This window comes from Brachionichthys hirsutus, unplaced genomic scaffold (genome assembly GCF_040956055.1).
Source record: "Brachionichthys hirsutus isolate HB-005 unplaced genomic scaffold, CSIRO-AGI_Bhir_v1 contig_1145, whole genome shotgun sequence".
NCBI classification, from domain to species: domain Eukaryota; kingdom Metazoa; phylum Chordata; class Actinopteri; order Lophiiformes; family Brachionichthyidae; genus Brachionichthys; species Brachionichthys hirsutus.
The window spans coordinates 284644-356732 of NW_027180315.1; the positions used below are offsets into that span (position 1 = coordinate 284644).

Below are 72089 nucleotides of genomic sequence, written 5' to 3' on the forward strand. Positions count from 1 at the left end.
GTCCTTTTATCCAACAGAAGGCAAACATCCAAATTATGTCCAGCACCACAATACAAGCACGCCCTTTCAGGTACCGGTAAGTTCTTTTCTCTTCTGTTTACAGACTCCACTTTCCTTTCAACAGGTGCTACAGTGATGGCAAAACTACTACCTCGAGGGTTTGTATCAGACCGGGATGTTACAGGCGAACCTTGAATATCCCCAAAGACAGGGTCACTTGCGATCTTAACTTGCCTCTCAATAAACTCCACAATGTCACGAAAGGTTGCTCTACGATGGAGCCTTCCCTGCAGGTCACAGGCCTCACTTCTCCATTGATCTCACAATGTATGCGGAAGCTTTTTCATAATAATTTGCATGTTGGTGGGCACATTTAGGTCACCCACAGATTCTCCCATAGTGGTACAACACTCTCGCAGCAGTAGACTGTAGGCTTGTAATGCCTTGAGATCTTCCCCCTTTAAAAGAGGCCCTGAGAGCACCTTGTCCATGTAGGCTGACGCTACTTTAAATGGATCTCCAAAATGTTCTTGTAACAGAGCCTTCGCGTTATTGTATCCATAAGCAGGTGGCAGGTGCTGGCAGCTTCGGACCAAATCCCGGGGCTGACCTCTGGTATACTGCTCAAGGTAGTACAAACGGTCCTTGTGACTCGGAGTTCTGCCTTCAATGTTGTGCTCGAAGGCTCTTATGAAGGTTTGATATTGCAGTGGACCTCCATCAAAAACGTGTAGATCAAGGTTAGGCAAAAGGAAAAGTGACTGTTGCTGAACCATTAAGGATGTGATTTCATTCTGCTTCTCCAGCACTAATCAAACGCTGATCAAAGGTGTTCTCTGTTGTAGGTGCGGTTAGATCACACCGAATGGAAGCAACAGGGTGAAACTCATCTGCCGGTAACGCTTGCAGGCCGGCCCCAGACACAACAGAACGAGGCTCAGTTTGGTGACTTGTTTTAGGTTTCACAGCAGCACAACCTAAAGACACAGTGTCCTCCATCCCCGACGGCTGGGTGGGGAATGCAGGCACAAACGCTGCAGCATCCGTACTTAACTTGATGTCTGTGTTCTTATTCAAATAAGAGTTCATCCCATCTGACTTAACAGAAACATGAGAACCTTCTGAGGCCCTTAACACATTCACTTTAGCTATAGCAGCAACCAGTTCCATGTTCAAGTCCATAGCCTCCATTCTCCTCTTTAACTGCTCCTGTCGTTCCTGCATAGCATGCTTCTCTTTCAGTAGCTTCTGGCGAGCCATCAGAGCGGCGGTCTCAGCCTCTGCTATTAATCTGATCGACGCGATGCTGGACACAGCAGACCTGCTGCTTATGGTGCTGCTCCTTTCATCAGCTTCATCTACATCCGATCTGGTGTCCTGTTCTGGATCCATATTTAATTCACAAAATAACCAATAAATTACAAAATCTGCAGTGCACACAAAAAAGCACAGCGCCTTATTTTTCTGAATTATATTCCTTTTATTCACGGGACCATTAAACCCCGCCCTCTTGATCACGCAGAGTTGTGGATAAACGTCCAACGTCCCAGAACAAACAGCGCTTCACCGTCAACAGCTTCAAAACCTTTTTGTTGACAAAATGTTGTGGCGTGTATAAAATGAATCCAAACGCCACGGTGGGCCGAGTCGAAGGGGTTAAAACATTGACGACGCGCACGCAGTACTTTGCACAGGTCTTGACGCATTTATTCTGCTCCAGCTCGCATAGAAAGCAGACTGTCGACTTATGTTGGCTGTTGTATCGGTTGACGGTAAATACCTCGTTGAGCCAGTGCAATCCGTCGTTGTTCCCGTGTTGCGTATATCCTGCGTTTTAATGCGGTCAACAAAAAGTTTTTCCTCACGCTCACCCCACCAGCATAACAAAGCCACACACACACTAACACAGCACAGGTGCGCACACAATAAAGCCTCCACTCCAGCTGTGCCACGCCCCAATCACCGTGGCGTGGATGCGCACACACCCAGCGCGCGCACACACCCAGCGCGCACACACACCCCGCACGCGTACATTGGCTCTTACAACATCTCTAAATTATGTATATTGTTTTGGAAACCATATCTTTCATGTGGGTTACACAAGTATAACACATGATCAGAGAGCGACTGATTTATTGCCCTAAAAACTCTGTGGTTGCTTCTCCCATATAATTAGACGACTACGTTGCTGGGATTTCATTAAACTGAGGGACGGTGTATTACAACCTAAAAAGGAAAAGCCTCATTCAATACACTTGAGGCCGAGCATCAGCGGCACTTAAAATGCGTCATTGTTTAATTCCACATTCAATCTCCTCCTGTAGAATTAGATTTGACCCAGCGTTGAATCGAGACCGACTTGGTTGGTACACAGAAAGCATGAAGCACCGTTTGGGAGGGAACATCTCGTGAAGTCTGGGTATTTCTGAGTCGGTGTTGCGTAGCGATAACGTAGCTGGCTCGGTATGTGTCGTGTTCTTCCTCCTGTCAGCGTGACGTGACGGTGGAGACGAATGGCACATTCAACAATTTCCTTTCATGTGTTGGATGAGTAACCTAATGTTCTTGCGGACACACAAATCTTTAGAATTTCATGCCCAGCCTGTCACTTCACCCCCCCCCCCCCCCTCACTTCTGCTTTGTAACATATACTCTCGCTCTCCTCCTCATTTCTTTTCTTTATGTTTTTTTTTTAAGTGTAGTTTTCTGGCCGGTTGGGTGTTGTAGTGAATTTTCTTATCATTTCTTTTGCTCTCGTGCTTTTTTCATTGGATTTTATTAAGGCCTGATAACTGAAACTCAATTTACAGAATATTAATTATGAATTAACCATGAATTTCCTGTGTACATATTTGAGTGTTTTTCGTTAGATGCAAAAGAGGTCTGATACCAGACCATGCAGTTGCTCCTGGACACTCTTCAGTATGCTGCTGCTGCTGATGCTTGGTGCACAACAAATCACTACAGATGACTGAACTGACAGTAAAAAGAAATATTTTCCTAATTGAATTAAAAACTTTATTGCTGAACTGCAGCTAAACTCCACCCGAGGCCTTCTATTTGCATGCAAACTGAAGTAGAAATGCAAATGAGCTGGTGAGAGAGAGAGAGAGAGAGAGAAAGTGAGTGCATTAATGAAATATGGCAGTTTTGCTCCTTAAGACATTTTAATTCTATTTTAACTGGGTAGCTAAAGAATTTTAGATGATAATGCTGGTGATATGTTCAAATGAAACTGTGAATTCACACCGTCAGACCTTGATCACAGCCACTCTGTGTCCAAATGATGAATCTTTAATTCTTGCATGATTTCATCTTCCAAAGTTCACAGTAGACATTGGGGAGCATTTATGGCAGTTCATATAGACATTATAACATGGAGTCCCCCACCCCGCTTTCAGCTGTAACAGTTCCACTCCACTGTGAAGCTTTTCTTCAAATCTCTGGAGTGTGTCTGTGAGAATGTCTGATCATTCATCCAGAAAAGCATTTGTGAAGCACCGATGCGAGCAAGAAGGCCTGGTAATCTTTGTTCCAGTTCATCTCAAAGGTGTTTGATGGGTTTGAGGTCAGGGCTCTGTGCAGGCCAGACTAGTTCTTCCAAATCAAACTCATCAAAGCATGTCTTTCAGGACGTTGGTCTGAAAAAAGGCCTTCCCCAAGCTGACCCGACACAGTTGGAAGCATATACTTATCTTAAATGTCTTGGTATTCTGAAGCATTAGGATTTGCCTTCACTGGAACTATTGGACATGTAGGTCAACCCGTGAAAAACAATCCCATACCATTATCCCTCCTCCACTAAACAGGTCATGTTCTCCTGGCATCAGCCAATCCCAGACGAATCCACCAGGCTGCCAGAGAGGCCCGATTCCTCACTCTGCAGAACATGATTCCACTGTTCCAGAGTCTAGTGGCGGCGAGATTTACTCCATCCGCCCCCCGAGTGTGTGCTTGGAGATGTCAAAGCTTCCAGTGCCGACTGTGAAAGAGGATTTAGTTTAATGAATCGTATCAAAACAAAATCCAGAAGTCATCTTGAAGTGACACATTTGGACCCGCTGATGCGCATTAAGTCAAAGCAAGAAGCAGACGAAGCCATCAACCTGGACAAAGTGTACAACCATTGGAGAAGTGACAAGGACAGACGTAAAAAATGAGGTAAAATTTAAGTCCGATTTATGCATATTCTAGTGACAGATTTTGAGATTTTGTCTTTATGGATATTAATCATTAAATGTTACCACAAGTCATTGTGCAAATGTGAATGTTTTAATGTGATCAAAATGTTATGTCTGAAAGGCGTATATCTCTCATATCTTCCAGAACAGGACGCCCCCAGCCAGGCCAAAGCAGGACTCTCACATATGTACACATCCCATTTTTCAGATTGTTGTCTTTTTTAAGTGTACCATTCATTCATTGTCCCAACCGCTTAGTCCGTTATTTACTTACTCCAAGCTGGAGCCAATCCCAGCAGTCAATGGGCAAAAGGCAGGGTACACCCTGGACAAGCCGCCAGTTCATCGCAGGGCAACACAGAGACAGACAACCAGCCACACACACACTCACACCTACGAGCGATTTAGTGTCACCAATCAGCCCAGGCTGCATGTCTTTGGAGGTGGGAGGAAGCCGGAGAACCCGGAGAGAACACACACAGACACGGGGAGGACCCGGAGAGAACCCACGCAGACACGGGGAGAACACGGAGAGAACCCACGCAGACACGGGGAGAACCCGGAGAGAACCCATGCAGACACGGGGAGAACACGGAGAGAACCCACGCAGACACGGGGAGAACATGCAAACTCCTCACAGAATGGCCACAAGTCGGAGACAAACTTGCGGCCACCCCGCCGTGAGGCTAACAGTGTTTACCACAGCACCAACGGGCCGCTAATTCAAGAAAATCTATTTGCTTTCCATTATATTTACTGCAGCCTTTTCTTTCTGATAAAGATCTGAGATTTCAGATCTCAGAGGCTCGGGAGTGATTCCCTGTTAGAGGGAGGACAAATAGATTATTTTGGGACTTTGGGGGAATTCTTGAAAAATTAACTACGTCTTATTTACAAACTTAAGTATATCCTCATCGCACAGAAGTTGCTGCTAGGTACATTTTCTTGCTATGAAAGGTTAGAGCGTGTGAAACTATGTTCAAACATAGATTAGAGATGACATCTTCTCCATCCATAAATTCCCAGCCAATAAAAGCCACTCCTTTTTGGGGGTTGGGCAGCTTTAGCCTTGATTGCAGCGCACATTCATTCTATCTTAAGATCTACAGGAGAGGAGATCCATTGGGATCTACTGAAGTCACATGATTTACAAGGAGAGCGAGACAAAATCTAATCTTGGAAAACAATATCTCCATCTCTCAGCCAAGACTGAGAACATTAAATAACTTCACACCAGTTGGAGTTACCCTGAATTGATCCTATATGTTGATTATCTAGTCATTAAGAAGCTATTTGAGATGCATAATATATAGAAAGAAAATGTGATGGAAAAGTGATTTTATTAGCTTATTGGATGAGGATTCAGCTGGTGGTGTATAGAGAAATCATGTGTATTGACAGCTGTTTATGGTGGTTTCATTAGACATCCTTTACCTCGCCTCACTGGCAAAAAAATAAGTATATTGAAACACATCTGAATATGCAGTAACCCTTCTTAAAGCATTTTATTGTGCCAATCAACCACGAAGAAGATATTTTCTGGCCAGCCTCCCAAAGTTCCCATGGCAAGTTCAAGACTTCGAACATCAAAGCCATTCCCCACCACCACCCTGAACGCTTGGTGGCTTTGTTCACATTTTGAAGATCAAAGCACAAAGCAGCCAACATGGTTTATATATATAAAGGCCGCCACAGTTTTGGTTTTATGGACTCAGCTTCCGTCAGGTAAGAAACTTTTATTCTTTACACCTGGTCTATCTCTTGTCAAGCCGTTTTGTGTCTTCAGTCTAGAGCAGGTCTGGCATTGTAACGGCCCTTTGGTTGACTGACCGGCCTGTGTAAGGTTAATTGGAAATTACATTTGTATTTTAAAATTAATTTTCGCTAGTTGGCTGTTAGCAACGTATAATTTAGAAGTGAATTCTACTTTGTAGAAAATCCGGTAGTTTTTTGAAATAAAACACCTTTTAGACGCTAATAATCGATACAACGGAAATTGTATAAAAGAATTATTCTTTTTGTGCAGCCCGGTAACAAATAATGCCTCACGGACCGGTACCGGGCCGCGGCCCGGTGGGTGGGGACCACTGAGTCACAAATGTACTCTTACACGTTTGTCAAAACAATGATATTTACTGCTTTTTTAAATAAAGAAATACAATTGATATTATGCAGAATTGAGTTCAGACTCTTGGCCCGGACCCGCAAAAATATTTTCTGTTTCTCATGTGGCCCCATGAGAAAAAATAATTGCCCACCCCTGGTCTAGGGTGACCAGATTGTCCCGCATTGTGCTGGATGGCATAGCATGTTAATGTCAAAATCCTGCATTATGCAGATTGCGGGTGTACCCCGCATTTTAATCTTACCGCAAAAGCATAGACATTGCTCGACACAAGCGTGGGGCAGTCGTGCCGCAAATGGACAGGCAAAGTCGTTTTTCTGATTGGATTCTGTCCTTTCGGTATGATTGTGTGAACAGAGTTGATGTTTCTAATGGCTTAATGTTTCTGTTCTTTTTAGACAGAACAGTGTTGGTGATGTCGGCTAGAAGTACAATGAACATTGATGAAAGCACATTCCGGCTTTGCACCGTGAATTTCATTCACCAGCAGCTCGTGCAGCTGGCCGAAGAATGTGGGAAGACCTACCACAGCGGTCAGGCCAGCCTGCAGTTCTGCACCGAGCTGAAGGGCAAACTGAAAAAGGTTCTCCATCGGGTATGCACTGTTCAGTTCTTTCAGTCAAAAATGTCTTCTGATTGCAAAGGGAATCTTGACTTCTGTCTTTTCACCTCACACACAGTAATATATTCTAGACTGTATTTATTGATGGTTGGACTTGTTCCTGTCTTTAGAATTGTTTGGCGTGCTGTTCCGCTCTGGAAGCTGTTGGTCTGAGGCCTGATAGACTGAACCCATCGGCCCCCAGCTTTGAGCACAAGCACCTGTCTCCTCTGTTGGATCGCACCAACCCCAACCAACCCCTCCTGCCTCAGAACCCGGTACCTGTCCGTCAGAGTAAGTTTCTTGTTTTCTTTTTCAGGACTTGGAGCCTGCTGCTCAGCTGCTGGTCAGCTGTTCAACGTTTCTGACTAGTGTTTATGATCTTGTAGGTCCACAGGCCGTCCGTCCACTAAAGCGGCGCTTCGTTCAGGACGATGTCAACGACCGGCCCTCTAAACGGATCTGCTACGGCCTTATCCAACCCTCTCAGCCGGTTGCGGCGATCTTTGGCACCGGTCTGTGGACTTTCTGATTGTTCTAGTTCACTTGTTAGAGCTGTCATTAAAAGGGTTTCTAATACTTGTGGCTCCAACAGCTTCACCAGCAGTTAAGGAGGAAGAGGAGGAGATGGAGGTGGACGAATTTGTCCAACATAAGATGGTGGACAAAATCATCTTTGATGAGAAGATGGAGGTGGATGAAAACATCCAGGATGAGGAGGAGATGGAGGTGGATGAAAACATCCAGGATGAGGAGGAGATGGAGGTGGATGAGAACATCCAGGATGAGGAGATGGAGGTGGATGAAAACATCCAGGATGAGGAGGAGATGGAGGTGGATGAAAACATCCAGGATGAGGAGGAGATGGAGGTGGATGAAAACATCCAGGATGAGGAGGAGATGGAGGTGGATGAAAACATCCAGGATGAGCAGATGGAGGTGGATGAAAACATCCAGGATGAGGAGGAGATGGAGGTGGATGAAAACATCCAGGATGAGGAGATGGAGGTGGATGAAAACATCCAGGATGAGGAGATGGAGGTGGATGAAAACATCCAGGATGAGGAGGAGATGGAGGTGGATGAAAACATCCAGGATGAGGAGATGGAGGTGGATGAAAACATCCAGGATGAGGAGGAGATGGAGGTGGACGAATTTGTCCAACATAAGATGGTCGACAAAATCGTCTTTGATGAGAAGATGAAGGCGGATGAAAAAATCCAGGATAAGGAGGCGATGAAGATGGACGATATCGTCCTTGAAATGGAGAAATTGAGCTTGATGCCGGTCGACCTCCCCAGCTTCACCATGGATGACGTGTCACAGTGAGTTTCAGGCCAGGTTTAAAGCCAGAATGCCGTAGCTCCCGTGTGAAGGGTTGGTGTTGAGACATGTTCTGTCCTCTGTGTTATTTTGTGTCCCTCTCAGGTCCTATGAGAGCGTGGTGACCGAGCTGTTCTCAATTGAGATAGAATAAGTCTACCCCAGGCCAGCGGGGCCCAACAACGTTTACTCCACATCAACCTGCAGACCTCCATGAGCACTTCTGTAAACGAAGAAGCAGAAGAAGAAACCCTCATCCTCATCTTCACTTGATCTTTGCTTAAGGGACATGTTTTTATCACGCAGAGGGCAAATCCTCAAGACAAACTTAAATAAATTTTTGTCTTTGACCATTTACGATATTTTGTGAGTCAAATTCAATCTTGGATTGGCAGACCGGGGTGGTGGTCCCTCTTTATAAGAAGGGGGACCGGAGGGTGTGCTCCAACTATAGAGGGATCACACTCCTCAGCCTCCCCGGTAAGGTCTATTCAGGGGTACCGGATAGTCCCTGATAAGGGGTGTCCCTCTCCCTATATGACCTCTCACTGGATCGGTTCGCAGCCGCATGTGAAGCGGCCGGGATGAGAATCCGGTCCCCCCGGAAGAGCTAGATGAAGTGGCCGGGGAGAGGGAAGTCTGGGCTTCCCTGCTTGGGCTGCTGCCCCCGCGACCCGGCCCCGGATAAGCGGATGAAGATGGATGGATGGATGAATTCAATCTGTATATAGAAATGTTTTAAAAAATAAATCATTTTGTTTCCTGATGGCTGGTTTGCTGCCTGTTACAGTCTGTAAAAGCCGAATGGATTCTTAATAATTACCCTCACCGAAGAGCAGGCAAGGGTATTGCAATTGGGTGCGTTTGTTTGTCTGTCTGTTTGTCTGTCCGAGCGCATAACTCAAAAACTAGTAACCCAATTGACTTGAAATTTTTACACAGGCAAGGTTCTGTCCGTGGCTCGGTCCTCCCCCGAGAATGCCGTTGATCCGGATCTGGATCCAGATTCTAGAATTATTTTTACATCTGGAATCGTGCCTGTGCTGTAAACTGCCACTTTACGAGGGAGGGACACGAATGGCATGATGGGAAAAAGAGTACGTTCCGGAGCAGCAAGCTAGAACAGGTTTGGCCCTTCTGATCCAGAAGCCCTGTTTACTGTCTCACAAGATTGAAGAGTCTTTTGGAGGCGGGGTCTGCAGTCTCTGATTGTCTTTCTAGTATTCTTTGTTGTTTACGTGGTCGAAATAAATAAATAAATATAATATGTGAGCTTCGGACCACAAGCCGAGTTTGAATCAGCAGCTTTTCCTATGGTCAGCATGTGTCTGCACCATGACCTGAGGGATAGGTTTCAGGCAGTTGGCACCTGCGCCAAGCGGGCTGGGCTCATCGCTTCTCGGCCTTTTGGCTGAGATCAAGTGTAGTATCTGTATTAAGCAGATTTTTAGAACTGGGAGCTGCGAAAGGGGCTTGCCTCACTCGCTCTACGCATTGACCTGGTATTGCAGTGCTGCCCGGAACGGTGCACTGTTGCATGCTGACTGGAGATCAGTGTGGATGATATTCTGAGACGAACCAGGACTGAAAGTCTTGTTGTCAGAAATGGGGTCGGTCTGACTTTCAATGAGAGGTAGATCGCTCTTGCTTCACTTCAGATCGTATAAATCTTTCGCCTTTTACTAAAGATTTCCGTGGAGTGGAACAACGAGAGTTGAAGCCAATTTTTTACGCCCCGCTAAAGTGGGGTGTCCTTTCCCTGTGAAAAAAAGTATTTGTTATTTCCGATTAAGTGTAGTGTAGTGTACACGTGGCTGATGTGGGACGCAATCCTTCTTATATGCACTGTAGGCCTTTGATCAACTTGTGCTTTGATGTTAGAATTGTAACATTAAATCTATGGCTGCAGCATGGATCAGTGTTTCTCACTGACGGCAGCGTCTTCTTCAACTGCTCAGGAGGCGATGCACCGCCTTGATGGACAAATAATTTTCCTGCTGTGTCATAAAGCAAACACATCGTGTTTGACTCCAGATGTGGTCAAAAACAAGATCCTTCGTGAGCTCACTAAATTTAGAGGGAGGGATGACAGGCTGAAGGCACAGTAGCCTAGCATAGGAGCAAAGCATAGTTAGCTCTGGCTAAACCTTCCTTTACACAGGGTGAGCTGATAGACTCATCTGGGTCAGTTGTTTCCCTGCCAGCGCTGTCCATGGGCTGAAACATCACGAAAAACCTGAGATTCCAGGAAGCCAGTTTTATCTTTCTAGTTTGGTCCTCAACTGCACAGAAATGAGTCAAATGAGTTAGATCCAGAGGGATCAATTCTTTCATTTTGTCTCCATGACCTCAGCTCACATTGTTACTCTTAAATTGTATTTTACAAATTCAAATCATTGTTCTGAATAAATCAATTTTTACATCGTAAAGCTCCACTTGATCCGTGGAATACGATTTCAGCTATGAGAGAGCTTTGTGTGTTTCACTGCTGTGGTGGAAACCCGTCAAGAGGTGGAGGAATACGCTAGTCTTCACGATGACGCCTTGCCTCTTCCCCTGGGCACATTTGGAGCGGCAGCACCCCCTCCCCTGGAGGGGAAAAGGGAAAACGTCCAGAGTTTCAAAACATCAAAGCACACAGGCATTACACAATACCAAACCATTGTGAACTCAAAGCATAACATCAAAGCAAAGCAGCATTGCACGGTGGTTCTTAATGTTGGAACCACCGGCCTTCTCGGCGTTTTGGCTAAGACAGTGATCACTCCTTGGCAGTAAGGTCTTTCCAAATTATTGGAAAAATCCCTTAGCTTGAGAGGAGGACATTGTTCTGTTTCTGCGTCACTTTGTTGTATTTTGCACATTACTTGCTCATTTGCATTTTTCCCACTTGCACTTTAGGTCTACCTCAAGGTAAGTTTTAACATCTTTTATATTTTACATTGTATTTTACCTGTTTTTAGCTAATTTATTGTTTTTAGTGGTGCCTCTCGCCATGTCGGCTGCACATGCCGGCATGCGGAGGCACCACAGTGTGCATTTTAAATTCAGGGAGGAGGCTGGGAGGCTCCTGGGGATGTCGCGGCTAGACTTCTCCAGGAAGCTAATCCAGCAGGCCCTAGGTTTTCAGCCAGATGACCTCCATTGTATTTTGACCCTCCCTTTTAACAAAGGTTTTGATGTAAGTTTTATGTCTGATTTATTATTGAAACAGTTTTGGATGAAGTATGAAAATGTGAAGACCCAGTTCTCTGTGTTCGAAATTGAGAAACTGACTGACAATAGCCTTAAAACGGTTATTGTCAGGATGTTCAATGAAATGGTGAACGCAGGAGACATTTTGGTTTGGCTGGGTAGATACTGCACGGTCAAAGGACAGGCTACCAAAGTGAGGGATGTGGATGGCATTTGGAACTGTGCCTGGAGGGTCCCCATTCAACAATGGGAGGACCCTCAGGGCTTCCAGGGCTGAAGCATCTCCCGTCCATGATAGTCCTGGGAAACGACCGGGGCTACATCCACTATCAAGGACAACCCAAGCTGTGCCACAAGTGTGGTGAGCATGGGCACCTTGCTGAGGCGTGTCCGCACATCATTTGTGGTAAATGTAGAGAGATTGGGCATACTTTTGAGGAATGTACCAATGGCAGAAAGTGTAATCTCTGTGTAGTCACTACCCATCTCTTCAGAGATTGCCCAAACTCGTTTGCCAACAAATTGAAAGCCAGACCGACAATGACCGACACACCTGCGGAAAATGGCGGCAAAGTGCTGATTGAAGAGGCGGGGCTGGGAAATTCAAACTTCCCGCCAAAACTGGTGATTGGAGGAGAGCCCGGTGAGGCGGGAAAAGGGGAGGGGCCTGAACTCAACCCAGCAGAGGGAGCTGAGGAGCCTGCCGTGGCGAGCCAGGCAGCTGGGGAGCCTGCTGGGGAGAGTCAGGCAGATGGTGGAGCTGGACCTAGCTCTTCCGGTGAGGACTCCACTGGAAGTCTTATCACAGTGAGTGAAGAGGGGTCCGGTGAAACCTGCCTCCCCAATGCCCAGCCCTGTTATAAGAGGACTGCGTCAGAACTGTCGAGCTCTGAGGCTGAGGAAGCCTTGGAGAAGAGGGGAAGGGCTGAGCCAGGCTCTCACAGTTCCTCTGTGGAGCAGGACGAAGCCCCCCCCTCCGGTTCACCAGGTCAGTGTTCCTTCCTAACAATTGCACTGCAATCAACTCCATTGGAACGGCGAGCAGATATTGCTTTCCGGAGGACAGGATCTCGAAGTTCACCTCCCGACTGTGAGGATATTATGACATGAGATCCTGTTACAATATTGGCGGACACGTACGACTAGGTTTAGTGTTTTAATTATTTATTGTCTTTTAAAATGTTGTACCTGTTTTTAATAACTATATTCATGACCCTCACCTTCACGACAATTAATGTCAGGAGTGTGAAGTCGAGGGTGAGGGCACAGAGTATTTTATCCTTCCTTTACAATTTTAAGTCAGATGTGTTTTTAATTCAAGAATGCAACCTTCCGTTTTTAAAGAGGTACACGCAGTGGGAGGAGATGTGGCCACTCCCGTCTATATGGAGCGGATCAGACGAAAACAAGAATGACGGAGTGGCCATTTTAGTAAAAAATCCTCAGATTGTGGTGAAGGGCAGCACTGTGGTGAGACACGGTCGGGCACTTTTAGCACATTTGACTTTTATGGAACAGGATTTTAACCTCTTAAATGTTTATGGTTTTAATGACAAAAACAACAGGTACGAATTTTTAGAAGACCTGCAGTCCCACATGCTAGGTAGGGCGCCATTAGTTGTAGGGGGTGATTTTAATTGTATCTTGAGTAGGCAGGATAGGAAGAGAGCAGGGACAGATTTTAAAATAGACAAGACGTCGGTTTTACTTCAGGGAATTTGCAAGGATTTTAAGCTGACTGACTGTTTTAAATCCATGCATCCCAGAGAGGAGGGCTTCACCTGGACCAGTGGTGACGGCACCAGAGCCTCTCGCATAGATTACATTTTTACCCGGGGTTGCCCACCCACCGATGCTAGATTAATCCCTGTTTTCTTCTCAGATTGCTCGATGCTGACCTGCACCCTCTCACTCTCTTCAGGTGTGACTGTAGGGACGGGTCTGTGGAAGCTCAACTGCTCCCTTCTAGAAGATAGGGAGTTAGTTAGTCGGTACAGGGAGCAGTACACAATGTGGCAGACCCTCCAAGACTTCTACGATACACGAGCACTATGGTGGGAAATGGTTAAAAAAAGGACCCAGACTTTCTTTAGGCAGGCAGGTAAGAGAAGGAAAGATAGGGAAAACAGATGCATGATGGGACTGCAGAAAAGACTGCAGCGTTATTTTAGACTAACTTTACAAGGTTTGGATTTTAGTGAGGAGGTAAAATATATTAAGCGTGAAATGTCAATTTTAGCAGATAACAACAGTAAAGGTGTCATTTTAAGAAGCAGGGAGAAGCAGCTAGAGGAAGGGGAAAAGTGCACGCGATACTTCTTTAAAAAGATTTTAAATAAAAGAGGGGCAATTTTAAAACTAAAGGACCCTAACGGATGCACTTTTAATACTTCCAAAGAAATACGAGAGCACATAGAAAGTTTTTATTCTGAATTGTATAGAGAAAAACCTGTTTTTATTGACACCTTGAATGAAGTTTGAGATTCCACTGAACAGGTTTTGAGTGACAGTGTGCTTTTATCCCAAGATTTTAACATGCTTGAGTTAAATAAATCCATACAAGCTTTTACGAGAGGGAAGTCCCCAGGACAAGACGGACTTCCCTTGGAATTTTATTTGACATTTTGGGATCTTTTAGCACCTGACTTACTGACTGTTTTTATGGAATTCGAACGACTAGATCGGCTACCTGACAGTTTTAGGACAGGGATAGTGACCCTCCTATTTAAAAACAAAGACAAGACTGACATTAGAAACTGGAGACCAATCACGCTTTTAAACTTCGACTGTAAACTTTTTAGCAAACTTTTAGCGGTTCGGATGTCCCTTGTTTTAGAAGACTTGATTCACCCAGATCAAGCCTGTGCCGTCCCGGGGAGGAAGATCACCGACAGCCTCGTACTGATCCGAGACACCATCTGTTTTGCGAGAGACAGGAATATTCGGTTGGTTGTTTTAAACCTAGATTTTGAGAAAGCCTTCGATCGGGTCTCGCACCAGTACCTGTTCCAGGTACTGCAAAAAATGGGGTTTCCAGGGAGGTTTATTGCTTGGGTGGGATTGCTGTACAAAGACATCACCAGCAAATTCATGGTTAACGGGGATCTTACAAAAGCAGTGGAGATTAACTGCGGTGTCCGTCAGGGTTGTCCGTTATCCGCTCTCCTCTATGTAATCTGCATCGAACCGCTGGCACAGGTCTTGAGAAGGGACCCACGAATCCACGGGGTGGTAGTACCAGGGTCCGGGGGACTGAGCAGCAAATGCGTTTTATACATGGATGACATCAACATTTTATGCACTGACCTTTTATCTGTCAACCGGACCCTGGACTTGACTGACTGGTTTGGGCGGGCTTCCGGTTCCAAACTGAACAGAAGCAAGACGCTAGCCCAATTTTATGGCCCTTGGACACCGACTGAATGTACAGGACTGCCCCTGACTGTGACTCAGACTGACCAAAAGATTCTGGGGATTAAATTTGACAGGGATGGGGGAGGGCATACAAATTGGCCAGACGTGGTAGGGAAAGTTAGGCAGAGACTGGGGTATTGGGGACTAAGGGAACTGACTATGGAAGGGAAGGTTTTAATCATTAAAGCCGTGATTTTACCTTTGCTTTTATTGGTCAGTTCTGTTTTTACCCCTCCGAGGAGAGTGATTTTAGACCTGGAACGAGCCATTTTTTATTTTTTATGGGGATCCAAGTGGGAAAGGTTGAGGAGAGGTGTGGTAAAAAGGCCAAAGGAGAAAGGAGGCAAGGGGGTTCCAGACCTGACCTTGTTTTTAACATCCTTGTACGCCACAGCGCACATTGGAGCAGCCACAGCCCCATCCAGAAACCCAAAAACTGCGGCCATGGCACGCTTCTGGATGGGGTCCTACCTCAGACACTTAAAGATTTTACCCACTGATCTTAAAGTTCCTGTGTCTTCTAACCTGCCACCAGCCTACACTTCGATTAAATTTTTTTTAAAGAATTTTAATCTGGAACATGAGGAGTTGTCGGTTTTAACCAGCCATCGCTCTCTTTTATGTGTTGTGCAGGAGCGCGAGCCGGTGAGTCCAGTGCGGGGGCTTGCACTCGGCGAACCCCAAACAGTTTGGCGCAACGTGAACCATCCTGCTCTTTCAAACAAGCTCCGGGATCTGTCCTGGATGGTGGCCCACGAGATCCTCCCGGTCAGGTCCGTAATGCACTCCCGGGGAATGGCAAGACTGTCAATCTGCCCCCGACCGGGTTGTGGCACCCCGGAGTCGGTGAGGCATCTGCTCTGGGAGTGCGGCGCTGCTGTGGACCTGTGGGAAATGGCCAGCTCCTTGAATTTCCCGTACTTGCCAGCAAGGGAGGTCCTCACTGCACAACTGGTCCTCTACGGAGTGAACCGAAAACAAGTGCCTGCAAAAGAACATGCAAAGCAGTGGCTCGCCATCACCGCCATCAAAGACGCCATCTGGACCTCCAGAAACTTGCTGGTAAGGAAGCACATGCAGATCCCCCCCGTGGCTGCGTTCCGGATGGCGGCAGCAACCGTCAAAGCAGCTGAAGCTGCAGGCGGAAGGCTGCGGACGCAGCCACAAAGAAGAATCGCCTCTGTGCCCATTCGGACGAAGGAGCTGGACCCACGAAAATAAGGACACAGCAGCGGCGGCCTGGCTCTCCGGGTGAGGCAGGCGGGAAGGAGCACGAGGGCGGGGGATCTCCTCTGGGCACCGGGGCAGGACCCCGACAGACCGGCTGTTTGGAGGAGCAGGATGAGTTCCCCTTGGTAGGGACTCACTGCGCTCCGGCACAAACTGAAAGATCAGCAGAGCCTTTTAAACAATGCACTCCTCTTTTAAAGACTGTTTTAAGGATATTTGACACAGTTTTAACTTGTATAAGATTATCTTTTCACAAACACTTTTATCTGTATAACCTCTTTTAAGGCAGAATTTTAATGTCTTAGATGTGTTTTTACAGAATTGTGTACACATACTATGTGAAAAGAATTATATGAATGTATATATGAGTATTAAGTGTCAATAAAACTTTTCGAAAGAAAAAAAAAATCTGTTCTTATCAGTTTAATATCTGATATGTCCTCTATTAGAGGATACCATATTAAGCAGATTTTTAGAACTGGGAGCTGAGAAAGGGGCTTGCCTCACTCGCTCTACGCATTGACCTGGTATTACAGTGCTGCCAGGAACGGTGCACCCTCCTTCTGCCTTATGTAAAACCAACGACTGTTGCATGCTGACTGGAAATCAGTGTGGGTGATATTCTGAGATGAACCAGGACTGAAAGTCTTGTTGTCAGAAATGGGGTCGGTCTAAATCTATCTATACTAAAGATGCACTGAAGATGTACTAAAGATGTACTAAAGATGCACTAAAGATGCACTAAAGATGTACTAAAGATGTACTAAGGATGTACTAAAGATGTACTAAAGATGCACTAAAGATGTACTAAAGATGTGCTAAAGACGCACTAAAGATGCACTAAAGATGTACTAAAGATGCATTAAAGATGTACTAAAGATGTACTAAAGATGTACTAAAGATGTTCTGATAAAGTTTTGTGGTTGGAACTGCTACTGCCTTCTTATTTCCAACCAACACCACACCATTCCTGATGCAACTCTCTGCATTTATCCGGGCTTGAGACCGGCACAAGGGAGATACTAGCAATGCTACGTTAGCTCCTGCTAACCGCACTACCGGTAATACCATGAGGCTGCATTGCCCTGTATGGTTTGATTTGTAATCTTTGATGTTCAACATCTTTTATTTGATCTGTATCTTTGATGTTCATCATCTTTTATTTGATCTGTATCTTTGATGTTCATCATCTTTTAATTTGATCTTTGATCAGTGATTGAACAGCTGTGATTGGACAGCAAAGAATGAACCTTTTTTGTATCGAGACAGGATGGATCTCAGAATTAAATGTGTTCCAAGATTGATCAAGAAGTTGATTGCATGCTTAATTTATTTGGAAAATATTTACGCCGGATGCCTGGATACAAAGAACACCTCCCCGTCGGGGAATCGAACCCCGGTCTTCCGCGTGACGGGCGGAGGTACTGTCCACTATACTAACGAGGAAGACACAGACGAGCAAGGTGACGCCCGCTGGGAAAGTATGGACAGTCGTGTTTATATACTGTCCTTTTTGCCACGGCTTTCGTCTACGGCCATACCACTCTGAACACGCCTGATCTCGTCCGATCTTGGAAGCTAAGCAGGGTCGGGCCTGGTTAGTACTTGGATGGGAGACCGCCTGGGAATACCAGGTGCCGTAAGCTTTTCCTCATCCCTGAGGCTGCGGGCAAACAAAATGGAATTTTTTCATCCAAAAGTCGGAAATCAAGATGGTTGTCAATTTGAACACTTGTGATTGATGACTTTCCTTGAGCAGTTGATTGATTTCATAGGTTGATTTTATTTATTTATTTATTTTTAATGACACAAGCATGGATGACGCCAGAGTAAAATGACCATGTGTGATTATATATATAAAATTGTGCTTCCTTTGATTTTTAGATATTTTATTTGATCTGTATATTTGATGTTCATCATCTTTTAATTTGATCTTTGATCAGTGACTGAACAGCTGCGATTGGACAGCAGAGATTGGACCTGTTTTGTATCCACACAGGATCGATTTCAGAATTAAATGTATTCCAAGATGATCAAGATCAAGAAGTTTATTGCATGAATAATTCTTTTGGAAAATATTTTCGCCGGATGCCATTTTTTGTGTTCTATGCTTTCGCCACAAGAGGGCGTAAGTACTCTGATGCTGAGAAATAGGGACTGCAGAAGATGCGAGAGGAGCGAGAGAGAGAATGAGAGAAGAATGCAGAGTTGATGTTCCAGTGCGAGTTGTACTCAAGATGTACTAAAGATGTACTAAAGATGTACTAAAGATGTACTAAAGATGTACTAAAGATGTACTAAAGATTAACTAAATATGTACTAAAGATGAACTAAAGATGCACTAAAGATGCACTAAAGATGCACTAAAGATGTACTAAAGATGTACTAAAGATGTACTAAAGATGCACTAAAGATGTACTAAAGATGCACTAAAGATGCACTAAAGATGTACTAAAGATGTACTAAAGATGTACTAAAGATGTACTAAAGATGCACTAAAGATGTACTAAAGATGCACTAAAGATGCACTAAAGATGTACTAAAGATGTACTAAAGATGTACTGAAGATGCACTGAAGATGTACTAAAGATGTACTAAAGATGCACTAAAGATGTACTAAAGATGTACTAAATATATACTAAGGATGTTCTGATAAAGTTAAGTGGTTGGAACTGCTACTGCCTTCTTATTTCCAACCAGCACCACACTGTAGGGAATTTCCGTATTTAGATGGGATTCCATAATGTGATTACACGCCGACACCACCAGGAACGCACCACATTTAGTTTGTTATTGTAATGACTGATTTCAATTGAAGCATCACAACAGTGATGTCACACAACACAGATAAACATGGGCTTAGATTGGCTGGGGCGGGACCCCCACCTTGAGGGGGACGGACTCATGGGCATAGAAAGACACGGACGCAGAGGGCGGCCCTTTGTTCGGACCTGAGACTCACACACGGAGCAGGATCAAACCTCAGCGCTGATATCTGAACCAACTTGTATTGATCTGCATATTATATAAATATCTTAATCATGACCCAAATCCTCTTTATTGACCACGCACCCACACGGAGGGTGCGTGGTCAACAGGGAAAGGAAAACCCTAACATCAGTCCACAAAATGCTAGTCATATATATTAAATACAGGGAGGACAATGATGTTAGCTATGAAACTGTGTTTGGTGGCATCATCCAGCTGACAGCATGCACTGCTCAGGATACTGTGCAGCAATAACTCAGTTTTACTCCAAACATGGACTGGACATGCAGAAAATGGTGATGCTGACCTCTGATGGTGCCTCAGTAATGCTAGGAAAACACAATGGATATATCGACTAACTGTCCAAACTCGATGTACTGTACGTCCATGTGGCTATAAGACGATATTATTATGAATGACGGGTTTACTTGACTCCTGTGTTTTTGTTGTTATTTTACTTTACTATGCGGGTTTAAGGAGTTTAAGGTATGATAATTAAGGAAGTTCTTCAGTTAGATAGGGTAGGTGTGCTGTTTGTTTTGACAGCTAGTGTCGTCTGGGGGTTTAGAGGGTTTTTGTGTTCAGCCGTCATTGCTATGATTCCAATGTTTTGCTTTATTTTATCCTATTGGAGCAGTCAGTCACAAATTGAGATGACAAATACTGCTTTGGAGAGCCTTTGTCCAAATATTAAAACTATATTCTCTATTGTACATCACAATGGCTGCCTCCGTTGATCTGGTCACCTGGAATGTTAAAGGCCTGAACCATCCTGTTAAAAGAAAAAAGGTTCTCACTTACCTGAAAAATATGAGTACTGGTATAGCCTTTATTCAAGAAACTCATCTTAAAACTGCAGATAATACCCGTTTGAAATGTGGTTGGGTGGGGCAGCTCTTCCATTCAACTTTTGCAGGGAAAGCTAGAGGTGTTGCATTACTGGTTAACAAGAAGGTCCATTTCAATCCCTCTTCAACCATAGCTGACCCTAATGGCCGATATATTATAGTAACTGCTTCACTTTTTAATTTTAAAGTCATATTGGCTAACATATATGCCCCAAATTGTGATGACCCCAACTTTTTTTCACGCGTTTTTGGTCTTCTGCCAAGTCTGAATTCTCACTTGTTAATTATGGGGGGTGATTTTAACTTATGTTTAGACCCTGGGATGGATAGGTCATCTGTAAGAACGGGATATTCAATTACAAAATCGGCCTCTTGTTTGCAGTCTTTTCTTTCGACTTATGGCATTTCAGATATCTGGCGTTTCTTGCACCCACAGGATAGACGGTATTCTTTTTTTTCAAATCCCCATCAAACCTATAGCAGAATTGATTATTTCTTTACTGACAACAAATTAACTTCTCATGTTAAGTTATGTGATTAGCAACCTATTGTTATATCTGACCCTGCACCCCTGTTGCTGACGTTGAACATACCTGGTGTGACGTTTCCACGAAGACTTTGGAGATTTAACTCTCTTTTGTTGAGCGATGAAAATTGTATAGAATTCATTTCTGAACAAATCTCCTTATTTTTAGAAATTTATGTGACACCTGATGTTTCAGTTTCAACAGTATGGGAAGCTCTTAAGGCTTATCTTTGTGGCCAGGTGATATCCTTTGCCGCTAATAAGAAACGTGTCTCTATTTTGAAACAAAAGGATTTAGATAAACAAATAGCAGATCTAGATATCAGGTTCTCTCAGAACCCATCCCAGGACTTGTATAAAGAACGTTTAAAGCTTGGTGCAGAATATGACAGATTACCTTCACATTCTATAGAATATTTACTGTTAAATAACCGAAGTGACACTTATGGGCATGGAGACAAAGCTGGGGAGGCTCTGGCAAGACAGTTGAAATGTGCAAGGGCCAAACAAACTATTAAGGGGGTTACATCCCAAGATGGGGAGACTGTTATGGACCAGCAAGGGATAAATGATGTCTTCCGACGTTACTATTATAATTTGTATAGCTCTGATAGTGCCAATGATCCTAATCATATTTCTGATTTTTTCAGAGACCTAAAAATGCCGACAATGTCAGCGGGTGGGATTTCTGCCTTGGATGCACCTTTACAAGAGCAGGAGATCATGACAGCAATTAAATCATTGCAATCCCGCCGTTCACCAGGCCCTGATGGCCTGCCGAGGGAGTTTTATGCCACATTTGCTGAAAGATTAACCCCTGTTTTAGCTACACTATATACAGATTCACTTGACAAAGGTATTCTTCCCAATAGTCTAAATCAAGCTTGCATAACACTCCTTCCCAAAAAGGATAAGAATCTTCTAGAATGCGGGTCATATAGGCCGATTTCCCTTTTAAATTCGGACTATAAAATATTAGCAAAGATTTTAGCCAATCGACTGGAAAGAGTTTTGCCTAACATTGTTTCCCCTGATCAGACTGGTTTTGTTAAGAATTGTTAGGGATAAAGTCTCTAACATTGTGATATTAATTTACAAACGCATCGAAATGAATCAGGCAGAAGCAGGGATTCTTTTTCTCTCTGACGCAGCCAAGACCGGGTGGTCTGGCGCGCTCCTCCAAAACCCACTCCGTTCCGCTTTCCGGAACATGTTTATTTATCACCTTCGTAGCTCCACCTCTTGACCCAGTGACATCACAATACTTTTAGGGCGCAAACATCGCTGCCCACCAGATGGGACTGTTCTTCACCTAACAATTACATTGAACAATAGAAAATCAGCAAACTAAATCTATCAAGAATAGACGTTCTTTTTTTAGTATTCGCCGTCTCTTTAATATACTGTATACACCTAGCCAAGCAGACTCCGAGTGTCTTCTCTCTATGGATGCGGAGAAGGCCTTTGATAGAGTAGAGTGGGATTACCTGTTAGAGACCTTGCGTAGGTTTGGAGTTGGACCTTCATTCCTGTCCTGGGTGAAATTATTATATGCCTGCCCCACAGCCATGGTGCTTACTAATAACCATTATTCAAAACCATTCAACCTACACCGTGGAACTCGTCAGGGCTGTCCACTCAGCCCTCTCCTTTTTGTGCTAGCCATCGAGCCCTTGGCGATAGCTATTAGGAATCATCAATCTATTCATGGCATTTCACGTTTTGGTAATGATCATAAACTATCTCTATATGCCGATGATCTCATGCTGTTCGTATCGAGGGCGGAGGTAACAATTCCTTCTATTCTGAAACTTTTAAATACATTTGGTCCTGTGTCAGGCTATAAACTAAATCTCTCCAAAAGTGAATTACTGTCTTTAAATATGTCTGACTCTAAACTAGCCACAATCACAGTTCCTTTTAAGATTGCTGATCTTAAAGATACACAGTTTTGTTTATCTTGGCATAACTGTAACTAAAAAATATTGTGATCTCTTTAAAGAAAACTTTTCCAAACTACAATTTAATACGCAACAAGATCTGTCGAAATGGTTACCTCTCCCCCTCTCGCTAGTTGGAAGAGTGAACGTGATTAAGATGTCCGTATTACCCAGATATCTCTACTTGTTTCAAAGCCTTCCTGTATACATTCCTAATACCTATTTCAAGATGGAGGCCTAGCTTTGCCAAATTTTCAGAACTATTACTGGGCTTCAAATTTATATTGTTTGTCTTTCTGGATGCACCATCAATATGACGACAATGGACCTGCATGGGTAGAAATGGAAAAGCTTTCTTTTGGTTCTTTTTCGTTGTCGTCTGTTGCTGGTTAAAGACAAATTACAGACAATTTGGCGATTACATAACCTCGGCGGATATTTTTACAGCAGTAAGGTATCGATATATTTTTAGAACTATGCAATTGCATATGTAATATTTATAATTTAATTAAGTATGTAGTAGTAAATACAGTTATTTAGCAGCATGTTAAGGAGTAGTTACATTTTATTTAGATTACATTACATTTAGTTACATTTACACAATGATACATTTACAACTGGCCCTTTGAGGGCAACCGTAATGCTGATGTGGCCCTCGGAGAAAATGAGTTTGACACCCCCTAAGAGAACGTTACGAGAAATTGAAGAGAACCTTGGTCTGAAGCAAGATTTATAAATTAGTAATTCATCATCACATTCATTGCTGTTATTAATAAGTGCTTTCTTGTTAGGACCAAATGCCATTTGAACTGAATGGAGGAGCCACTACCATCCAGCGGGCCCTCTCAACTTGAGCTCCGGTAAGGAAGCTACAATGCTAGCGCTAGTTGCTAACAAGGCCATGAACCGTTATAAGTTGTTTCTGGGCAAATAACGCCGTCAGACCAGCGATTCACCTGAATCACACATTCAGATAAGACACACAACCTACATGAACTCGCTCTCCTTTCCTCAAAGGAGAAACGGAAGAACTCAACTCTCGTGCTTGCAATTCAAAGAAAGACCATTTGATTGTACTTTTATTTATTTTATTTTATTAAAAGAGGGATTTATTTTTGTACCTTTTTTATTTCTATTCTTTTGTATATTGTAAATATGTTGCCAGTTATTGTTATGAGGCAATAAATGTGTCACTGTTCAACGTATAAACGTCTTCTCTTTTAAGTGGGTCAACACAACAAAGTAAGAATTGTCCAACTACCGAACCTAACGTGAATGTTGGGTCATAGCATCAACATTAAACTTGAGTCAGTCTAAGGGCGCTGCGCTTGGTTAAGACCAGACCAAAGGCAGAAATTCTTAGAAATAAGCAGTCTATCCCTGGCAGAGCGTTTGAGGGGAAATGCCAAGAGTCTGCTGATTTCTGTGGAGGTGAACAAATGAGCTGACTTTTACGCAACTATTCATTTTTTTTTTTATTATTATTTTTTTTTTTCTCTTTTTTTTTTTGCGTTTTAAGAATATTCCTGGGTTTGGTCATACCGTGTTATCTTTGTGGTTCAACCTTAAATAAAAATGTAAGGTTATGATAAAATTGAAAAGTGCATCAATGTATTTTTTTTTATCAACAACTCAAATTCCTAACTTTGCTTGCATGCATACTTTTAGTCATTTCAAATGCCCTTAGGTGAAATATCCACAATTCATTTTATAAATATTAGTCTGCTGTGGCACATCAAAAGTTATGTTTTTTTTCAACAACCCATGCAGCAGAGACATTTTAGCATTCCTTCATCTTCGGCACAAAGTTTGGAATTCACCAGGAAGATTCTGTATAAAGACACTGGTCAACAGGCTAAAGGATACAATATAATAACAATATGTTATCAATCACTGTGACCAAAAAAAAGACAACCACAAATATTCACCACCTCCATCCTTTTTTTTTATTTTTATTTTTTATTTATTTTTATTTTTTTCTTTTTTTTTACCTTGTCTGCATTCGTGCTCCACAGTGACGGACATAACGTCAGTCACTGCTGGAGTTCTATGCAATTTTTATTCTTATAGTGATTGTGACCGTCACCTGCCCTCTTGGCAGCCTAGCCTATTCCTATTTTATTGATTTTATTACCTGCTTACCACCGTAGAGGGCTGTGCACACCGCAGTGAACATACAACATGAACAAACAAAAAGTGACAAAAACACAGTGTTCTGAGAAGAAAGTGCAATGGATTTATTTGTGCCCCTTAATTCTACCCCTTCCATCCAATCATCACCAAGAGTTGTCCCAATAGACCAGGTTCACATTCGTCTCTCTAGGAAAGTATGGATCACCAAGTTCTCAGATCTGAGGAAAAAGAGAGAGAGCATAGTGAGAGCCACAAGCACTGACCCAGCAACCTCCACTAACTCAGAGATCTGTGTGCGGGGTTGACTCTCTAAACGAGTTTTAATAGGTGCTGGAGTGGTGGATCTGGCATGCGTGAAACCTCCACCTAAGAACGGGGCAGCCATCCCGGACCCAACAATGGCAACATAAGCCCCCAGATCACCCCAAGCAGCTACAGCAACCCAAGAACGACCACCATGGCCCCACCAGAACCACACGCAGAAGAACCAGTCCAGGGCCCGGGGGGCGACTTACACCAACACAGCCGACGAAACCTAGGCCAGCGCAGCGGCACGGGGCACAGCGGGCCGGCCTGGCGCCCCACCAGCACCCAACACCACGCCCCCCCCACCCCCCACCACCGCCCCCCACCCCCGCCCCCCGCGCCCCCCCCGCCTCCTCCCCCCACCGCACCCCTCCCCCCCACCACCCAACCCACCGCCGAGCTCGGGCAACCCCCCAACCCAGCGAACCAGCGTCTGGGGAACGGGAGTAGACAGTGCAGGGGCTTCAGCCCTATCCGACCCTATACAGCCATTTGGGAGGAGAGTATTATTCCCTGGGATGGAGAGTAGGGAGCAGGAGGCCGGACCACCGTCCCACCCCAAGCCCAGCCCGCTAAGGCCCCACATGCCGCGCCAAGGCCAAAAATAGATAAATTGATTGTGAACCCCCCCCCCATACCCTGTCTATATGGCTCCCCAGATCCCAGACTGGGGAACCCTCCCAACACCGTGAATGTGTGGACACCCAGGTGCTATATACACATGTATGTAGTGCGTTAAAATTTGGGGCAGGAGGGGCCAGACGGGGGATGCGGAGGAGGGCAACGGCGCACTCCTGCCCTGCGCCCTCCCCCTTATCTCCCCGCCTAGCACCCACGTAACCCCATGTGGTGCATTAAAATGGGGGGGGGGTTGCAGAGGGACGCTCGGTGAACGCCCCCCAGCACCAGGCCCCCCAGGTGCATGTCCCTATGTGTATATTTACAAATGTGTTGCGCTAAGGTGGTGAGTTAAGAGGCGCAGCACATGAGGCCCCAGCCAACCAGGCGGGGGGAGGAGGGAGCCCGACCATAGTCCCCAGCCTCACCCATCCCACCCACATGTGTCAGAGGGCCCAACCATGCACAGGGCCTGGATCAAGCGCCGCCCCCGACGCATCCCACCCATCCCCCATAATCAAGCCCCCAGGAAGGAGGGAGCCGCGAGGCCCCGGCGGGAGGCAGGATGCCGGAAGAGGAGATGCGGGGAGAGGGGAAGGGGGAGACCACGAGGGGAGAGGAAGGGAGGCGAAGGAGAGGGGAGAGGGGCGAGGGGGAGGCAGGACAGGAGACGAGACCAAGGAGAAGAGGGCGAGCGGGGGATGGGGAGGGTGGAGGAGAGAGGTCAGGGAGGAGGGAGGGGAGGTGAGGGGGCCATGGCCACGCCAGGTCACCAGCCGGACCCGGGCCGCTACTACCAGCAGAGGAGTGACAGACTGCGCCAGCTCAGTGTCATCCCAAACGCATGGGCCAGCACCCCGGCATGGCAACCTAGTGGAACACCGGCAGCCGCCCGAGAAGCATGCGCCACCCAGCAGAGACCGCACATATCAAGCCACGGGGACAGCCCCTGAAGAGTTAGCCCAGCATGCAACAGCCCCGGAGATCAACCATCCTTGTGTGGAGAACATTGAGCTGGAGACTGGAGCTGAAACATAGAAAGTTAGAATGGCTGGGAGGTGATGTATTTCTGAGGTCCACTCAGTCCTGGAGACAGAAACCGGTTTCCTAAATGAAAACAGAAACAAGATGAGTCATGCAAAAAAATGTAAGCAGCATCACCATTTACATCGTTGTGGTGGCTTTCGCTAGCAGGCAGAATCAGGTTGCAATATTTATATTTAATGATTTAATAAAAGGAGACCAACTTTCTGTAAAATATTTCAAATATTTTTTATTTATTTTTTTGGAAGCAGAGATTTTCTCCATTGATATGTGTTCTATGAGGAGGTTCAACCAATGGTTGATGTTTAAAGACTGTTTATTTTTCCAGTTAACGAGGATTGTTTTCTTGGCGATGGCGAGGGCTGCGAGTGTGGGGTGCGTATGTTTCTTAGAAATAACGAATGGTCGTATATGACCATTGTTTTTAATTTCTGTTACTGATCTGAAAAATAACGGCGCTAACATGGTCCAGAAATGCTTCATAAATTCAGCCGGGAAACCGTACGGGCCTGGTGCTTTGCCGTTAGGCATACTATCTAGGGGGTGCTATGGAGTTCATTTATAGACAGCGGAGCTTCCAGAATGTTCTTATACTCAGTTGATAGTTTAGGCATCTTCAGATTACTGAGAAATGCCTCAATATCCTCCGGGTTGGGTTTATTAGCTGCTGAATACAAGTTGTGGTAGAACGTGTAAAATATATGATTGATTTCTTCTGGTGATTGCGTGCACTCACCATTTAACCCTTTAATTGCTGTTATGAGAGATCTTTCTCTGTTACGTTGGAGTTGATTCGCCAGAAACTTGCCTGATTTGTTATTATTTTCAAAGTCGTTGTATTTCAGTTGTTGTAATATGAACTTTTTTTTGATAATATATCGGGGTGTGTGTGTGGGTGCTGTTGAGTGAATTAAGGACTCTGGATTGTCCGCGGCGCTCTCGGAGATGCCTGAGAATATTAAATTGTCTCGTATACTGCGTGACTGAATGTCCAGGACTGTCTTTTTGAGCATCTTATTTTCTGTTTTAATCTTCTCCATTTTGACTGATACAGTCGCAACGAAGGAGCGTAGCTCGATGTTCTCACGCTGAAGCTCAGCCATCATACGATAAGCGAGCTCCAAACTTGCCTTCAGATCTTTAACGTCGGCGTGAAGCATGCAGAAGACGTCCAGTTTTTTATTAATGGAGTCCAGAATGTTAGTCGGAATATCTTCGTTGCCGAGATCTTCCGTATCAGTTGCCGAGTTGGCCTTTCTTTTCTTGGAGGGATTATCGCCCGACGCGGATTCCTCCATGGCGCAGCAGCTGGAGTAATACTGGTCAATAAATACCTCGAGGTTCTCCACGCTGAGCGATAATCCAATCCGTCAATTAATGAAAGTAATCGAAAAGGGCGAATTATGCGATGGTGGTGTCTAATATTATATTAGTAGCAGAAAGCCGTCATGTATATTATCCAAAAATCACACAGGAGGTCTTGCGCGATCACATCCGGTCCGACCGCGTCTACGGTCCGTCTGGAAACACTCTACGGTCCCTCAAATGTTTCCATGGACACAGTGCTATTGAGCAGAAGCACCAGTCTGACCAGTACAATAAGCGTGTTAAAGGCTTACCATTGTCTGTTGGAGATCGGGTGCTGCTGGCGAACAAGGGAGTGAAAGGGAAGAAGAAGCTGTTGGATAAGTGGGAGGCAGTTGTTTATGATGTTGTTGCTTCTAAGACAGACCTGCATATCTACAAGATCAGGGACCAAGCAGGCAATGAGAAGACGGTGCATCGCAACTTGATCCTCCTGGTCAACTTCCTGCCATTGGATGTCTTGCTGGATGTGGCAGAGGCTCAGCCTGTCACCGATGTCGCCATTGTTTCAGAGGGGCCTGATGTATTGGTGGTCAATGAAGGGGCTGTGTCATCCTTGCCCAGCGCCACTCCGAGTATTGTTGTGTCCAGTGTTGACCGTACCTCATCATGGGTTCAGCAGCAGTCGCCCGACGAAGGGGGGGACCTGTCGTGTGATTCCTCCGTTGGGCTTGCTAGCGTCCCTTTGGCCTTCCATGTTGAGTTGAACGATCCCTCTGACGGGCCCCAAGCCACTGATCTCGCCGCTACCTTACCACGCGCTTTGGATTGTCAAACCGGTCTGTAGATTGTAGTTTGGGCTGGACTGTATGCTAGCGACGCATATCAATGTTCTTTTATTTTATATGTCAACCAGGTATGTTTGTAGGCCCTTTTCGTATCTGATCGCGGAAGAGTTTGGGCTGGACTGTATGCTAGCGACGCATATCGATGTTCTTTTATTTTATACCAGATTAAACGGAGAGTGCCTCCAAACGTTCCCGCTGTATGCCGTGGCTCCTTCCTGCATCACACGCTGCATGAAATTACACAACGCAGAAGTCCACCGGTCACTAGTGATGTGTCGGTCGCGACCGATCCGGTTCTAAGAACCGGATCTTTGAAGTGAACGACAAGAGCCGGTTCCCATCATCGGGAGCCGATTGGGAGCCAAAAAGATTTTTCTGTTAAAGTCTAACGTGATTGGTCGCGATGTGGGTGGGCGTGTGTGTCCACAACGAGCTGGGGGCGGAGGGAGGGGGTGTTTACACACATGCAGCACAGCGAGCGGACGAAACGAAAGGGAGGCAGGGAGAGAGAGCACTTTAGACGAGAGACAAACGATGCACTAGAAAGGGTAAGGAAAAAACGAGTGATAGAAAACATAGTAAAATCTGGGCACGTGTTAATGCGACTGACGGAACAAAGGCAAAATAAAATAAAGTAAGCTCGTATCTTGAGGAGCCGCTTATACAAAGAAGTGAAGTAGACTCGGGCAAGTATTGCGGCATGGTTATGCTGGACCTCCAGAAGGCCTTTGACACGGTCAACCATTCAATCCTATTGAATAAACTAGGGGCGATTGGTTTTGATAGCACATCAACAAACTGGATGAAATCGTACCTTGAGGGACGAGAACAAATGGTAGACATAAACGGAACCTTGTCCTCGTCCCTCCCGGTGAGCTGTGGGGTTCCTCAAGGCAGCATTCTAGGACCGTTACTGTTCCTCCTATACATTAACGACATGAATGCTGCCTGTAACTGCAAATTGTTCCTGTTTGCTGATGACTCAGCACTCCTGATTTCGGGAGAGGACAAAGTGCAGGTTGAGGAGGCTCTCAGCTCTGAGCTCACCAGAATCCGTACTTGGCTTACGGATAACAAACTGTCACTACATCTTGGTAAAACCGAATCGATTCTTTTTGGGTCTAAACACTCTCTGCGTGAGATAAATGTTAATGATTTCAAGGTCACAGTCGATAATACAGTCATCTCCAGCAAAGAAGAGATTACCTATTTGGGCTGTATTCTTGACAAATACCTGTCTGGCGATAGTATGGCAACTAAGGTGATCAAAAAAGTCAATCAGAGAACAAGATTTTTGGGCAGAATGTCTGCTTTTGTCAACAAAAGTGCTCTCCGGACGCTTGCTGCAGCCCTCGTTCAGCCCCTCTTTGACTATGCTAGCACCTCCTGGTATTCAAACATCAAAATGTCCCTGAAAACCAGGCTCCAAACCTCCCAAAACAAACTGATTCGGCTACTCCTCAATCTGGGGCCCATGACCCACCTTCTTCCTGGACATTTTGCTAGCCTAAAATGGCTCAGGGTAGAAGACAGGGTTAAACAACTCAAAATGGGATTGGCATTTAAAATAGTCAATGCAGCTCTGCCCTCAGTCCCCTCAATCCCTGCATACCTGACGGAACACCTCCACAGATTTAGTGACACCCACAGCCACAACACTAGAGGGAGCTCAAACAACAACCTGATTACCCCCTCCTATAGGACTAACATGGGTAAATCATCTTTCTACAATACGGCCACCCAAGGGTGGAACGGATTGACTCCCGCCCTCAAAACATGCACCTCTTTGGCCTCCTTCAAAAAGGCCCTAAAAATACACCTTTTAGGGGGACAGAAACGGAGATAGTCATCACGACTCTCTCCGGGTCAAACCCCCCCTCCTTTTTTTTTGTCCACCTATGTTGCACGTATTAATTGCTTTAGTAATTTATTGTAATTTATGTAAGTTATTTATTGTCATTTCGCATCAGTGGTGTAATTTATTTTAGATTAATTGTTAGTTTGCACTGGCGGTGTAATAACATTTTATTTTTGTCTTTCTAATGTGACGTTGCATCAATTGCGTAATTTAATATTGGATTTATTTTTATTTGTATTGTTATTTGTATTGTTTTTTGTGGATGATTTATGTACGAAGGACTTTCAACGGAAACAAGCCCGCAAGGGCTTTTTTGAAATGCTCCTCTTAGACAGGATGTTTGACGTTATTTGTACTGTAATACATGCTACTGTGTGACTGTACTTGTACTCTAACATTCTATCTAATAAATATATTCATCATCATCAGTGCAGACCCCCAAGCGTTCAGTCTCCCCACGTCTTACACACGGAGATTGTATCGTGGCAACATCTGCGCCTTCAGAGAGAATCTTCTCCAGAACAGGACAGAAAGGAGAAACAGGATCAGCCACTCCAAGCTGAGCCACTTGGTTTTCTTTGATGCCAATCTTCAGTAAAACAGTAGAACTGTTACCGGATGCTGCTTTATCTTTTGCACTTTTTAATTTATGTTTTCTTGATGTGTTGTTTGAGATTTACATGCAGAGATTTGACCTTGTTCTCTGTGAGATGTGTGTTTGGTATTTTATATTATATAATATGTTTTTTGTAGCTAATAGTGCAAATAGGATATAAATAAAGATATTTAATAAACATTTGATATATTGTATGTTTTTACATTAGTAGCTAATGTTAAACAATGCACATGATTTTGTATTAAATTAAATTTGTCAACAACAACAACAAATCTGAGGAACCACTTGGGAGCCAAAAGAGCCGGTTCTTATTAGTGAGCCGAGCCGAAAGAACCGGCTCACTGAAAAGAGCCGGAATGCCTATCACTACCGGTCACACCTGTACATACCTACCGGTCGAGGTATACCTATAGCTACTTCCTGGGGGGACCTGGAAAAAGAGAAGTTTTATTTATTTTTATTTTATCACAAGCACTTATGAGCCAGTGCACCAAAAACCATCCCCAAACATAAACCTAACCAGCCAGTGCCATGATCCGATTGTGTATATATTTTCCTCTTCCTTTTTTTACTGGGAAATTTAATGGTTGCAGAACCTTAATGAAAAACAAGATTATTCAGAGTATTGACCACAAACTTTAATGGTGATTTGAGGTTTACACTGATCCTTCTCAGTATTAGGAAGATATGGGCTGTAAAAAGGAAAGAATATGGTGGAAAGGTTTTTTTTATGATCTAGGGTCTGTAAGAGACCCTAGAGAGAGAATTTAGTTTATGTTATGATGTGTGCCTTAAGCCGTGGGCCTTCTCACGATTTTATTATTCTCGCATAATGACAATAAAGTAACTTGAATCTTGTAAATATGGGGTTGTGTGGGGTATTTTTGATGGGTCTTTGTTATTTCTGTTTTTTTGTGATCTTTTTTAAAGTTTTATTTTGAGTGTAGTATGTTTTTAAAAATAATTGTGTAATTTTCTTATTTAGCCAACAGGTGAGGTTGATTGTGAATAATCAGGCTGTCGTCAGGTGTTTTTGATGAGGTGGCCATTTTGGATTCCCAGCCAATGAGAAACCCAGATTCACCGGCCATACCTCTTCCTGTTGGTGACATGTACATATTCAACTTCCTCCCTTCCACTCGTTTCGCATCTCACCTCTGAGGAAGGCACACTGCCGAAAAGTTAGAAGCGCATACGTTTTCAACACTTGAGGTTCACCGTATTTTCACAACCGTTAGACCAGGGGTGGGCAAACATTTTGACGTGCGGGCCACATTGGGTTTGAAATTTTGACAGAGGGGCCGGGCCAGGAGCTTTTGGATGAGTGTTTGGCCCAGATATACTAAAGCGCTGCGTGTAGTGTGCAAACCTCATAGCACAGTAAACACACAGATAAATGTACAACCCAATTTACTAACAGTGTGTACGAAGGACTGCGTCTTTCAAATGTGCAAAATAGCCTTTATCCAGGTAGTACGTTTGTCTCAATGAATATGCAAAACGCGGCATTTACACATATTTTGGCACAACAGTGTGAGGAGAAATGTAAATAGATTAAAATAGCAATGACACTGTGATCTTTCAAACCTGGTGATTGCATCCGTTTTTAATAAATTTCACATGAACGTGTAAAGTTAAAGAAATCGACATTTATTGAAAAAAGATGATCACTTTCAACATTCAAAACATATCAAAACACGAAATACTAAATCTCAATCATTTCTGCTGCACTCATTGTTGTTCCACTGCTGTGCATAAATGCGCACTTCATTAAAAGAACGGGCTTTATTGATCATGACGCTGGACGTATGCTCACACACGTAGGTCGAGCCAAACGGCAGCATATTCTGTGCCGTCCTCCGGAGGTTTGGAAACGTTGCTTCGTTAAGTGAAGTCGGACTGAAGAGCGATCAGTTGCAACTGCAGCTCCTGCGGTGCGGTTTCAGGGTCTTGGGACGGGACACCGGCTGAAGTGATGCATCTTTTTTTTTTTTTTTAATCAAAGAAGCGACGGCAGAACTTTGTGCAGGAGCCGTCTGTTCTTGCGTTGATTGTTTGCTGGCGTAGTTTGCATCCTTTGTGGCAAAGTGACTGCTGATATTATATTCTTTAAAACCCGCAACGGCTTCTTGGCATATCAGACATGCAGCCGCAGATCGGATTTCAGTGAAAAGAAATCTTGTCGTCCACTCTTTATTAAACACTCGGCCCTCACCGTCTACTTTGCTTTTCTTTGGTCCGCTCATTTCTCCACACACACGCACCCCAACACTAAACAATGCACACACAGACACCCACAAACACGAGTTGACGAGCGCAGCGATAACCGTTCATACGGCCTTCTGTATGCACCTGCTAGAACAGTTTAGATTAGGAGCTGGTTGTTTCCTTCTGTCCGTGACTTCTTCTCTTAGTTTAGACACACACGTCCATGCATCCCTCCCTCCCTGGCCTCACATACATAAGGAGACATGAAACCTCCCATGAAATGCTGACCCCTGCCCTGTAATGATGGAAGATGGATGTATGGAATGAATGAACTTGTGAGTTTGACAACATTATAAAGCTACAGGTTCTAGCCAGGGCTAGCACACTACTCCTGCTTTCTCCTTGCCATTCCACTTGGGCTTGACGGGGATCAATGATTTAGTGAGTGCTGTGTTGAGAACGCAGCACTCAAAAGGGGGAGATCCAGATCCTTTGTATCGACTCTTGATCCCTGGACCAGGACACGCGCACTAACCTCACCTATGACGTCCATAAGGGACACTAAAAACCCTATGAGACAGGGATCCGAAGATCTCCACAGCAAAGACTAAACACAATCATCATTACCTCTCCCTGCGAACAGTCACCATGTGTTAGCCTTAGCAACGGTGTGTCATGTAGCATGCAAACCCCAACTATAGATGATAGTCTTCGTCATCGTCCTCAGAATCAGTGGGAACATGAATGCCATGGCGTACGAGGCAGTCTATCGGGTCCTCTCAGTTCCCCTCGTCCTCGGAGACCCGCTCCAGCAGGGCCTTTCTCTCCACCATCTGGTAGGGTGGGGGCTTACCAACCTCCCCTACCGAACGCTCAAGACACCTGATCACCAACTGGCGAATACATGATATACAGCAGCATCCGCAAAGCACGAACACACCCATCATCGCAACCAATGATATGATTAGACTACCAATCACCCCTTTCCACCTACCAAACCACCTCTCCATCATGTCCCCAAAAGGATTAGATATACCAGAATGTTCCGTCAATTCATTAGACAGAGCCCTAAGCCCCTTACGAGTCTTTGTGAGGCTGCCATCCAGGGCCGTATTATTGGGAATAAAAGTACAGCAACTGTCAACAAACATTGGACATACTCCCCCATTTTTGGCCAACAACCAGTCTAAAGCTATCCTATTCTGATATGCAATGAGATAGGTGGCCTACAACTGAGCATGCACTGCTTCAAATCCGTCCCGGGTATAGTTTGTCAAACGCTGAACATTGTAATGCACATAATTAATCCTATGCACGAGTTATCCACAAGAAAAGGAATCCGAAACCCCCCGCCACTTGATCCGCCAGTTTGTATTCAGGGACGCCATGAGGGATTCCTATGGCGTCAATATAAACTGGGCTCCCCGCGAACGGGTCCGGACCACTGCTTCTCCTTCTTCTGGTTAACATGGTGGGAATCGGATCAGTATTGGTCCACAACGTAATCTCCCTCTCCGCCACGGCATAGATCTGTATGGGTGAACGAAGGGAAACGAGTGCACATCTCCCTGCCCAATTTGGGGCCAAGTATCCATACAACGCAGAACCACCACAAAACCGACAGGCATCTGCCCTGGCAATAGTTAACTCAGCAGCCACCGCCTGAGTAGTAGGGTTATGATGGTATTTACATAAATGTCGGCCTAAATGTCAAACAAAGAAAGAATGGGTCGATTCTGCTTCCCTAAACACGCAGGTCACAGTCTGATTCAAGGTAGGTGAAAACAATGGTGGAGTATCATTTACAGGCGTCATGGAATACATTTTATCCCATCCATCACAGTGTTCGTTAAGATTCTCCACAGACATCAAATGTATTAAACATACTGGTGAACCCATCATATGACTCAAAACCTCCTTTTTCCATGGCAATGGGTATAGGCAACAAGGCGGGAAGACCAAGCGAACATGCCACACGGTCACCTCGTTTTGCATCCTCAAACGTAGCTTCCATCATATCTAGCCATGAATTTCTCTGAGACATCCCAGTGTCAGCTCTCGCTGAGTTATGAAATTATATTTTTTCAGCGTCAAATAATTGTACCTTAGTTGATTGCTCTGGAGGAGGGTTAGTGTCCCTACTTAAGAAATCAGCTGATCTATACTGCATCTATACCGTTTCAGGAAAGGACCCGCTGGGCTTGGCAAGGGCCAAGCCCAGCGGGTCCTTTCCTGAAACGTCTGCTCCTAACCAACCATATGCTGATTCCTTACTGTTCATACAGGCGGGCGGACTCAGATGTAAACCTGCATCATGATTGGACACAGTCAACAGCACTGGATTAATGGCCTGGGTTCCCCTTATTTGTCCCCTTATTAAAGATAAATTCCTTCCCATTAAGTTCGTGTGCGTCCACTTTCCAACCATAAGCAAAGATATAATTCAACTTAGCACATCCCCTGTTGACCATAATGCAAAGATACATCTCCTCCATTTTGTAACTATACGTAGAGGAATCCCAGACATCACACACATCAAACTGAAATCTTTGTGTACTTAAAGTGTAGTTGAGTGTCACACGGCTGCCATACCTCTGTTGACAATGACCTAATTTAGTGTTCTCCACCACCTCCCTTGTAATTTGATGATTGAATGCCTCTACTTCGAGTATTCCAGCACCCTGTCATTTCAAAAACAGACGGCAAACACTGTCCAACCGATGGTCCACCACAAGGTGGTGCCAAAGGGACCTCCCTTCTTACTCTGCATCGCTTTCATGGTTGTCTTCTCTTGTCGTCCCAGTTTCCGTCAATTCACTCGGGTGCTTTCTGATTTCTCTGAGCTCTCTTTCCGTTGGTGGAGTGGTCTTAATACACTGGGACTTATGCCACCAATTGCTAATCTTGTGATCTTGCAATTTTACCTTTAGGTTGTATTGTGTGCTTTGTGCAACATGAAAAGGTCCCAAGTATCGGGGCTCCGACCACCTCCGGTTATGGTGCTTCTTCAGGACCCACTCTCCAGGTATCACCACATCTGGTGTGACATCAGATTCCTGCAACACAGTTTCTTGTACAGATTGGGACAGGAGAAATACTGCAGAATTAAGGCGAGACATGTAGTCTGATATTTCTTCTTGTTCCATTCTTGTCAACCATTTTATGACCTCCTTTGCCGTCTCCTTTTTAGTGGGGATTGCCTCAACCCATCTAGAAAACGTATCCACTGCCACCAGGAGGTATTGGTACCCCCCCACTTTGTTGTCTGCTCCCATGTCCATGTAATCGATCACAACCTCCTTCCATGGTAGCTCGGCACTGGAAATCCTCCCGTTCCTGTTTTCAGCGTTGACTTCACATTAAATTTCAAACACACGTCACATGTATTTACAAAATACTTACAAATGTCCGGCAAGTAGGGATGCCACCAAGTCAACTGGATCATATTCTGCAGCCTCCCTGCTGAGTGATGTCCCCTGAATTGACTTTCTTGGCATAGTACCTGCAAAAGGCCACTAGGTGCCACTATCTTCCCTTCCTGTGATCTCCAAATCCCATCAGTGTTTGACTTTGTTGCACCTTTTTCCAGCCACTGTCGTTTTTCAATAGGAGCTGCTGCTTCTTGTGCCTCCCTAATCTCAGTCGCTCCTCTCTGTGTCTGAACATTTCCTTCACTCCTACCTACAAATTGCAGAGCAGGTGTGGGCTGATAATTAGCTGCTTCTTTGGCTGCTAAATCTGCGCTGGAATTCCCATGTGCCTCAAAAGAATTTTCTTTAGAATGTCCCGCCACCGTAATTAATGCAATTCATTTAGGTAGTTTAACTGATTCAGCTACACTCAAAAGAAGATCGTGATGTTTGATTGGTGCACATGTGGTGGTCAAAGTCATGCAGCCATGTCTATAAGAAGAGCCCTGTAGACATAAGCTGAATCAGTGTAAATGTTCAGTCTTACCTTCTGCCAGGTGACACGCCCGGTGAACCGCAAAGAGCTCAGCTGACTGGGCCGAGTGTGGTGGTGCCGGTTGTTGCTTCTTCTAGGGTTGAGAAAGCGTTTGTTCTCTGTCTGTCTGGTGTAGTTATAGCGTATGCTGCAACTACTCGTCCCGTCTGTCTGTCAAAGTGGCCATCTTCGATGTTGGAGAGCATAGTGTACGGGTTCGGCGTATCATAAGCGGACGTAACCAAGGCAGCATTAATCTTTCTCAGATCATGCACCAGTCGGTACGTGTCTCTTCCCGGCTTCTTCACAGGATGAATCGGTGTATTGTACGCCGAAGAGCATTTCACCAATACACCGGCGTCCACCAGGCCAGAAATGGTCTTCGCTATCCCAACCTTTTTCTCCTCCGTCATCGGGTATTGCGGGACCCAAATGGGCCCGACACCTGCTCTCAATTAAAACCTGACCGGAGCGAGATAACTGCAAAGCCCCACATCAGCTCCACCCTTGGACCACAAGGTGGCCGGCAGATTCCTCAGGAGCGAGGGGGCCTCAAGTGAATCCGTGTTCTCTCGTGCATGCGTCCTTGACAATAGCTGCACTTCTGGTAGTTGTGAAACCCAACCTGGATCACATTTCAATCTGTACATATTGTCAGTCGCGCAAAAAAACAAATCCTCTCTGCTCAACACTGGTGTCCATTTCAAGCTTCTTGCCTTTTTCACCATGGGGCCGAGATTCTTGGCTTCACCTCCTGTCCTTACAAGCAGTGTGATGTGCGGCACACTGTCGGGCAATTGATACAAAACCTCCGACTCTTCATGCAATGTCACTTCCGCTGCCACACCCTCCGGTCCTATGAACACATCACCCATTTGGATGTCCGGCGTGTGGCCCGTAACGGACGACCGTTCCATCAGTGCAGACCACAGTTCCTCATATTCTTCGATCATATGAGACGCGTCGTCCTGCATCAAATAATTGTATGTGCAATGGGCGGGGTCATATGGATCAGTGTAGGATCCGAGATTGTGTATCCATGGCAACCATCTGTCTACCTGTGTTTTTAACACTGAAGCGTCGAAATTCATCAACTTACCCCACCCCACCACACAAGCGCACCAGAGTCAGTCACTCCTTCCTCCGTGGTCACCTGGAGCGTGCAGCGGTGAACTTTACCATTCAGAAAAAGAGTATCAGTAGATGACTTTCTGCACACCACAAAGGCTCCCAGTCTGCACAAAGATGAATAGGACATTTGTTGTTGACTAAGAAGTGATGCTGAAATGATAAATAATCAAAATCACATTTTACAGGCACACTTAAGAAGCAGTTTTCAGGTTTACCCGAAAATCCAACCACACTTACATAAGCGGACGATAGAGGGAGACTGCTATTGATCGTACTGTACCTGGCACCTGTGTCTACCATAAAAGGCAAACAATTACCATTGACCCGTATTTCCAAAACTCCCTCAGGATATTTACCCTCGTCACAGGTTGGATCTCGGCCTCCCTATTGGGGCATCATATGTTGATTGGGTGGCTGTTGATTCCGAGGCTGTGGTGGCATCCCTCCCTGTTGCTATATTTAACCTAATCTTTCCCTCAAAACATGAAAGATTAGGTTCAATATAGCGCTGTGGCTGATGTTCTTGAAACGTTTGGTACCCCCGTCCCCTGACGGGCCCATTACCGGATCGGTAACCTCCTCGGGTCCGCCCATTTGGATCCCCTCTAATTCCCCTATTATAACCATTTCCATTCACATAGGGGCAATCTGTGATCCAATGACCAAAATTTTCACAGGCGAAGCATCAATCTGTCCTGAGCATCCGTCCCCTCAGATGGCCATTGTTCCCTCTCCATGGTACCAGGCCTCGCTGGAACATCATTGCTTCCATCCCTGGCTCGTCAATCACTTTGGCCTGTGGAAGCTGCTTTGTCGATTTAAGCTGTTTATTAGTCTGTAATTGAGCTCTGGCTAACTGCAATTGGATTTTAGTCAGCTCAGAGTCCATTTCGGTCTTTTCAGTCGCGTACTTTTCAAAAAAGTGAGTCACATACTTAGCCCATTGTTCTGGGGATTTCACTGCTAAATCAATTATGTCTACCAGCTGGGATTGTACTTTGGGCTCCAATGACTGGACCAATGTCTGTCTAAACCAGACGTGGGCAAACCACGGCCCGTTATGCTTTTCAATACAGCCCGCCGAACTTGTCCAATTACCAAATAAATTCAAAATCATAACTTTCATTTTGTCCCTGTAATACCCGTGTTTCACCAGCAGATGGCGCACTGACCATCGGTGGCGCATAGCATATTACTCTGCTTTCGTTTCGTTTTCCCTGCTCTCTGACCCCGTCTGTAGAAATGAGCGGCCCAAAGAAAAGCAAAGTAGACGGTGAGGGCCCAGTGTTTAATAAAGAGCGGAAAACAAGATTTTTTTTCACCGAAATCCGATCTACGGCTGCATGTCTGACATGCCAAGAAGCCGTTGCAGGTTTTAAAGAATATAATATCAGCCGGCACTTTGCCCCGAAGCATGCAAACTACGCCAGCAAGCAATCAATGCAAGAACGGGAGGCTCCTGCACAGAGTTCTGCCGTCGCTTTTCTGATTTAAAAAAAAATGATGCATCACTTCAGCTGGTGTCCCGTCCCGTCACAAGACCCTGAAACCGACCCGCAGGAGCTGCAGTTGGAACTGATCAATCTTCAGTCCGACTCCGCCTCAAAGGATAAGTTCAAGTCTCTTAACCTGAATGACTTTAATGCCTCACTTAACGAAGCAACGTTTCCAAACCTCCGGAGGACGGAACAGAAGATGCTGCTGTTTGGCTCGACCTACGTGTGTGAGCAGACGTTCAGCGTCATGATCAATAAAGCCCGTTCTTTTAATGAAGTGCGCATTTATGCACAGCAGTGGAACAACGAGTGGAGCAGAAATGATTGAGATTCAGTATTTCGTGTTTTGATATGTTTTGAATGTTGAAAGTGATCATCTTTTTTCAATAAATGTTGATTTCTTTAACTTTACGCGTTCAAGTGAAATTTATTAAAAACAGATGCAATCACCAGGTTTGACAGATCAGTGTCATTGCTAGTTTAATCTATTTACATTTCTCCTCACACTGTTGTGCCAAAATATGTGTAAATGCTGCATCCTGCATATTCATTGAGACAAACGTACTACCTGGATTAGGGCTATTTTGCACATTTGAGAGACGCAGTCCTTCGTACACACTGTTAGTAAAGCGGGTTGTACATTTATCTGTGTGTTGACTGTGCTATGAGGTTTGCACACTACACGCAGCGCTTTAGCATATCTGGGCCAAACACTCATCCAAATGCTCCTGGCCCGGCCCCTCTGTCAAAATTTCAAACCCAATGTGGACCGCATGTCAAAAGGTTTGCCCACCCCTGGTCTAAACAGTGCTTCTGTTGCATCAGTAAGATCTCCCATCTGATTCTCCCACACTGTCCTGCAACATCTGATGTACTCTGCACCGGTCTCCCCTACTTTAGGCTTGCATGTCATTAACTCAGTCCCGCTTACCAACCCTAGGAAAATGACGTCTTATCTCCGGCCACAGATGGGGAACCGCAACGTCTATTAATGGTGTGTCATTTTCCAAATCTTCTGTCTCTGGTCAGGTGAGCCCTCACTGCATTCCTAAAATCACCTAAACCTAGAATGTGACCTGTTGTTGCATCAATAAATGTGGTTATCCACGCATCTCCACCGTCTCTAGATGGATGGTAATTTCTCTCTGATGTGCTCTGCATCTGACAATGTGAATGGTGCGTAGGTGTGCGTTACCTGTCCGTCGGCATCCCTTGTCAGGCGCAGTGGCGTCGCATAGTTTGGGTTTTTCTTTGGATGTCCTCTGAGATCACATTTTCTTACTTTATATTTTTGAAATCTCACATCATCTCTTGCTTTAGGCCTGACATCCCTGTCCTCAGGCTGTCCGTCTTCCTCTTCCCTGCTTGGGCCAGCAGAAACCTCTGCCTCGTCGTTCCCTTCATCTGTTCTTAAACTCTCCAAGTCACATCTGAATCGGGTCATGTCTTTGTCCAGCGCCTCCCTAGCTGCCCTCATTTTACGTTCAATTGAGTCCTTTAGTTCCGTGTAGTTTAGTTGTGTACTGTCTTGTTCAGTGTCGTCATATGTCTCCAGGACTCTGTCTTTGATGTGTAGCATTGCTTGTTGGTTCGCTCGAGTGGGGGTTTGGTTCTGTGTAACCTGAGCCTTATCTAACGTCTGCTTAGCCTCTGCATAAGGATTGTAGGGTGGGGGTTGAGGAGGTGCAGAATGTCTCCCTTCGGTCATGTCCTTAAAAGGATTTGTCGCCTTTTGCCCCACTTGATGTTGGAGGGCCCTTCCCCCACCAAGTGGTGCTTTACGACCCGGACATGTGGAGACGCCACATAACTTCAGATGGAGCAGTTCTTGAATGATTCCTTTTTATATAATTAACAGATCAGTACAAGTTAGTTCAGATATCAGTGCTGAGATACCAACACAGCTGTCGTGCCCGCGCTTGGTTGGAAAGAAGATGCTTCTTGCTTCGTCCCCAAGTCAGCCCCTCCCCTGAAGGCCTGAATTTGCCCCAGCCAGTCTAAGCCCATGTTTATCTGTGTTGTGCGTGACGTCACCGTTGTGATGCATTCAATTGAAATCAGTCATGACAACACTAAACTAAATGTGGTGCGTTCCTAGTGGTGTCGGCATGTAATTACATTGTGGAATCCATTTAATACGGAAATTCCCTACGTCTTTCGGACCCCTCTCTAAATCTCACTTTATCCTAAGAGTACAGGTCTTGAAACCCCTAAGCGCTGCTTTTTTACTCCGGAACCCTAATTAGAATTATACGTCAAAACCGTCTAAACAATTTACGCTGCTTTTATTTAACGTAGAACCAAATCAATATTGCACGTGGCAGGGTCTTGAAGCCGTTTTTGCGCTGCCTTTAGCCACGCGATGTAACTAATCTATAGTGCTGGACCCGTTGCCTGTCGCTAACGCACTCACAACCGGGCCAAGTAGGCCTGATCGCCTATCTAATATTTAATATTTTCATCCTGGGGTCTTGAAACCCGCCGTGCTGCTTCTCAGGGCATTAATTACCACACAGACTATATTTTAATATGTGAGAGGACAAATTGTGGTATAATCATTCATAACCAATGCAGTTTTCAGATTGCTTCTCTGCAGAGACCAACCGCGTTTTCAAATGCCTTAACCCTTTATAAACTCTTTACATCAATAGCGGGGTCCTTTTGTTTTATAGTGCGCACTTATCTCATTTTATCACATTTACTCTTGTCCTTTCCAACTGCGCTGATCTGCTTCGTCCGTGTGCTTTTCACAGACTTTAACGTTACTTTATTAAACGGGCGAGTTCAGAGCAAAATTGTGATCCAATGCGCCGTGTTCATGGACCCTAAAAATCCGATCCGATTAGGATTTGCGTGTTCATGCATCACACTTTTGATTGGAACAGAATATTATGACACGCGCAGTTTGACCAAAAGCACTGGAAATGGTAGAAGAAGAAGCATAGCGTAGCAACTTCTGCTGTAAACAAATCATCGCTCCACGCTTTTCTGCGTGAAACGTCAGCGTTATTTCGCTCGTTTTCCCCGTTTGCGCTTTTAGTTTCCTCCTTTAATGTCTCCGGCAACATGTTTGTCTCAGATATTGACCAGTTCTGTTTTTCGCCCGCCGTGCTTTTCGCTTGCTCTGCTTCAGCTAGCTTCCGGCAATAGCAGTATCGCGTGTAGCTGACGTCACAGACATGCGCAGTGAGGACGACTTGTACCGAAACATCGGAATAAGTGTTTCATGCGCCCTGACCGGGTTACAAATCAGTATAAACCACCCCTCTCGATCGGGATAGAATTGTGACCGGATCAGGCTGGATTGGGTTAGACTACTCCGGTTAAGGTGTGTACATGAAGCATTTTTATTCCAATCAGGATTTTAACTGGGTTAAATGTGTCCATGTAAACGTACCTGATGAGACGTTCAAGTGTTATCAGTAATAGTAATACTGTTGTGATGTCGGCGTGTAATCATGTTATGGAATCCCATCTAATACGGGAATTTCCTACATACACAATCATCTGCATGTACCAGTGACCCTAAATGGTCCCGTTATGGACGGCTTGTTTATTTAAACGTGATTACACTGGTCTCTAATTGTTTCTTGTGTATTTATATAACGAGAGCTGTGTCTGAGTTCTGTCATCAAAGCAGTGTTTTGTGTAAAACGAACAACGTTAGTGTATTATAATTCCTAGCTGCTGTATTTAGGTGACCGGGCCTGCTTTGGACACTCTAATTGGAAGAACAGGTTCCAGAAACCTCTGTGATTGGGGGCCCCAAAGTTGAAACTGTGAGAACAAGCTTCCCCTGGCAGATACTGACACAAGGACACAGAGCATGACTCCCACAGTCACACCCACTTCTCTGTCACCTCAGTTCCAGCCACATATGTCGTCTATAAGTATGCAGTTACAAGTTATTGAGACATTTGTTTGTGTGCATATTTATGCTGAATGTTAACTTCAAACGCTCACTGAAGTGGCCCGTGCGCTCTCTTGTGGACGTTTCTGGAGTAACACCAGAAGTGTTCAAAACATTTGTAATCTAAATATCGCGTGAACCGTACGTTGTAGAAACTTTGGTCCCAGTGTCGTGGGAGGGGTTTCCAGTACCTGGTCGACTGGGAGGGGTACGGTCCGGAGGAACGCTCGTGGGTCCCGGCGTGGGACATCCTGGACCCGTCCCTCATCCGGGACTTCTGTCGGGACCACCCCAGCCAGCCTGGGGGAACATCAGGTGCTGTTCCTAGAGGGGGGGGGGGGGGGTTCTGTCACATCTTGAGGCAGGCCGGTGTCATTCGCCCATTATCTCTCACTGTCTTCCCCTCTCCTGTGCTCCTGACAATCAGCTAATTCCAGTCACCTGTACTCCTGCCACCACCTGCATCTCATCAGTCCGGACACTATTTATACCCAGCTCAGTCCTCTGCTCTCTGTCAGATTGCCAGTGATGCCCTGCCTGATTCCTGGCTCTTAGCCTGCCCCTTGGGATCTGTCTGCTGGTTTGGGTTCTTTTCTGCCTCGGCCCGTGATATAAGGTGTCAGCAATAACACACGCACACACTTCTGTCAGTTAATAAAGTCGACAGTTGTGTGCGTGTTATTTTGACATCTTAGGTAAATTCAGAAGAGCCTGGTGTAAGGGTTCACCAAACCCTCTTCCGGTTCTTTGTTCTCCTTCGTGGGTGCGTATTCAATGAGGGATGTGGGTTCAGATTAAGACATTTATATAATGAACAGATCATTACAAGTTGGTTCAGATATCAGCGCTGAGGTTCGATCCTGTGCCTTGTGAGTGTCCCAAGTCTGAACAAAGGGCCGTTCTCTGCTTCCGTGTCTTTATATGTCTCCTCCAAACTCCTGTCTGGGTCCTGCCCCGGTGCCCAGAGGAGATCCCCCGCCCTCATGCTCCTTCCCACCTGCCTCACCCAGAGAGCCAGGCCGCAGCTGCTGTGTCCTTATTTTCATGGGTCCAGCTCCTTCGTCCGAATGGGCACAGAGGTGGTTCTTCTTTGTGGCTGCGTCCGCAGCCTTCCGCCTGCAGCTTCAGCTGCTTTGACGGCTGCTGCCGCCATCCGGAACGCAGCCACGGGGGGGGATCTGCATGTGCTTCCTTACCAGCAAGTTTCTGGAGGTCCAGATGGCGTCTTTGATGGCGGTGATGGCGAGCCACTGCTTTGCGTGTTCTTTTGCAGGCACTTGTTTTTGGTTCACTCCGTAGAGGACAAGTTGTGCAGTGAGGACCTCCCTTGCTGGCAAGTACGGGAAATTCAAGGAGCTGGCCATTTCCCACAGGTCCACAGCAGCGCCGCACTCCCAGAGCAGATGCCTCACCGACTCCGGGGCGCCACAACCCGGTCGGGGGCAGATCGACAGTCTTGCCATTCGCCGGGAGTGCATTACGGACCTGACCGGGAGGATCTCGTGGGCCACCATCCAGGACAGATCCCGGAGCTTGTTTGAAAGAGCAGGATGGTTCACGTTGCGCCAAACTGTTTGGGGTTCGCCGAGTGCAAGCCCCTGCACTGGACTCACCGGCTCGCGCTCCTGCACAACACATAAAAGAGAGCGATGGCTGGTTAAAACCGACAACTCCTCATGTTCCAGATTAAAATTCTTTAAACAAAAATTAATCGCAGTGTAGGCTGGTGGCAGGTTAAAAGACACAGGAACCTTAAGATCAGTGGGTAAAATCTTTAAGTGTCTGAGGTAGGACCCCATCCAGAAGCATGCCATGGCCGCAGTTTTTGGGTTTCTGGATGGGGCTGTGGCTGCTCCAATGTGCGCTGTGGTGTACAAGCATGTTAAAAACAAGGTCAGGTCTGGAACCCCCTTGCCTCCTTTCTCCTTTGGCCTTTTTACCACACCTCTCCTCAACCTTTCCCACTTGGATCCCCATAAAAAATAAAAAATGGCTCGTTCCAGGTCTAAAATCACTCTCCTCGGAGGGGTAAAAACAGAACTGACCAATAAAAGCAAAGGTAAAATCACGGCTTTAATGATTAAAACCTTCCCTTCCATAGTCAGTTCCCTTAGTCCCCAATACCCCAGTCTCTGTCTAACTTTCCCTAACACGTCTGGCCAGTTTGTATGCCCTCCCCCATCCCTGTCAAATTTAATCCCCAGAATCTTTTGGTCAGTCTGAGTCACAGTCAGGGGCAGTCCTGTACGTTCAGTTGGTGTCCAAGGGCCATACAATTGGGCTAGCGTCTTGCTTCTGTTCAGTTTGGAACCAGAAGTCCGCCCAAACCAGTCAGTCAAGTCCAGGGTCCGGTTGACAGATAAAAGGTCAGTGCATAAAACGTTGATGTCATCCATGTATAAAACGCATTTGCTACTCAGTCCCCCGGACCCTGGTACTACCACCCCGTGGATTTGTGGGTCCCTTCTCAAGACCTGTGCCAGCGGTTCGATGCAGATTACATAGAGGAGAGCGGATAACGGACAACCCTGACGGACACCGCAGTTAATCTCCACTGCTTTTGTAGGATCCCCGTTAACCATGAATTTGCTGGTGATGTCTTTGTACAGCAATCCCACCCAAGCTATAAACCTCCCTGGAAACCCCATTTTTTGCAGTACCTGGAACAGGTACTGGTGCGAGACCTGATCGAAGGCTTTCTCAAAATCTAGGTTTAAAACAACTAACCGAATATTCCTGTCTCTCGCAAAACAGATGGTGTCTCGGATCAGTACGAGGCTGTCGGTGATCTTCCTCCCCGGGACGGCACAGGCTTGATCCGGGTGAATCAAGTCTTCTAAAACAAGGGACATCCGAACTGCTAAAAGTTTGCTAAAAAGTTTACAGTCGAAGTTTAAAAGCGTGATTGGTCTCCAGTTTCTAATGTCAGTCTTGTCTTTGTTTTTAAATAGGAGGGTCACTATCCCTGTCCTAAAACTGTCAGGTAGCCGGTCTAGTCGTTCGAATTCCATAAAAACAGTCAGTAAGTCAGGTGCTAAAAGATCCCAAAATGTCAAATAAAATTCCAAGGGAAGTCCGTCTTGTCCTGGTGACTTCCCTTTCGTAAAAGCTTGTATGGATTTATTTAACTCAAGCATGTTAAAATCTTGGGATAAAAGCACACTGTCACTTAAAACCTGTTCAGTGGAATCTAAAACTTCATTCAAAGTGTCAATAAAAACAGGTTTTTCTTGATATAATTCAGAATAAAAGCTTTCTATGTGTTCTCTTATTTCTTTGGAGGTATTGAAAGTGCATCCGTTAGGGTCCTTTAGTTTTAAATTTGCCCCTCTTTTATTTAAAATCTTTTTAAAAAAGTATCGCGCGCACTTTTCCCCTTCCTCTAGCTGTTTCTCCCCGCTTCTTAAAATGACACCTTTTCTGCGGTTGTCTGCTGAAATTGACATTTCACGCTTAATATATTTTAATTCCTCACTAAAATCCAAACCTTGTAAAGTCAATCTAAAATAACGCTGCAGTCTTTTCTTCAGTCCCATCATGCGTCTGTTTTCCCTATCTTTCCTTCTCTTACCTGCCTGCCTAAAGAAAGTCTGGGTCCTTTTTTTAACCATTTCCCACCATAGTGCTCGTGTATCGTAGAAGTCTTGGAGGGTCTGCCACATTGTGTACTGCTCCCTGTACTGACTAACTAACTCCCTATCTTCTAGAAGGGAGCAGTTGAGCTTCCACAGACCCGTCCCTACAGTCACACCTGAAGAGAGTGAGAGGGTGCAGGTCAGCATCGAGTGATCTGAGAAGAAAACAGGGATTAATCTAGCATCGGTGGGTGGGCAACCCCGGGTAAAAATGTAATCGATGCGAGAGGCTCTGGTGCCGTCACCACTGGTCCAGGTGAAGCCCTCCTCTCTGGGATGCATGGATTTAAAGCAGTCAGTCAGCTTAAAATCCTTGCAAATTCCCTGAAGTAAAACCGACGTCTTGTCTATTTTAAAATCTGTCCCTGCTCTCTTCCTATCCTGCCTACTCAAGATACAATTAAAATCACCCCCTACAACTAATGGCGCCCTACCTAGCATGTGGGACTGCAGGTCTTCTAAAAAGTCGTACCTGTCGTTTTTGTCATTAAAACCATAAACATTTAAGAGGTTAAAATCCTGTTCCATAAAAGTCAAATGTGCTAAAAGTGCCCGACCGTGTCTCACCACAGTGCTGCCCTTCACCACAATCTGAGGATTTTTTACTAAAATGGCCACTCCGTCATTCTTGTTTTCATCTGATCCGCTCCATATAGACGGGAGTGGCCACATCTCCTCCCACTGCGTGTACCTCTTTAAAAACGGAAGGTTGCATTCTTGAATTAAAAACACATCTGACTTAAAATTGTAAAGGAAGGATAAAATACTCTGTGCCCTCACCCTCGACTTCACACTTCTGACATTAATCGTCGTGAAGGTGAGGGTCATGAATATGGTTATTAAAAACAGGTACAACATTTTAAAAGACAATAAATAATTAAAACACTAAACCTAATTGTACGTGTCCGCCAATATTGTAACAGGATCTCATGTCATAATATCCTCACAGTCGGGAGGTGAACTTCGAGATCCTGTCCTCCGGAAAGCAATATCTGCTCGCCGTTCCAATGGAGTTGATTGCAGTGCAATTGTTAGGAAGGAACACTGACCTGGTGAACCGGAGGGGGGGGCTTCGTCCTGCTCCACAGAGGAACTGTGAGAGCCTGGCTCAGCCCTTCCCCTCTTCTCCAAGGCTTCCTCAGCCTCAGAGCTCGACAGTTCCGATGCAGTCCTTTTATAACAGGGCTGGGCATTGGGGAGGCAGGTTTCACCGGACCCCTCTTCACTCACTGTGATAAGACTTCCAGTGGAGTCCTCACCGGAACAGCTAGGTCCAGCTCCATGTCGGGGTTATTCCCCAACACACTGTGTAAGAAATAATTAAACGCACACAAAATGAATCAGGCAGACAAACTTCGATACTTTACCGGTAAGGAGGACCTTGCTCGCCCAGCGGCTGCGACCAAAAGAGACCCCTCCCCCGAGACCTTACGGCCCTTTTATTAACACGGTGAAAGTAGGTGGTCCCAGGTATTGACATAGATCCCTACCCCCTAGAGACAAAGGGATCTCTACCTAGAGAAACACTCGTGCTCACCTCCATCTTAAAAACTCTGCAATGAAACAATGAAAATACAACAATAACTCTAACATTTCCCTCCTGGAATTTTCATTTCACATGTCTTAATGCTTATACTGTAACATCCTTATCTCTATGGTTACTACAAAACATTCGGTGTTAACTAAACATGCTTCAAACACTATACTAGAACTAAACTATAAGAAAACAATCATAAAAAGAATCAATACAATCAAAATCAATACCCGAGTTCTTACATTCATAATCTGACCTGAATCAGGGAGGAAGGCGAAAAACCAGTATTTTGCATAATTCTTCTTCAAATCCAAACTTCTTTCAGACGGGAAAATTCCTTCCAGATTAAGCCAGCAGCTGTGATCATCTTACAGACCCCCAATTCAGGCATTTTAACAATCTTCCTAATACAATATCAAACATCTCATTCATCGTCGACAAACAAACATGAAAAAACATAAAATCAAATCAGTACAAAAACAATCAACACTCATTTCCACAATCTAAATGTTACTGTCAAACCCTTTATTCACAAATCCTACGTTAGAGCATTACCGATGTTTCTCCTAGTTTGAATTACTTTAACATTTTACCAGCATTATCTTCTCTACACTGAAATTTGAAAACAGTGACATGATTATTTTATCTTTATTGCTCCAAAGTTTTAACACATCTGGAACATTCTGAACTCTAAATTAAATTATTACAATGTCTATATTATGGATGGATAATCATAACGATCTTTTACTGTCTTATTAACTCAACTTGTCACTATAATTTAGCTACTTTTACTTACTCTAATGTTAACAAAAGTCATATGCTTATACACTTTTACGTTGTTGTAGACTTACTTCTATTTTAGTATAATTGTTAACCTATCTTTCTATTAATTTCATGCCTATTGGAATATCAAATAGCAATGGTTTAGTTAAATTTAGTTTATGAATTTAAATCTACATCCTGCTCATTAGTGTTATTTAATCTATTTTAGGATTCTAATTGCATCGTACGCTTCTCCACTTAATCATAAATTACTGACAGTTGCAATTAATACAGTATAACGATACCAGGTGTTGGTTAACTACTCCTATGAAACTCTCCTAATCTGCATAGATTACTTTATGACGTTCTTCTAGTCACACATCTCTAGACAAACATTCAAACAGATTACACTTTGGAAAATACAAACTGTTCTCGGTGTTAAGTCAGTCTGGTTCTCGTTCCTTGTCCATCAGCAAACCTTCTTGAAAGGGATTCAGCTTCACTGTCAGTATTCTTGTCCTGCATTACACTGTGAGGGTCTCTTCCTCACGGATCTTAAAATGAGTGTGATTCAATCTCTCACCACATCTCTCTGATCAGACTTCCTGTCTGCATCTCTGGATTGTCTCGAAAGAGACGTTGCCTCCTGCAGTGCAACGGATGGATTCAGGGGGAACTCTGGATGTTCACGTCTCGTTGGTGTCGTCAGCATGACCCTGAGTGGTCCTCCCTTCCTCGGTCCGGACCGTCTGCTGCTCCCCGATAGTTTCCATGAAGACGCCAACACCAAACACGCTCTGTAGATTCGCCCTCCTGTCGGGACAAAGAAAAACTTCGGCAGATCATTTGCTCTCTGGACATCGTTCAGAGTGTGCTTCATCTATTCACTCAACGCTTCCTCTTCACTTCTTCTCTTCACCAAATCGATGTATTGCATCCATGGCTTTTGGTTTCTTCCGTGCATTGGCTCAACCTCATTTTAGCCTTCTCTACACTAGCCTAGCAATCTGATATACAGTGACATCTGATCTGCGTGTTGTTTCAAATCTTACCACCTGATTCACAAAATCATTACCGTTATAACTAGTTATTATGGCTACTGGAACAGCATTTAGTGATTCCACACATATATACAACAAACAATTTTTTTTAGTAATATTTTTATTCTTCCAGAGTAATTATTGATTTAAGTACTGCTGTACAATCCCTCCTGTTTGAACTATGAAAGTATTCCATGGTTCAAACATGCTTCCATTAGTAAATCTGGTCTACTCTATCAGCATTAGTCTAACTTGTTTAATACAATGTCTCAAAATAATTCCTACTCTTACATCACATTCACAACATATTATATACATCACTCAATTTGGGATGAAATAAGTTCAAAAGAGTTTCCATGTGCCTCTCACCCTATGCTCGTCTGAGACGCTCCCATTGAGGGCGCCATGTGTTGGCTGGAAGGTTCATCGCCTCCAGTCCGTCAGGCATCTCCTCTGCTGTTGTCTGAGATGTTCCTTCGACCGTACAGTGCTTCCGTTGGCTGTCGTTTCTGCATCACAGCTTAGCAGTCTCCTGGTGTTCCTGGTGCTGTTATCGGCATTTGCAACTCAGAACAAAACACATTTCTTTATTGACACACGATAAAATCTTTGAACCTCTTCCTTCCTTCATTTCACGTTTCACTATTGAGAACCCATATGTTGGCAGAGTTTATCTGCTCCCAGTCCAGTCCGGGATCCCTCCTGCTATGGTAGAAAAAGCATTAAATTTACATGTTATATTCACAAATGTCAAGTCCCCAATTCACATCTGAATCGATTCAAGTCTGTCTCTAGTCGTCTCACCTTCCTTCAGTCTGAAGTCAGTCTTTAACCTCCTTATCTGTCTTGTACCGTAGTCAAAAGTCTCTTTAGATGTGTGCGTGTGTTTGTGCAATTACCTGCCCGCCGTTGAATCAGCATCAATTCTTTAAGATTTTATTTAGATCTGAGAGTACCTTAGTTTTTAATCTATCTATCTAAAGTCTCCATTTTGTCATTGACCTGGTCTCCATCTTGGAGCTGCCATGTGGTCTCAGCATTCCGTTTTCTCCATGCTGCTTCTTTGTCTTTTCTGAAACGCTCAAAACAATCTTTACACATCATATTTCTTACATGTTACATTTCCGCCACTTACCACATTCTGGTTTCTTTTCCTCAACTTAGCTGTTCTTCTACACATTCTCAATACTTTCCGTATACTCACCGGTTCCTGCTTCTTCCTTCTGACGTTCTTCTCCACTCCTCCATCTAAGCGACCTTCTCAATCCTTCTTAAATCTCCTCCATCATTAAACTTCCTCTTGTACTTTAATTACTAAAATATCACTTTTTCCTTCTTCTTTGCTAGAAATAATCTATTTACAAACAATCTACCTTCCTAGATGTCTATTTTCAACTGGGAAAGATATCCCCCCTTGCACGATTGTCCAGTCGAGGCCTGCAGAACTGGTCGCCATTTTGGAGTTGTTGTCTGCATGAGGTTTCTGTGCAGCGTCCATCTTCAATTCACCATGCGGCGTGTCTTTGTCTGCTTCTGAAACATTCTCCATCATTTTGAAAACTGTTAAACATTTTTCTCTCTTTTTTCTTTTTATGGCATGATCTTGCAAAATGACCTCTTCGGTTACAGTTCCAACACTTGGCTTCACTTACCTTGTTCTTTCTCCCATACTTACTGGTTGCCTTCTTGTTCCTTATTCTTTGATGTTCTTCTTCCACCTCTCCATCCAAATCGTGCCAAAATACTTCACCTCTTCCTTTTGTTGCATTCTCCATCCCTGCATCAATTCCACATACCACAATAAACTGCAGAACCATGAAGCATTACTCCCCAGAAGCTCTAACAACAGCGCTGGAGGAAACTGATTGGTCTGAAACTTTAAACTCCGCCTCTGTCGAGGGGACCTGGTCTTCCTTTAAATCTGCATTTCTGTCCGTAATCGATAAGATAGCACCCATAACTGCTGTTCGGGTCAGAGCCCGTACAGAACCTTGGATGAAGGGGGAAATATTGAATGCCATCAAGCTCAGAAACAAATGTTACTCTGAGTACAGAAAAACCAACAACGAGGAACTACTTGAAAAAAGCAGAAAACTACGCAATGAGGTTAACAAAATGATAAAAAATGCCAAAAAGAATTTCTTAAATGAGAACATTGAGGCAAACAAAAGCAACCCACAAAAACTGTGGGAGGCCCTAAAACAATTAGGCTGCAGCAACAGACTCCAAACAAAAACCAGTAATATCTGCATTAACTCAAGTGGTTCACTCCAGACCGACAGGTTGGTGGTAGCAAATTGTTTTAACAACTTTTTCACCACTATTGCCACCCTGTTGGTCAGCAAACTACCCCCGCATTCAGGTCTGTACGGTTCTGACCACATCCAGACTCACTATGAGAAGCTAGGTGCTAAAAAGGACACTTTCTCTTTCACACCTGTAAATACCGTTGATGTGCTAAAACAACTAATTGCCCTTCAACCTAACAAGGCCACAGGCCTTGACAACATACCCACCCGGTTCCTCAGAGACGCAGCTGTCTCTATCGCCCCCGTGGTAACCCATCTGATAAATTTATCCATCAATCAGTGCCACGTCCCACAGGAATTCAAGACGGCGCGGGTTATCCCTCTGTATAAAAAAGGAAACAAATTAGAACCTGGCAACTACCGCCCTGTTTCCATCCTTTGTTCCATCTCAAAGGTTATGGAGAGAATAATCCAGGAGCAAATCAACCGCTACCTCGCCGAGCATAGCCTGCTCTTTGAATTCCAATCAGGCTTCAGAACATCCCACTCCACTGACACGTGCCTCATATATCTGACCGACTACATTAAGCGTGAAGTAGACTCGGGCAAGTATTGCGGCATGGTCATGCTGGACCTCCAGAAGGCCTTTGACACGGTCAACCATTCAATCCTATTGAATAAACTAGGGGCGATTGGTTTTGATAGCACATCAACAAACTGGATGAAATCGTACCTTGAGGGACGAGAACAAATGGTAGACATAAACGGAACCTTGTCCTCGTCCCTCCCGGTAAGCTGCGGGGTTCCTCAAGGCAGCATTCTGGGGCCGTTACTGTTCCTCCTATACATTAACGACATGAATGCTGCCTGTAACTGCAAATTGTTCCTGTTTGCTGATGACTCAGCACTCCTGATTTCGGGAGAGGACAAAGTGCAGGTTGAGGAGGCTCTCAGCTCTGAGCTCACCAGAATCCGTACTTGGCTTACCGATAACAAACTGTCACTACATCTTGGTAAAACCGAATCGATTCTTTTTGGGTCTAAACACTCTCTGCGTGAGATAAATGTTAATGATTTCAAGGTCACAGTCGATAATACAGTCATCTCCAGCAAAGAAGAGATTACCTATTTGGGCTGTGTTCTTGACAAATACCTGTCTGGCGATAGTATGGCAACTAAGGTGATCAAAAAAGTCAATCAGAGAACAAGATTTTTGGGCAGAATGTCTGCTTTTGTCAACAAAAGTGCTCTCCGGACGCTTGCTGCAGCCCTCGTTCAGCCCCTCTTTGACTATGCTAGCACCTCCTGGTATTCAAACATCAAAATGTCCCTGAAAACCAGGCTCCAAACCTCCCAAAACAAACTGATTCGGCTACTCCTCAATCTGGGGCCCATGACCCACCTTCTTCCTGGACATTTTGCTAGCCTAAAATGGCTCAGGGTAGAAGACAGGGTTAAACAACTCAAAACGGGATTGGCATTTAAAATAGTCAATGCAGCTCTGCCCTCAGTCCCCTCAATCCCTGCATACCTGACGGAACACCTCCACAGATTTAGTGACACCCACAGCCACAACACTAGAGGGAGCTCAAACAACAACCTGATTACCCCCTCCTATAGGACTAACATGGGTAAATCATCTTTCTACAATACGGCCACCCAAGGGTGGAACGGATTGACTCCCGCCCTCAAAACATGCACCTCTTTGGCCTCCTTCAAAAAGGCCCTAAAAATACACCTTTCAGGGGGACAGAAACGGAGATAGTCATCACGACTCTCTCCGGGTCAAACCCCCCCTCCTTTTTTTTTTGTCCACCTATGTTGCACGTATTAATTGCTTTAGTAATTTATTGTAATTTATGTAAGTTATTTATTGTCATCTCGCATCAGTGGTGTAATTTATTTTAGATTAATTGTTAGTTTGCACTGGCGGTGTAATAACATTTTATTTTTGTCTTTCTAATGTTACGTTGCATCAATTGCGTAATTTAATATTGGATTTATTTTTATTTGTATTGTTATTTGTATTGTTTTTTGTGGATGATTTATGTACGAAGGACTTTCAACGGAAACAAGCCCGCAAGGGCTTTTTTGAAATGCTCCTCTTAGACAGGATGTTTGACGTTATTTGTACTGTAATACATGCTACTGTTTGACTGTACTTGTACTGTAATACATGCTACTGTGTGACTGTACTTGTACTGTAATACATGCTACTGTGTGACTGTACTTGTACTCTAACATTCTATCTAATAAATATATTCATCATCATTCTATCTAATAAATATATTCATCATCATTCTTACCAACCAACAATCCACTCTTGCTTTGCCACCCTGCTCATTTAATTTTAACATGCTGTGTGTTCTTTTTATCTCCTCTTTAATCCACAACTGGTGTAAACCTTCAACTTCCTCCTTCACTGGTTCATTTTCTGTTCTGACTCTCATGTGGATATGCATCTCCCTCAATGGTTCTACTTTTAAATGACCAGTGAATCCATAATTTGCTTCCCAAGGGCTTACATTCTCAGAAGAATCTGGGTAGCAATATTTCATATATTTTTTGTCCCTTGTTGGGATCTGTTGCTCACTAACAACAGGCTCTTTTTTCTTTTTCCCGTTACAAATCCCCATTATGCTAAATACAGAGTGTGGTTGATCAAAATACAAAGTTCTCACGGACCAATATTCAGTTCCTGAACAACAAGCTGACCAGATGAGGCTTCAAAGGTAGCCTTTCACCAGAGCCTTTGCTCAGAACTAATATTGTTTTCGATGCAATTGATAACCACCTACAGTCCTCATAAGCCTTAACAACATCAACCCAAAATGATCTTTAGCCGTTAACGGACCGTCAGCCAGACGACCAATAATGCTCAGACTTCACTCACGCAATACGCATTCAAAACACAGACACACTCCCCACGTGGCTACTCACTCGCTCGCTTTCTCTCTCTCTCGCTCTCTCCCCCTCTGGCCAGACTAGTTCTAAAGATCTTCACTTATTTTTAAGGTAAACATTGTAATAATGATTCCTTCTTGCGCGTAACTTTTCATGCACACGACCGGCGTGCGCGAAACCCATACGCGTGAACCCGCACGCGCGCAACCATTCATGCATGCGTCCAGCATGGCGAAATCTCATACACGTGAACCCGCACGCGCGTAACCATTCATGCACGCGTCCAGCACGGCAAAATCTCATACACGTGAACCCGCACGCGCGTAACCTGATTTGCGCGACCAGCGCGGGTTAAAGCATTGCAGTACTTCAACACGAGGTTGTCTTACCTTCTTTAAAATGTGCGTAGGATCGCTGTTCGGCCTCGTCAAACCACCCGTCGGCGAACCGAAAGAGGAAAGCTGGCACAGTGAAGAAGTTGCTCCACCGGACTTTAGATTCACTCCGTCGGAGCGCGTGCACGTTCAGCTTCCTCACCGCGCCTCGAAGACGTCGGTTATATTGAGTGCCGGCACTTCGAAGGACCAACTTGTGTAGGGGTTATTCCCCGACACACTGTAAGAAATAATTAAACGCACACAAAATGAATCAGGCAGACAAACTTCGATACTTTACCGGTAAGGAGGGACCTTGTTCGCCCAGCGGCTGCGACCAAAAGACCCCTCCCCCGAGACCTTACGGCCCTTTTATTAACACGGTGAAAGTGGGTGGTCCCAGGTAAATACATAGATCCCTACCCCCTTCGATGAAACTAGAGACAAAGGGATCTCTACCAATGAAACAATGAAAATACAACAATAACTCTAACACTCAGGGATGAGGAAAGGCTTACGGCACCTGGTATTCTCAGGCGGTCTCCCATCCAAGTACTAACCAGGCCCGACCCTGCTTAGCTTCCGAGACCGGACGAGATCGGGCGTGTTTTTTTTTTTTTTTATCTTTTATCAAAAATGTCATGTTATTTACAAATTTACAATATATACAATGATAAAAACGGGTGGCAGCAGTCCATACATACATACTCATGCGTGCTCCAAACCGGCACCGAAATCATAAAACCATAAACATAGCAAAACATAAGGGTGAGTAGGCACGAGGCCTCTCACCAAATCATAAACACATAAACTCAGGAAACATAATGGTGGACAGACACTTGGCCTCCCACCAAATCAAAACAAATAAATAAAACCGAACATCAGTAAGTCAGTCAAAATTAAATTTCAGTGCATCACCGTGCATTTGAACCAAAGTGCTCCCCTCAATAAACCCCTGCAAAAAGTCTTCGTGATCAATGTTTTTATGAAGTGTCGTTATTGTCCTCCTCACCGTGTTCCTGAATAACCTCCAGACGTCCGTTACTTTATTGTCGTAGTGGGCCAGATTCCTCCTGAATTTTACCGCGTACCTTGCATGGCTCAAGACCAGGTTTAACAGATTGATGTTTTCCCCCTTCTTCCCAGTCACTCCAAACAGCCACAACGCCTTCCACTCCATCTCCACCACATACCGTCCTCTCCAGCATCTGTCAATCATCTCTCTCATCCTCTCAAAATACCCCTGAAGCTCTCTACATTCAACAAACTCATGCATACACGTTTCTACACTCACACTACACACATCACATTCTTTCTTCACACTCGCATCAAACCTACTAATTAATAAATTATTGAACACCCTATTGTGACGTAAAAGGAAATCAAAATCCTCACATTCATGGCTATTCCATTTCACCCTCAGGTTCTTCCATATTGTTTCCACTCTCACTTCGTTCACTACTCTCACCCACACTCTCTCCGCAGCCGGTCTCCTCACCTCATTTGCCCTCAAGCATTTATACACCATTCTCGTCTTGACATTCTCCAGCCTCACCCTCCGTTCACCCTCACCCACATACATCTCGATCTCTCCTTCACACGCTCCGGCCTCCTCCTCAATCATTCTCACCCATTCGCACGGCATTCCACTCTTCATTCTCTCCATCACTCCTTCCGCCGTGCCCCGCCAAATCTCTCCCTCCCTTTCCCTCACCCCATCCACTATCACCTGTGCCCTCATGAACCCCGGTACATATTCCTAGACTATATCCCTGATCTTCCTAAACCCCGCCTTCCACATGACCCTGTTGTACATTGTGTTCCCCTCGTGTGTTATTTGTGGGTTAAAGAACAGTGGTTGCTCCCACACCTGCTTCACGTTCGTACACTCATATTCACATGCTTCACAAACTCTCCCCATGCCGCCAGTACTTCCTTATAAAACTCGCTCACTCCGTCCATTCTTGCCTTCTTCAGCGCCATGTACACGCCGCTCTCCCCGCACCCCCCACATTTATTCATCGCCTCCCTCAAAAAAACCTTCCACCCATGGTCCCTACACCTATCCAAATATCTAATCACCGTTTTAACTCTGAGTGCCTTCACCTTATCCCGTAAGTTAATCAGCTTCAATCCCCCGTCCACATACTCGTTTTCCAGTACCTCCCTAGCTATCCTGACTCCCTTCCCTCCCCACAGAAAATCCTTAACCAGCTCATCCACATCTTCCATCACTCTCTCCGGCACATCCAACACAGCCATCGCAAACACACGCTTACTCATCACCAGCGCATTCACCACAACCACTTTCCCCCTCAGTTTCAACCCTCTCCTCTTCCAAAACCTCAACAACTTCCTGATGCTGTTGACTATCCCTTCATACTGCATGTCTCTCCCTTTTCTAGCCGCTATCCCTAAGTTGACTCCTAACACCCTAAAGTAATCCTTCCTCTCTTTCAGCCCTATGTCCACCCTCCCTATCCTGTCTGCCCCTACATACATTATTTCTGACTTTTCTATGTTGACCCTAGCTCCTGACGCCCTGCCATACATTTCTACACTTTCCAACACCTCTACTACGCTCTCCGTATCCCTCACTGTAACTGTTGTGTCATCCGCATACTGATATAATAAACTAATCTGACCACCCGGTAGCTCTACTCCCCTACTCCTCCGGGTCAAACCCCCCCTCCCTTTTTTTTGTCCACCTATGTTGCACGTATTAATTGCTTTAGTAATTTATTGTAATTTATGTAAGTTATTTATTGTCATCTCGCATCAGTGGTGTAATTTATTTTAGATTAATTGTTAGTTTGCACTGGCGGTGTAATAACATTTTATTTTTGTCTTTCTAATGTTACGTTGCATCAATTGCGTAATTTAATATTGGATTTATTTTTATTTGTATTGTTATTTGTATTGTTTTTTGTGGATGATTTATGTACGAAGGACTTTCAACGGAAACAAGCCCGCAAGGGCTTTTTTGAAATGCTCCTGTTAGACAGGATGTTTGACGTTATTTGTACTGTAATACATGCTACTGTTTGACTGTACTTGTACTGTAATACATGCTACTGTGTGACTGTACTTGTACTGTAATACATGCTACTGTGTGACTGTACTTGTACTCTAACATTCTATCTAATAAATATATTCATCATCATCAATCTTATTGTTGTGCTGCATCAGTGCCGCTAGCGGCTTTGCCGACAGCGAGTACAGCAGAGCCGATAGCGGGCACCCCTGCCTGACTGACCTCTCTAACCTGAACGTGCTGGTCACTATACCGTTAATCTTTACACAGCTCACTGCCCTATCATACATCCTCCTTATCCATCCTATCATCCTGTGCCCGAAGCCCATTCGTTCTAGCACCCTGTACAAATATGTGTGATCTACTCTATCAAATGCTTTGTTCAGATCTAAACTCAGTACTATCCCTCCTTTGTCCCTCTTCATGTAGTCTATGGTGTCCCTGATGCTGCTAATCGTGTCTGCTATATCCCTGCCCGGTATGCTATAAGCCTGTGTGCTCCCCACCACTGTCCCTATCACACTCTTTATCCTGCTTGCCAATACCCTCGCTAATATCTTATAATCTCCATTTAGCATACTAAGTGGCCTGTAGTTTTCCAGCTTATCCCTACTTCCCTTCTTGTGAATGATCGTTACTAACCCTGTCGTCATGCTAATTGGCATCTCTTCCTGCTCTTCTATCCTCCTAAACAACCTCTCTAGCACTGGCACTAATTCCTCCCTAAATTCTATATAAAATTCCCCTATTATCCCATCTATCCCTGGACTCTTATTCCTCCCTAGTCCTGCTATCGCTGCCTCTATCTCTCCTGTCCCTATCTCCCCCTCACACACTACCCTATGTTCCTCGCTCAGCCTACCTTTCACCTGGTCTAGAACCTGTTCCGTGCTTGCCTCATCTGTCTCTTCTTTCCTGAATAGTTCCCTATAAAATTCCTCAACGCTTTCAGCTATTCCTACAAAGTCTGTTATCTTCCCTCCCTCCTTTCCCTCCACCTGTTCTATGTAATTTCTCTTCTGTCTCGTCCTTTCCATCCCTAAAAAGTACCCTGTCGCTCTCTCCCCCTCAATTATATGTTTCGCCCTGCTCCTAACTATTGCTCCCAAACATTTTCTCTGTTCCATTTCCTTAAGTTCATTCTTAATTCTCACATACTCCCCTACGTCTCGCCCCTCCTCGCTGTCTGCTCTCCCCATCTCCCAAATCAATTCGTCCTTTAATCTTCTTTCCCTCTCTCTCTCTAGCCTATTCTTATTCCTGCTATATCCTATACTGAGCTTCTTAATCTCCCCCTTCAGTCTCTCCCACCACCTCCCTATGTCCTCCTCATACATGACCTCACCCTTTCTCAATCGTATACAATCTCTCACACGCTCCTTATACTTTTCATCCTTCAACACCATTCCATTCATACACCAGACTCCTCCCCCTCTACTCTCACGGCCCCGCCCCAAGCTAAAGCCCAACACCATGTGATCGCTCAGTGCATTCATTTTGTACTCAATTTGCCCTATTTCCCCTTCTATGCTCCTCGTGCACAGTACAAAGTCTATCCTGCTCTGCCTCAACCCCCCTTGCACCACCTGTGCCCTCGAAAATTCTCTCCCCTTCGGGTTCCTCTCCCTCCACATATCAACCAGATCATTCGCTCTCATCACTTCATTCAGCACGCCTCTCGTGGAATCACTCCTGAAGTCCACACTCACACACGCATCCAGTCTCCCCCTCCATACATTAAAATCACCCACAATCATACAATTCTCTCCACACATCCCTCCCAGTCTCTCAAAAAAGCCTCTCCTCACTTTCTCCTCATTTGGCGCGTACACATTCACCAGCTTGTACTCCCTGCCCATGTACTCAAAGGTGATTCCGATCGCTCTCCCGTCACCGTCATCCACGCATTTGTTCACCCTCTCAATAACCCCCCTCACTACCAAAATCGCTACCCCCCCCCCCCCTCACCCCCCCCGTTGTTCACAAACATTTCTCCCATCCATTCCCTTTCAGCCTCCCTCGCGCACTCCCCATCCCAGTAAGTTTCTTGTAAAGAGATGACGTCACTTGCGCACATGCTTATGGCTCGGTACCGCCTCTCCCTCCCTCTCAGCCCATTCCCGTTGAAAGAAGATATTGTTAACATCACGTGAAAATGAAACAAAAAACTAAACCTCACGGTGCCGGTTTGAGCTTGCACCGAGCCTTATTTCCTCCCCTGCTGCCCAGCGGTCTCTTCCTGCTCGTCCTGACGTCCTCCATGTCGTCTTCCCCGCTGTCCGTCATGTCTGAACACTCAGCGCGGCCGTCCTTCTCCTTGTCTTGTGGGGTAGACCTCGTACTCATCGGTGTCCTTTTCTCCTCTCCTCCAACCCTCGCGCCGCTGCTCCGCTTCTCCGTCTCCAGCGCGCCATCGCGCTCCGCGCTGTCACCCGCACCGCCGTCTCCTCCTTGCGCGATCACCGCTTGTCTCCCTCTCTCCGCTTTGCCACCTCTCCTCCTCTCCTCTCCTCTGCTCTGCTCCTCCGCCCGTCCGCTCCCGCCGCTCCGCCGCTTGCTCCTCCATCCGCTCCGTCCGCTCCCGCCAATCCTTCGCTCTCGCCGCCGCCTCCGTCGTCTCCTCTCTCCTCTCCGCTCACTTCCCCGTCCTCCTCCATCTGCTCCACTCCTCCTTCGTCAGCTTCCTCTGCCGCTTGCTCCTCTCTGCTGTCCTGCTCCGCGCCTCCTCCTTCTCCCTCTCTCTCTCGCCACCCCCTCTCCTCGCCACAGTCCCGTGCGTAATGGCCGGTCTGGCCGCACCGAAAGCACTTAAAGTCAGGGCAATCCCTGAAGATGTGCCCCGGCTTGATGCAGAGTCTGCACACCCGTGTCTGTCGGTCGTGAATCACCCTAAAGTGCTCTGTGCCTCCCAGCTTGTTGAATTTTGTTGAATACGGCAGCAATCTCACTTCCTCGGTGAACTTTACGCGGAGGAAGCGCGTGCCGTCCGCCACCTCCGTTCCCGGCCACATCCTCCGCTTCATCGCGGTCACGGGCTTCACCCCCCACTCCGTCAGCTTGTCCCGTATCTGCTGGTCCGTGACGTACACCGGTAGGTTTAGAAAGGACACCACCATCACGCTGCTGTTAATCTCCTGCCCCGTCACCGTCACGCTGCCGCACATGAGCCCGTCCAATACAGAGTTCTTCCCCTCCGCCGTCGCCATCGTGGGCTCAAACTTTCCGGGCCCTCTCTGCCGACACCCCTCAACCACCCCGCACTCACTCCTCACCGCCTTCAACAAATCCATCACCGTGACACCCTCCTCTCCCTCCACAATTGCGAGCACCATCAGATCTTTGTGATAACGCTCCTCGCCAGATGTTTGTCCGTGACGCATGCCTTCGTCTGCGTCATTCGGTTTATCCCCCATTCTGACAGTCCGAGTTGAATCCGCCCCTAACACCAACAGGTGCCAGGGGGGGCCGAAAACAACACAAATATAAGTTGTTTTTCGAATAAAACAATTTGGGTTTGAGGAAGTTAGACTTCAAGCGCCCCGTCACTCCTGTCAGTCCGCTTACTCGCACACACACACACTCCCCCTTTGCTGCGCATGCGCACTCGGGCGTGTTCAGAGTGGTATGGCCGTAGACGGAAACCGCGGCGAAAAGGACAGTATATAAACACGACTGTCCAAACTCTTAGGACCGCTGTGTATTTAAAAAAACTAAATACTTTCCCAGCGGGCGTCACCCTGTGCATCTGTGTCTTCCTCGTTAGTATAGTGGACAGTACCTCCGCCTGTCACGCGGAAGACCGGGGTTCGATTCCCCGATGGGGAGATGTTCTCTGTATCCAGGCATCCGGCGTAAATATTTTCCAAAGAAATTAAGCATGTGTAGCAGGGAACACCACAGGGTGAATGTGCTGGAGGCCACCACAGGGTGTCGCCCTCTCCTGGGGCGCTTCTCCTTAAAAAGGGAGCGGCTGTTGGCCAAGATGATGCCAATTTCCTGTCGGGTGACCAGATTGTTTGCTGGGCCCACATGCATGGTCGAAGCATTTGGTGAGCTAAGCCGGTGAATATTTTAATATGTTGATTTTATATATCATGTTTTAGGTTTTAAATGTGTTTTACTTGATAGGGTCTGTTGAAGACCGGAGTGATTCGAGCTCTGATTCGTAAGGGTTGAATGACTGGGCTTGGGAGAACGACGCCTCAGGTATGCGGTCTTTTAAAGTTTTAGACATGTTTTAGGTTTTAAATGTGTTTTACTTGATAGGGTCTGTTGAAGACCGGAATGATTCGAGCTCGTGTAACGGAGTAAATATGGATGCAGTTAAATCCTGCATAAAGGGGATTTATTTATTTTCTAGTAATGTATTTGTCTTGTTTCCCTTTTTATAATTACACACGTTTTTATTTCATTTGTTATAATGTACATCTCGGGGTGTTTATGATTTGGAGTATTTTGTCCCTCCTGGCTTGCCGTCCTATGGTTTTGGCCCATTTCCTGCTTCCCCTCCCCCAGCGCTTCATTCGAACACGCTGGACGGAGCAGTACATGATCCCGAGATGAATGAATGTACCTTTTTTTGTATAAATCCAGGTGTGTAATTATTTATTTCTTTGTGATGCTGATGTTACGAGTTTAATGCTAGTCAGCTCTGCTGGCATGGTTTTCATGGTTGGAGCTTTGTGCTAACTCAGTCCGCTAGCATAAAGCTAATCGCTATGCAGTAAGCTAAGGCTCCGCTTAGCTTAAAATGCTAACCTGTGGTTATATTGAGTTGCAATACAGTTCGTGTTGAAAATGTTTAATTTTATTGTATTGTTATTTAATGTACAATATTCAGCACTTCATTCGAACACGCTGGACGAGGCAGTACATGATCCCGAGATGTATTAATGTACCTTTTTTTGTATAAATCCAGTAAAAAGGCGACAGAACCAGCCGTGTGTGGACCTGCAATTTTGTTACACAACACAATGCAGAGGCAGAGAGACAACCGTAACACTCGGATTCGTAAGGGTTGAATGATTGGGCGTGGGAGAACGACGCCTCAGGTATGCGGTCTTTTAAAGTTTTAGACATATCTTATTAAATGTGTTTTAACAAATAATAATGTTGTACTTGTTTTGGTTATTTCAGTGTTCATGTCGCCGCTGCCTGCTGTCTTTTTGTATTAAGTTTAGTTCGAGTTTTGTTTTGAGTTAGTCCGCTCCGTGTCGTACATATGTGTTTTGTTTATTGTGTAAGCTTGTACGAGCGGACAAACTCTCTTACCTATTTTTATTTTTGTTTGTTTATTCTTTTGTTTCATTCTTTTCTTTTGTTTTGTCACTTCCCTCCCTTGTATCCCGTTAGCACTCCAATACCCACCATACTTGATCCTATTTTTACGTGTGGTTTTATTAGTGCATGGGTTTGTGGTGTGTTGCTTTTAAGTTTGCAGTGAGTTGGAGTGTTGACGTTGCGGGTTTCTTCCGCCTTGTAGTGCGGTGCTATTCGGGGTGGACTGGGGACTGGCAGGCAATACGGGATAAGGTGAAGAGTGACTTCCCACCTGTCATTTTGTAATAAATGCTTGTAACCCTTCATCATTGTGCTTGTCCCTCTGTGCTCCCCGTAACATTTGGCGTTGTCGGCAAAGCAAAACGGGGGGAAGTGACCTTTTTTTGTTGTTGTTGTTAGTTTGGTAAGACAGCAGGAGCGGCAGCAGCGCAGTGATTCCTCGTCGCGCTGTGACGTTGGCATGGATTCATGAAGTGACAGCGGCGTGGCTCGGGAGGAGCCGGATAGACAGGCCATGTCTCAGCGAATCAAGGACTTGGAGAATAAACTGGCTGCGTTAAGAACTGCACAAGCTGCCACGCATCCAGAAATGCCCTCCACCTCATCTGGAGCAACGGGTGGAGATGCACGAAATGTGAGACACACAGACTCTGTTATTTACGTGCAGCAGGACAGAAGGATGCCTCGGTTCTCGGGTAAAGTGGATGGTTCCGATGCGCTAATACTGGACGAGTGGATCGAGAAAGTGAGAGACTTTGTGCAAACGAGAGGGCGCACTGAGAAAGAACGTGCCCAAATAGTTTTTGACCACCTAGAGGGCGCTGCCCGTACAGAGATAAAGTTTTTGTCGGCTGTTCAAAGAGAGAATGTCGAATTCATTTTTGATGTTCTTAAGGCAGTGTATGGTTGCATGCACTCCCGTATTGCATTACAACGTAAATTTTACAACCGTAAACAGCTAGAGGGAGAGTCTTTCCTTGATTATTCACATGCTTTAATGGACTTATTGGATCAGGTTTCCAAAACTAATGTGCACGTTGCAATTAAAGATTTACATGACCAGTTTTGTGATGGGGTGAGAGACCAGGCACTCAGAATGAGACTGGGAGATTTAGTGAATTCTAACCCCCACTGGACTATACGAGATGTTAGAGGTGAAGCCACAAGATGGATGGCACAACAGGAAAATCAGTCCCCCAAATCCAAATACAATAATGCTTGAATGAAATGTCTGTCTCCTGCAAAAGTGCTGTGTCTCGTCCTTCAGAGTTTGGGGAGCTGGTGTCGTTGTTAAAAGCACAGCAGACGCAGTTGGAATTGGTCATGAAGGCCTTGGTCCCAAGTAGTGCGCCTCCCCCAAGAGTACGTAACTTTCGACCCTCAAAAGCTGCAGATGGAAGACCAATTTGTTTTAGATGCAACGAAGTTGGGCATATTGCACGTAACTGTCCTGCGGTTACAATCCATCCTAAAGATGGAGCCCAGTTCCCAAAGTCATCGGGAAACTAGAACCCGCCAGTGTTCAGAGCCAGACATTGGTGGGGGCTTTGCAGGGCTCTAGTGAGTGTATAAGTTCCAAGTCCAAATGTCCAAATGTATCTACTTTAATTGGTGAGTGCTTGGAGGGGGAGGTGGATTTTGATGGGATCAATGTAAATTCTTTGTTGGATAGTGGATCCATGGTAACAACTCTAACTGAAAGTTCTTTCAAGCAAAGATTTTCTCATTTGTCAGATAAAGAACTCAAAGACTGTGGCTGGTTGGGTCTGAGGGCTGCAAATGGGTTAAAAATTCCGTGCCTTGGTTATATCGAGTTCGATATTACTGTGCTGGGTGTGACGCTTCCACGGTTGGGAGTACTGATTGTTGAAGATCCGAGCGACCATTACATGAAAGAGAAAAAGACGCATGTTCCTGGGGTGGTGGGAATGAATGTCTTGAACTCTCTTTATGTTGAGCTGTGTAAGAGATATGGTCCCGACCTGTGGGAGGCGCCAGCGCTCACAGCAGCCCCTCGTGGATGGAGGCTGGCCCTCAGATACTGCGAGATGATGGAGGTCATGGCCAACTCTCCGGACCCTTATTCCATCAGAGTACAGGGTAAGAAACCATTCTGCGTCCCTGCAGGTAGCCTCTGCTATGTCCCGGTAACATGTCCACAGATGCCTCTACACCAACCTATAGACCTGTTCGTAGAGCCTCTTGGTCCTGGAGAGGGCAGTTTACCTGAGGGGCTATTGGTTTCTCCCTCTTTAGTAAAGGCAGAAAAGGGCAAGGCATTTGTCCCCATTACTAATGTGAGTAAAACAGACGTATGGTTGACACCTCGAAGAGTTGTTGCTACGGTTCAAACAGCCACTGTTGTATCGGCTGACCCGCAGATACAGGTTTCCGTTGACTCTGAGTTGCACGGCATATGTGTCCAGTCAGGAGAGTGCTGTCGACGACACTGTATTGGATTGGCCAGAGTTTGAAAATCTGCAAGGGAAGGCAAAAAAGCAAGCCAGCGATTTGCTATTAAAATACAACCAGGTGTTTGCAAGGAATGACCTAGATGTGGGCAGTACCAACTTGATAAAACATGAAATCCCACTATTGGATGAAACACCAGTACGGCAGCCCTATAGACGCATTCCTCCTTCCCAATATGATTTGGCACGTTCCCACGTTCAACAACTTTTACAGAGCCACATTATTAGAGAAAGTAGTAGTCCGTATGCATCACCAATTGTGTTGGTGCAGAAGAGGGATGGCTCCTTACGGATGTGTGTCGATTACAGGCAATTAAATGCCAGAACTAGGAAGGATGCATTTCCCTTACCTAGAATTGATGAATCCCTTGATGCTTTGGGCGGAGCCCAGTGGTTCACAACCCTGGACTTGGCAAGTGGGTACAGTCAAGTTGAGATGGCGGAGAAAGATAAGGCAAAAACTGCATTCTGTACTCCTTTGGGATTGTTTGAGTTTAATCGCATGCCATTTGGATTATGTAATGCGCCAAGTACATTTCAGCGTCTCATGGAGCGCCTGTTTGGAGACTGCCGTCATCAGTCTCTGTTATACCTGGACGATGTTATTGTTTTTTCATCATCTGTAGAGCAACATCTGCAACAATTAGACCAGGTTTTTTCTCAACTCAAAACACAAGGGTTGAAGGTGAAGCTTTCAAAGTGCCACTTTTTCCAAAAACGTGTAAAGTACCTGGGCCATGTGGTGTCAGCTGAGGGGGTTTCTACTGATCCGGAGAAGGTAGCCGTGGTGCGTGACTGGAAGCGTCCTGTTAACCTGGCCGAGCTTCGCTCATTTTTGGGATTTGCAAGCTACTACAGGAGATTTATGGGAGGATTTTCTAACATGGCTTCCCCCTTAAATCGATTGGCTAGGCTCCTCCCTCCTGGCAGGAAAGGAAAAACGCCAAAAAAACCTTTGAGCAAAGTTTGGGATGCAGAATGTGAGCAGAATTTTCAGACTCTTAAGAAGGCATTACTACACCTGTTCTTGCTTATGCAGACTTCCAGAAACCTTTTGTGTTGGAAGTAGATGCCAGCCACGGAGGGTTAGGAGCTGTTCTCTCCCAGGAGCATGAGGGTAAGCTTCGTCCTATAGCTTTTGCGAGCCGTGGCCTAAAGCCCACAGAGCGGAACATGAAAAATTACAGTTCCATGAAGTTGGAGTTGGTGGCGCTGAAGTGGGCTGTAACGGAAAAATTCAGGGATTACCTGTTGGGAAATAAATGTACAGTTTTCACGGATAATAATCCACTAAGTCACTTGGCCACAGCAAAGCTTGGGGCGACGGAGCAGAGATGGGCCTCCGAGTTGGCAGTCTTCGACCTCACACTGAAATACCGTCCCGGCTCACAAAATACTAATGCGGATGCGTTGTCCCGCGCACATGCCATTTTAAGGGAGTCTGAGATTAGCTCTGATGTTGTTGAAGGGGTCCTTGGGCTGCAGGAAGAGATCAGTACGCTGCCTGGGTTATTGAGGTCTGATCTTGTCACAGTCCAACATCAGGATCCTAATATTGGCCCTTTTTTGGAGTGTTGGGAGAGAGGTGGGATGCCTGATGCTAGGGAGCGTAATAAGTTTACTAAGGGCACCAGGGAGTTGATAAGGCAGTGGGGTCGTCTCAGAGAGAGAGAGTCGGTGCTCTATCGCCGTGTTTGCACCCCAGATGGACAGGCCGAGCTTGAGCAACTTGTATTGCCCCAGTGTTTGCAGGAAAACATTCTTCGCTCCCTTCACGATGGGCAAGGTCATCAAGGCATAGAAAGGACTTTTCGGTTGGTGCGTGCTCGTCACTACTGGCCAAATATGTACTCTGATATAGAGAAGTGGTGTAAAACCTGTGAAAGATGCGTGTTGTCGAAAGCTGTGCAGCCAAAAGTCAAAACGTACATGGGCACAGTCAAGGCGTCACGGCCTCATGAGATTCTGGCAATAGATTTTACAGTTTTAGAGCTCTCCACTGACGGCAGGGAAAATGTCCTTGTAATGACGGATGTTTTCTCTAAGTACACGCAAACTGTCCCTACTAAAGACCAGCGGGCTAGTACAGTTGCAGAGGTATTGGTAAAAAATTGGTTTCAGGTTTTTGGTGTCCCGGGTCGCATTCATTCGGACCAAGGAAGGAATTTTGAGAGTAGTTTGGTTCAGCAGCTCTGCAGGTTATATAAAATTGAGAAAAGCCGCACTACACCATACCACCCCCAGGGGAATGGCCAGTGTGAGCGTTTCAATCGCACTTTGCATGATTTATTGCGTACCCTGCCACCGGAACAGAAACGCAGGTGGCCTCGCCAACTTGCACAAGTGACATTTGCGTACAACACCGCTGTACACCAAACTACTGGCAGGACACCATATTTTTTAATGTTTGGGCGGGAGCCACAGCTGCCCATTGACTCTCTTGTTGGAAACAACCAGGAGGAGGACCTTCCTATGGAAGAGTGGGTAGAAGAACACCAAAAATCTCTAGCGGCAGCCTATGAGATGGTACAACGAAGGATGGATGATAAAGTGGCTCAGAGGGACTCAAGGAAGCAGGATGTACCTGTGGCACCGGATTTTGAGCAGGGAGATCTAGTATACACACGAAATCATGCTGTTAGGGGTCGGAATAAGATTCAGGACTTTTGGGACCCAGCTCCATATCAAATAGTCCATCCACCTCCGGCTCGAGGAGTAGTGTATTCTATAGCACCTGCAGGTCAGGACGGTCCTCTGCGACAGATACATAGGGCTGAGATGAGGAGTGTGCCTGAAAGTAGAGGGGCGGAGGAGACTGGAGCCAGGGGGATAGAGAATCCTCCCTCTGACAAGAATCCTCCCTTTGATGGTAACCCAACCAATGTTGTCATAGACCAGGATGAACTCAAATCCCTCCCTGGATCAGAGAGTGGAAATTGTAATGCTGGAAATGTGTCTGATCAGGTTCTTTCAGACCAAGAACCCATGGGAGAAACTGATGCATCTTTAGTTTCTGGGCCTAGGAGGTCGGAGAGGAGAACGGCTGGGCAGCATTCAAATCCGCATCGGCTGCCTCAGTCGGTGCAGATCATGCCTTGAATAACTTGATGATTGAGTACATCGTCGGGTCGCCGATGCACGCTGAGGGGGAGGAATGTAGCAGGGGACACCACAGGGTGAATGTGCTGGAGGCCACCACAGGGTGTCGCCCTCTCCTGGGGCGCTTCTCCTTAAAAAGGGAGCGGCTGTTGGCCAAGATGATGCCAATTTCCTGTCGGGTGACCAGATTGTTTGCTGGGCCCACATGCATGGTCGAAGCATTTGATGAGCTAAGCCGCTGAATATTTCAATATGTTGATTTTATATATCATGTTTTAGGTTTTAGATGTGTTTTACTTGATAGGGTCTGTTGAAGACCGGAGTGATTCGAGCTCAGATTCGTAGGGGTTGAATGACTGGGCGTGGGAGAACGACGCCTCAGGTATGCGGTCTTTTAAAGTTTTAGACATATTGTTAGGGATAAAGTCTCTAACATTGTGATATTAATTTACAAACGCATCGAAATGAATCAGGCAGAAGCACGGATCCTTTTTCTCTGACGCAGCCAAGACCTGCTGGTCTGGCGCGCTCCTCCAAACCAACTCCGTTCCGCTTTCCGGAACACCGTTTATTTATCACCTTCGTAGCTCCACCTCTTGACCCAGTGACATCACAATACTTTTAGGGCGCAAACATCGCTGCCCACCAGATGGGACTGTTCTTCACCTGAGTTACATTACATTGAAAATTAGCAAATAACCCTATCATTCCCTCCTGTATTTTCATTGTAAAACTGTAACATTCTTCTGGTTTCTACAAAACATTCAGGGTTAACTAAACTGCTTGAACTAAACTATCAGAAAACAATCACAGAACAAAATCAGTACAATCAAAATCAATACCCGAGTTATTACATTCATAATCTGAGTTCTTACATTCATGACCTGACCTGAATCAGGGAGGAAGGCGGAAAACCCGTATTTTGCATAATTCTTCTTCAAATTCAAACTTCTTTCAGACGGGAAAATTCCTTCCAGATCCAGCCGGCAGCTGCGATCATCTTGCAGACCCCCAATCCAGGCATTTTAACAATCTTCCTAATACAATGTCAAACATCTCATTCATCGTCAACAAGGAAAACAAACATGAAAAAACATAAATTCAAATCAGTACAAAAACAATCACTCATTTCCACAATCTAAATGTTACTGTCAAACCCTTTATTAACAAATCCTACGTTAGAGCTTTACCAATGTTTCTCCTAGTTTGAATTACTTTAACATTTTACCAGCATTATCTTCTCTACACTGAAATTTGAAAACAGTGACATGATTATTTTATCTTTATTGCTCCAAAGTTTTAACACATCTGGAACATTCTGAACTCTAAATTAAATTATTACAATGTCTATATTATGGATGGATAATCATAACAATCTTTTACTGTCTTATCAACTCAACTTGTCACTATAATTTAGCTACTTTTACTTACTCTAATGTTATCAAAAGTCATATGCTTATACACTTTTACGTTGTTGTAGACTTACTTCTATTTTAGTATAATTGTTAACCTATCTTTCTATTAATTTCATGCCTATTGGAATAGCAATGGTTTAGTTAAATTTAGTTTATGAATTTAAATCTACATCCTGCTCATTAGTGTTATTTAATCTATTTTAGGATTCTAATTGCATCGTACGCTTTTCCACTTAATCATAAATTACTGACAGCTGCAATTAATACAGTATAACGATACCAGGTGTTGGTTAACTACTCCTATGAAACTCTCCTAATCTGCATAGATTACTTTATGACGTTCTAGTCACACATCTGTAGACAAAGATTCAAACAGATTACACTTTGGAAAATGCAAATTGTTCTCGGTGTTAAGTCAGTCTGGTTGTTGTCGTTCCTTGTCCATCAGCAAATCTTCTTGAAAGTGATTCAGCTTCACTGTCAGTGTTCTTGTCCTGCGTTAC

The 72089-nt window shown here is 45.2% G+C and overlaps 4 non-coding genes and 2 pseudogenes across 4 annotated transcripts; 5 read left to right on the forward strand and 1 right to left on the reverse strand.

The window, feature by feature from the left end:
* Positions 1 to 9621: 9621 nt before the first annotated feature.
* On the forward strand, positions 9622 to 9766 carry LOC137912404 (U2 spliceosomal RNA; annotated as a pseudogene).
* Positions 9767 to 9869: 103 nt separating this feature from the next.
* On the forward strand, positions 9870 to 9980 carry LOC137912418 (U5 spliceosomal RNA). Its single transcript, XR_011106277.1, has one exon. It is a non-coding gene; the product is annotated as a U5 spliceosomal RNA (small nuclear RNA).
* A 6472-nt stretch (positions 9981 to 16452) lies between these two features.
* On the forward strand, positions 16453 to 16630 carry LOC137912398 (U2 spliceosomal RNA; annotated as a pseudogene).
* Positions 16631 to 17443: 813 nt separating this feature from the next.
* On the reverse strand, positions 17444 to 17515 carry trnad-guc (transfer RNA aspartic acid (anticodon GUC)). The gene has a single exon. It is a non-coding gene; the product is annotated as a tRNA-Asp (tRNA).
* An 81-nt stretch (positions 17516 to 17596) lies between these two features.
* On the forward strand, positions 17597 to 17715 carry LOC137912309 (5S ribosomal RNA). Its single transcript, XR_011106188.1, has one exon. It is a non-coding gene; the product is annotated as a 5S ribosomal RNA (ribosomal RNA).
* Positions 17716 to 63074: 45359 nt separating this feature from the next.
* Positions 63075 to 63146, forward strand: trnad-guc (transfer RNA aspartic acid (anticodon GUC)). Its single transcript has one exon. It is a non-coding gene; the product is annotated as a tRNA-Asp (tRNA).
* The last annotated feature ends 8943 nt before the right edge of the window (positions 63147 to 72089 follow it).